Consider the following 72,089-nt stretch of genomic DNA (forward strand, 5'->3'; position numbering starts at 1 on the left):
CAAGGAAGCTCCTAATTAACAGTAGGTAACAACTCATGTGAGCTTATTTTCTTTGGGCTGCATTAAACCCGCACCAGAACACTCCTTTGATGAGCTGGAAATTTACTCCACCACATCAGAGACCCGACCTTTCTCATGCAGAGTGTTAAGGCAGTTTACAACCATGGCTTGAAAAGCTAAAGGGAACGAAGTGTGCAGCTTTTTTTTTTTTAAAAAAAAAAAACTTGCTGGCACTGGGTAAAATACTGAGACAATCACACAAGCCTGAATAAATGAGTAAGTTGAATCTCATGAAACAAGACAAAATCTACTCAATGGCTAAGCAAGATTTGTTTCTTATTGTGGATGACTGTATGTCACATACAAAGTAAACAATCATGATCTAAATTAAAGTCTTCAGAATTCATGTTTTGAGATGCAAAGAATACATCACAGGAAAGCACTCACAACCACTCAGATCCAGAATGAGAAGGGAGAACATAGGTGATCTAGAAGCAATCTGAACATAAGGAACAACTTAAACTGACTCAATTCCATCATATATAAGGTATAAATAAAGAGGCAATATTTCCGATTCCACTTAGGATAGTGTTTTTTCCTCCTTTTACAGAGAACTAATCAGTTTGAAACAATATGCAAGGACAAATGCCACTGAAACTGGCTGAGAAAATGCAAGACAGAAAGCAGTAAGGGCAATGCCATTATACTTTTTTTAATTATTTATTATTTCTGTATGCAATGTAATGTTTAGGCACGTTGTTTGGGACGCTTTCTAAAATAAATCATTGGCCATTGTTTAGAGTATCCTTTTGGCTTTAAATACTGGTCAGGAAAACAAATGATGTAAAAATAAATGAATATAACTATTAAGGAAATAAAAATGGATTTGCATCTAAAAGTGCAGGTGAAATACTTTAACCCTTTCACCAGACAATGTGGCAATATACAGTATATTGCTTCTGTTTGTTTGAGAAGGCTGTTGGAATTGTACAATGACATAGAAAATTATAAATTACACAGAATTAGTTTCCATAATCACTATATATATATACACAAACCAGCTGTGAAAAAAACTGGTTTAGAACATACAAATGAAAGCCTCACACAGATCAGTACAGTGAAAGTAACAATTAACATGCTCTGCTGCCAAAATTTGTATTAAAAGAACACTATATACTTTTAAAATGCATGTACTGTAATTACATTAGCAGCACGGGCATTTCATTTACTTGACTTGTCTAAGAGGATTATAGCGTTTTAAATACGCAGATTGTTCTGAAATGTTCCATTGTATAATGCTTGGTATTAAAGTAAATCTTGGTGAATGGGTTAAAAGGCAGGTGAACCACTTAAACACAACAAGCCATGTGCACTTCAAATATTCTAGTGTTTCACCTGTAAGGTATTGTTTCAAGCAAACAAGACTTAACAGAACATATGGCTTTACAGTAACATCAATTTGTCAACTAAGTTGTAGCAATAAATACTTAAAATCTCTACCAATAGACTTACATTTTTGATCTGTTTTAAACAATACAGAAAACAATTACCAATTAAAAAACCTGTTGTAAAATGTTGAACACCAAAAATTCTCATTTAAATCACTTTCGTAAGCTAAAACAACCAAAATAACATTTATAGGGCATTTCAGTTCTACAATTCTTCGCCAACCTGGAAGAAACATGAATTGTTTTATTTTTTTTTTTGGTTTTGTTTTTTTTTCCTTTTTCTTTTTACAAGGTGAAAAATGTATGAAAAACTGCTAAATACTTTGGTCACACTAATTGTCAAATAGTTATGTCTCAAATACATTAGATTTGTGTATTCACTTTTTTTATAAAACTATTCTTACAGCCATTTTTAACTATAGTAACACTACTGTCATCATTACATGGGTAGCAGGATCTTATTTCACAGGCCACCCATTATTTAGAACAATACAATATAAACATACGCAAAAATTATTGGTATTTCTCAATGTGCAATATTTTTACACTTATGAATTTCTGTACAATGTCTTAAAATCTAGAATATAAATGTTGCTGGTCCTGATCCCTTGCGAAATTAGTGCAGCAGTGACTGGCTTCAACAGGCTCTAGATGAAATCCTCAAGAAATGCTCAAACACCTGGGTATCAGTTCATTTCTTCAGCCAAGGCAGTAGACATCACGTATCATACAGGGCCATTAACAGACGTCTCTCCTAAAAGGGTGCGTTGATCAGTCCTAAGAGGCCAAAAGAGGATGTCAGCATCCAAGAAACAGGAAGCATCCCAAGTATGTTCTCCCCTCCCACATACCCAGATTGCAGACAACACTAAATTAACTAAACTAGGAGGAGCTGTTGACTCTCTCAATAGTAGAGGCCTTGTGGAGAGATCTTGACAGACTAGAGGGCTGGGAAATTACCAACCACATGAAGTTTACCAAGAGCAAGCACTGGATTCTGCATGTGGGACAGACAGGGCAATCTTGGATGTATGTACAGACTGCACAGGGGGACAAGAGGCTGAAGAGCAGTGCAACAGAAAGGCATGTGGAAGTTCTGGGCAACAGCAAGTTGAGTATGAGTCAACAGTGTGCCCTGTCAAACAAAAGGGCCAGCTCTATCTGGTGTACATTAAGCACAGCATTGCTAACCAGTCGAGGGAAGTGATTTTCCCACTGTGCTCCCTGCCTCACCTCTAGTACTGTGTGCAGTTTTGGGTGCTATAACGTAAGGATATAAAACTATTAGTGTGTCCAAAGGAAGGCAAAGATGGTGAAAATCTAGAGGGAAGTCATATGAGGAGCAACTGAGGTCACTGGGTTTGTTCAGCCTAGGGAAGAGGACACTGAGGGGTGCCCTGCAGCTTCCTCATGAGGGAGAGCAAAGGGACTGGCACTGAGCTCTGCTCTCTGGGGACTGTGACAGGACCGAGCAAATGGCATGGAGCTGGGGCAGGGGAGGGTCAGGCTGGATATGAGGAAAATGTTCTTCACAGAGTGTGGTCAGGCACTTCAACAGGCTCCTCAGAGAAGCGGTCACTGCACCATGGCCTGCTGGAGTTCAAGAGACATTTGGACAACACTCGTATGGTTTAATTTTTACGTGGTCCTGTGCAGAGCTAGGAGTTGGACTAGACAATCTGTGTGGGTCCCTTCCAATGTGAGACATCGTTCTCTTCAGACACAGCTGGTCACTAGTGAAAGCTGCACTATTTCTTCCAAAATACCTACTGATTTCTACAGTTCAGATTACAAGGTTCTAACATTCATCTCACAGTGATGCCAAGAAAATAATGTTTTCTTGTAAGTATAATAAAACTCTTCGGAGTGGAATTCCAGAGAGTTCAAAAGAGGGAACGGAACACAAGCTAGTGACGTGCTCATCCCAATCATTTTCTGAAATCCAACACATCTGGAATCCTTATTGTCTAATTAGGCACAGTACTTAGTTAACTCAGCACACCAGTGAAATGAGATTGATCTTTATTGACCTAAAAAACAAATCTCTACAGATGCTGTTCTCTCTTTGAGAGAATCAATCACTGATAAAAAGCACTCGGACTTCTCCACATCTTACTCTGTGAGACAACAGATGACATCAGGAGTACTTAAGCTTGCATTTGAAAACAAGAAAAGACATAACAGGTAAAAACAAGAGTTTTTTTTTTTAATAACTGCTTTAGTGACTAATGTAATCTATAAACTGATGTTTCACAAATATTCTGAGTTTCAGTCCATTAGCACGAGAGGTTCAGAAAGTATGGGGAAGATAAAGAACAAACCTGAAAAAGTAAAAATTGTAATAGTATATACAGTTCTAGGTAAGAAGTTAGTGTAAACATGTGGGTTCAATTACTCTGGATTAACACAAAGGAAGAGATCAAATCAGTGCACAAGAACATCAAGAGTTGCAAACAACAAAAGCAAAAAACTCTCAACTTCCATTAAGTGCAAGTCTGTTGAATACATTTGAAGATTCCTTTAGAGAATATAAATACCATTTGGAACTACACAAGAAAAGTTACCTGTAACTCCTGTTCTCTGATGGTGTACATCACAGAGAAGCCACTCTTGGGTCCGTGCTCTACATGCACATGACCAGCAGGAGTCCCCCTAGCTAAGTCTTTGGCTGTTAAGCACTAAAAACACTTTTTAAAAAAAAATATGTACACATTAGATAAAGAGAGAGACAGCACTAGACAAAGTTAAACACTTTAGATAAACCTGGAAGGTAACAAACAAGTGCTGCATGGACAGGAGTTCTGACAGTTCAAAGAGCAGTAAATTATTTACTGATTGGAAAAAATCCATGACATAACAGGGCTCCTAGCAGACATTGATATTGCTGGCCACCAGCCAAAGACCTACCTAGGTGACTCCTCCCACTAGTCATACATGCATGGAGCCCCAAAAGCACAATTAAATTTATCTAGACACTTGTTCTGCACTTATACGAGGATCTGCTGTGACAGCCACCTTTAGAGAAAGTACTGAGCTTCACTGCATCCAGCCAGATTGTAGGAAAGGAGTTCCTTAAGATTTCCCGTAATCAAAAGCAATCCAAGGAACTGCTAGCTCTGAGAGCCCTCTGTTGGTTTAGAGAAGCATCTTTACTCAGAAGGCAGTCACCTAGTATTCACATGCTGGCTACGAAAGACTTGAGTTTCCAGGATTCCCATTTTGACTAAGTATACAGGTTTTTCCAATTAGAATTAATTTATTGATTAAAGTTCATTGAATATATGCAGAGTAGAAAGTTCTGGCTTACAGAAAAAGGTAGCAGTGTTCTAGCGTAACATCTAGTACCAGAGGTAAAACATATTAGCTCATAAACATGTCCCAAAAAGACAGTATCTAAACTTGATTAAATAGGCTTGCACCCTTCTTAGTTTGCAAAAAGTATAGTCAAAATATGTAGTAGAGCTTTGTTGTATTATATGTAGAGCTATATTTTAAATCTTTGCTTACAAAACCTTTCAATTTTTTCCTGACTAGAAAACTAAGAGTATAATATAGCACCTGCAGTCTTAAAAATAATTACTGTCCACAAGATTTGTGAGAAATAATGTTTCTCTAATAACAATTCAAAACCTATACAAGAAAAAACTGCTTTTGAACTATTATAACTATCAAAATACATGTTCATGTATTTATAGATTCAGAATCATTTCTCTGTTTATAATGCAAGGAAAAGTAGCCCCTGGAATTGCTTTTAATTAAGCAAAATGCTCCCTCCTCTCAGAATAATGCTCTGGGCACCCCTAAACTAATAAGTGTCAGCATACCAACCCTTGTCCTCAATACCAATATTCTAGCTTGTGGCATTCTGACACCCTGAAGTGCAACAAGCCATTAGCTCTCATAGGGAGCCAGTGAACTCTTGCCTAGAGATTAGTTGCGAAGTACTACTTGAGTCTATGTGAAACTAAGAAATAGGAAACGAGGCTCTCCCCACCTTGTGCTGAGCTGTGTAGATGGTGTGGACTGGCTGAATGACAACACTTCTGCCTTCAGCAGGTCAAATCTAGCCATTTGTGCTGGTGAGAATTTTGCGAGGAACAAGGCTAGAACAGTGCAAAACCATCCTTGCCTCCAAACAGCAGGAGATGGAAGGTACCTCTTACCAGATACTGCTCTGATGTTAAATTCCAGAGCAGGGTTTTCACTGAATGCGTTTAGGAGTGGAATTCTTCTCACCTGCTTTATGCTCCTCAACTCATTTAGCTTTTAAGACCAAGTGGAATCCCGTCCCAACTTAAGCCAGATATGAAACATTTGCATTAGGTATTTCTAGTATTTGGTAATTGATCTCACTATGTAAATTTAATTTTGATAAAACCATACTAATATTTGAGTTATGTTTCATACCACTGTAACTTGTAAGGCGAAAAACCACACCAGAACAAGTATTTCAACAGGAAAAGGAACAGGAGAAACATCTTCAGATGCCTTTTTTTGGAGAAAGCAGTCCTACCTGATGATCTAATACAAAAGTTTATGCAAGAGCTTTCTCTGTTTGACAGTTGTCACCTCAGAATTGTCTCTTGAATGACTATTCTGTGAGACTGCATGCACTATTAGTCAAGAAAAGTGTCATCACTTCTTTCCTCCAGTACATATGCTGAGCAATCCAGGCTGCTCTGTATTTCCAGAGAACTTTATTTGAAACAAATTATTTACATACTTTGAAAAGTTATCTCCAAATCTACAAGTATTCAGTTTAATGCCTGATAAAGACACGGGTGCAAACAGAAATTGATTCAAAAATAGAAGCAATTATTTGACTAGATCACAACCAAACAAGCATGACTTAAGGCAGCATTTCCTTTCCACGTAGCTGCACTGATAGACTGCCCCCAGCTGTCCTGCAGTATAAAATACAGAATCAAAAATGGAACAGTTTTCTAATTTTGAAGCATACTTTTGTACCTTTTCAGGACAAACTTATTCCCCCCCCCTTTTTTCCAGTTTTTGTATCAAATTAGTACAATGAATCGATACATATCGCAAAACAGAAAGGGAATATTTACAATACCCTGAAAGGCAAATAGGTTTCAACTCAAGAGTCAGAGTAAGGACAGACAGTATAGCTTGTAAGAATCTTACAAACAGATGCAAGCACATGTTTAGATTGAAGTAAACTCAGAGCTGATAACTAACAGGAATTCAGTGGTCTCTTTAGATCAGTCCTATTATAAAAATATACAAGCTGCTACTTATGTGATTGAAAATATCTCTGAGTGCAGTTACCTCTGTTCTGGACTGCTGTTAGTGGGCTGCAAAGCTGAAGTAGCTTCTTCCACAACCTCTGCATTCTCCTCTACCACATATTTACATGAAGCATCCTGCGAGGTAGACAATTTTCCTTCCTCACTAAGTAAAAGGAAACAAGATATTTAATTTTTAAGTTTACTTACAAAAAATTTCAGGCAACAGTAGAAAATTGGGAAAAGGGTTCGTATTTCACATGCAAATGGATTTTAAATTATGACTGAAACATGAAGATCAAACATGATTCTGGACTTCACAAACACCTAATAATGCACTGGTGTTTAAAACCATTGGAAATCGACTGGATAAGAAGGCAGGAAATACAATGATTACAAATATGATCAGAAAGGAAATAAGGAATGTGCGTGAAGCCTGAAGTGGTAGCAATCACAGTTACAATCCTTTACTATACATACCGATAGGATTTCAACACTCTGAAGCCAGAAGTATGCAAAAATAGAAGGAAGAAAGTATAAAAAAAATTCAAGATTCCCTTAGAAACTGGCATTGATAAAGTTTGCCCATGAAACAAGTCAGCAGAATCACTAACTCATCAATGTCTGTATTAATGAACTACCTAATGACTATACAGTGACGTACGATGTTACGTGTTATGCCACATAGGACCACTGCTTTATTTCATCAGCTTCTTCTCAGACATGAAAATGAACATAATTCAGTGAAAAAAAAAAAAAAAAACAGTACTCTAGCACTAGGAAACAAATACTCATGTTTTGCCACTAAACCAGAGTTTTTATGCAACACTATCCCACCTTTTTCTGTCTCATTCACACTATTAGCACATTAACATGAAAAGTTGACCATACAACTGCAAGAGATGGATATAAGGTAGCTCTACAGTAGACACAAACATCCATCTTCATCTGTAGCAGTGAATCTATTTAAGAAGTTGGGAACATTTTTAAAGACACTATCTTCTACTGATTCCTATTCAGTTTTCCTTTCAATGGATCCTCTCTCTTTCAATGAATTCTTGTTCCTTCCCCCCATGTCTCCTTATACCTGCAGACTGTAAAAATACAGCTCTCCGAGCAACAGGTTTCCCATCTGCTTTATCTTTATCTGCTTTATTATCTTTTACCTTTAAAGTCTGTATTTGTTCAAAAATACTTGTCACCACCACCAGAACCTTTTTTTTTTTTAAGGGGTTGTCTCTGCTCTCATTGTCTCCTACTAGTTCAACAGGAAGAGTGAGAAAATTCAAAAAACATTTGCCCTTTGCAGCTTTCAACAAGTCAGCTACTGTCCTTACAATGGTTCCCTTCTCCTCAACACTGACCTCACAACTATGTATTTTCTACTAGAAGAGATTTGTACTCTCAGACTTAAGTTCTGTATCCACCTTGCCAGGTATGCAGGACAGTGTGGCCTCCACTCACTATTGAAATCCTTTCTTAATTTAGATTTATGTAGTGTTTTAGATCCCCTTCCCCCCTTCCCCACCCCCCCCCCCAGGAAATACTAAGTTATTTGCTGTCTAGGCCTATTTAAAAGTTAATTTAAGGAAAGCCGTATTATATCTGGATCAGTATGAGGTGACACTCCCCTGCTAGAACCTCCAAACAAGCTCAAGGTGACACCTCTGTATCAGAACTAAACAGTCTCCACATTAAAGACCTCACTCCTTCAACCTCCTTTTACACTTAACTTCCCCTTCCCGTCCCAAATCAAGATCATAGATTCATTTTCCCTCCTTTACCACCTCTGTGTCCTTTTAACTACAAAGATACAAGTCCTTATTCCATAGCAAAAGCAGGTAATTCTATGATGAGAGGCAGCAACTGCCATGATATGCTTCCACCTTATATTAACTTTGGTTTTTTTGCACTAGTACCAGAAGTTACAGAATTAAAGCAGCTTATGTGTAAAAGCACCATGAATAACTGATCCACTACACTGGAACAACAGAAGTGTAGACCATAAAAAGCATTCCCAAAACAAAAACAAAAACACACAGAATAAACTGGAGAGTAGATACATCATTTACTAAGTCAGAAAGTCACTAAGGTTTCATGCTATGTAACTCCAGAGTCACATTCCTCTTCTAACTGCTTTGGTTCAATTTCTCTAACTGCCATTTGATTTCCTAAGTGTTGTGCAGTCAAAAATGCTCCTTCCTCCATACTAAAAATAAACCTGAAGTTTCTAATTCCCAATGAGTTACTCTCAAGGGCAGTGCCTGGCTGGCCTTCAATCTCTCTCCTCCAACCACCTGCATAAGACACTGAATTCCAATCCAGAAGTTCCATGCGAAGTTTAAAAGGCTGTAGCTTAGAAGTACATTAAAATGTGCATTAAAATTGTGCAGTAATGTTCATCAGGATCAAAAATAGAGCCAATCTTCCACTAATAATCTTCCAGTGAAAATTAAAGCTTGATCCTACGTTCTAATAACTGATTGAAAGTAAAGTTTCAAAACAATTACATTTGAAAAAAGGTTTAGAGTTAAGGCCTTAGGAATTATCACTTTAACTCTTTTTGATGAGTGCTCTATCAACAGCACTTGTAAAATGGGTGGAAAGACAAAAAGTAGTACATCCTCACCTTTTGAAAACAGCCGTTTCAGTTTTAGCATCTACAGTAAGGCTCAGTGTCTCCTTCATGCTGCCGTTCATTACTGTTTCAGTTACCTTGTCTGTGTTTTCTACATCGTCCTCTCCATCTGAGCTGGCCTCCATAGCAACACTTCCTGGGGCTAGAATAAAACTAAGTACTTTAGTATATGACTGGTTACATTTCTATTTCATGAGCACACACACAAGCCAAAACAAACAATGTTTTTCCCCAGTTTTGAGCATTTCTTGAATCCTTAAGAATCATCTTTCTACAATCCCCATTATACGCATATGTAGAGCATAAATTTATTTATTTATTTATTTATTTATTTATTTTACAGATTAAGGAAGAAGTCATATTCCATAATTACAGCTTTCGTTTTGCAAGCCAGTTAGTGATTTACATCAACAAGGATTACTGCAAGATGTTTGCTTGAACAAGCCTGTGGTAGGATTTTTATACTTTTTTTCGTACAGTCAGATTCATTGCACCAGTCCATACTGTACAAATTTGCCAACAAATTCTGAAGTACAGACAAGCCTTTGGGAAGCCCAATCTTCCGGGACTTCCCATCTGCACTTCTTGTTCTGTCTGCTAATAAGATACATGGAAAACTAATTAACATGGGTTTAACCTTTAATTAATTCACATAAATAGAAGTGTGTGCATATATACAGAGAAGACAGCTTGGAAAGCAAAGAGCAAGAAGGAGAAATCTGAACACCAAGGCTACTGGCCTATTGCCACATAGGAAGAGACTAGAAGCTACCACTTTTCTTGGGCATCAGCTCAGTTAAGTGTTGCCACATATAAAACTTCTCTAACAGAAAACATTTAGCTTCATTGTTCATGATATGCACACCTTTATTTTTTTTATTTTTTTTTTTGAGACAAAAGTAACACTGGTTCCTGTTTTAAATAGGAAAAAAAAGAAGTTCAGAACTTTTGTCAAGTTATTTTAATTGCCTGGCAGAGCAGCAGAGCCAGATGAGAGGTCTCTAGATACCTAAGTTCAGGGAGATCTTTCTTAGTTAAAAATATCAAAATCAATCTGCTTGCATTTCTGAATGTACAGTACTTACTCTCTAGCTGTGTTGCAAGACCAGTTGCATTTGCACTCAAGGGATCCATTGGCTCTGCATTTGTTTCCATTTCCACAGGAGAATTGCTTCTTAAGGAATCTTTTGAGCTTCAAATACAAATTAAAAAGCTTTATAAACATAACTGAACAGCTGAATGAAACTAAGCAAGGCTAAGGCACACTAAACAAGTTAATTAATGCAAAATCCACCCGAATTGAGCTGACTGAGGTTATGTTTGGCAGTACTGTTATTTTTATTTGAAATGGAGATGCCACAGACAAATAAGACTGCTGGATCCTTGTAGTATTTCCAACATTTTAAACTACTTTTTAAACACACTCTTTGCAACCTGGATGATATAAAAGAGTTCTATGCTGATACTGCCAACACAGTCCTTAAATGTCAACAACAGAAGTATTTTACTCTAATTTGTTTGCTTAATGGCACATACAGCATAGCTATGAGTTTTTCCATTCTGGATTAACTCAAAGGACAAGTTCTGACCACTTGAAATACTTCCCACCACTTACAGAATAGTGTCTTTTCTATCCACTACTTGTGGCAACTTCAGGACTTCGTTTTCTAAAACCTATAATCCTGTTATCAATTTACCTGCCTCAAACATGAAACAATTCACTGCTTTATGATGGAAAAAATTGTAAGTTTTATGTCAGAGCTGTTTAAGGCCCAGACAGAAGCGAGGAGCAAGACAGACAGAAAAGGTTTTCTGATTGGAGAAGAAATCAGTTCTTGACTGGTAGTATTTTGGCAGCTCAAAATTTACCTCTATAGGGATTATTAGATTCCTACACAGAGGACCTCAGTTATTCTTAATGCAGTGTTTAATCCAAAAGAGTAAAGTGTATGTCAGGTAATGCCAAAATAGTGTAGAACTGCACCAGTGATGAACCAATCATCTATATTATACCACTGACGAAACAGAACCATCACAGATGTTTTACAGCCTTCACATTCAACAGTTACATCCCTTCCATGGCTTCAGCCTATACTAAAAAAAGTCACAGCACAATTCTGGTCAGTGACCAATATTCAAGGGAAACTTTAGGGATCCACTCATCCTATAAAAGCCTATATCTTTGTATAGTCAAGTAACACCATACTACCCTAAACACACAGTAATCTTTGAACACTATGCACCCTGTATTCCACCAAAAGCCAACCAACATAGCCCTGGTTAGAGACATACATTTTAATGATGCCAAACAGCAGCTGCTGGTACATTTAGTAATGAAGAACTTGCCCACTTGCCCTGTATCACTAATATTCTTACCTCAAAGAGGACGTGAACTCTGAAAAAGAAGCCCAGCCAGTTTCTTTTGCTGGCATGGGTTCTTCCGTACTCCACACATCAGACCCAACAGAATCCAGATTGGTGCCATGTGCAGTCTCCATGGGTACATCGAAGTTAGCTGACCAATTTGGTGCTAGAAAAGCCATCAGCAAGGTCATTAGGAATAGATTTAAAGAACACGAATGTACACATGTCTAACGCATTGATTCTCTATAGGCACATTCCCAAAAGAGCAGCAAAACTCTTAACTAGACTTCAAAGCACATGCAAAAGAATTCTCTATATAAGTAAAAACTGAATGAATTCCCTAAAAGGGAAATTCTGCTATTAAGGCAGAATTTTACAAACAGTAACTCACAGTATTCAGCTAAAAATCAATGGCACTTATCTGAAGAACACAAATTATATTTAATCACAAGTGTTGTTCCACTTTATTCCTTAACCTAATGAGAACATTCATTATTTTCAACACTAATTTCTATACTTAAAAAAATCTTAAGAGTTTTCATCCCTTTTTCAGTTTCCTATGCACATTTTCCTCAACATAGAAAATGAGCAAGACAACTTCATGGACAATCTCTAATTTCTCATGCACTAGCAGCACTGCTAAGTTTCAGAAAAGCTTAAAACCTTTTACAACTTTAAAATATTAATTGGGATATTACGTTTTGGAGCAACTGGGACTTAGAAGCATCTAACTTAGGATAGGTCAATTCAAAATACTTCACCTACCCAAGGGAAACATTTTCTTCATTAACACTTACATACAAAAAAACAGGCTGAAAAGGAAGCTCTGACTAGCAATTAGAAATTCCAACCCAGGCAGATATGGGAGGAGACCCACATGGATCAAAACTTGTTTGACACACAGATGCCAACGACACCAATCTGACAAAAGAAAAGAAAACCCTTAACTTTTCCTTCTATTTTAATTTTTAATTCCTTACAGTCTAGATAAACACAGGGCTTTTACCTACAGATGTTGCCATTTTAAGTAAAGCCAATTTAGTCTACCGTGCCTTGAATGTGAAAACTCTTAAGCCAATTACAACAGTTAGTTTTCCACGTAAGAGTTTACTGACGCAAGATTAAACAAGATTATTCACATATGAAACCAGACCAAACTAAGTTAACTTGACTTCTGTAGGATGCCTTTTAGACCGTTGTTAGATGAAACGTCGGTCTGAAAGACTTGTAATAGAAAGAATCATATTTTATGTTTGGAGATTAATAACCTATCAGTTTTGCAGGCTTTCAAGATGTGTAAATTCAGTTTCATTCTTCCCTTTTTGATTCCTCATTTTTTCCTCTTGAAGAATATACACATGAATTTTAGAGAGACTAGAGTAATTTGACTCAAGACTTGTAAGGAATTCAAATTTCAAATACTTGCATGCTCTATTAAAGCAGTCTTTACAGTGAGAAAGATGACTAAGATCATTAGAATAAAAAATAAAAGAGGAAAACTCTTACAAAGTAACAGTTCTAGATGTAACACTTTCCTGTAACTCAAATAGTTGGGAGAAAAGCTACATACGTTCATTTAAGTCTACTTCCATTTTGTCCTCTGTATTGGTATGCGATTCAAACAAATCTTGTTTTGTTCCATCCTCTTCTTCGGAGTCAGTACTTTCTTCACTGTCTGTACTGCCCGAACTTAAAATACAAAGAGAGAGTTTACATTCCATGTTTAGGATTAGACGCTTGGCACAATGAAATACTGGAGAGTTTGAAGCTAGAGAGAATTACAACAGCTATCACTGCTGATAGATTAATGGAGGTATAATTTATTAGCTGTTGGCATGCCCCTCATTTCTCCCACAAAAAACAAGGTTTAAGGTTTTTCCACTTGATCGTGTAAAGAGGGCTTTTTTCCTCCATTTGCAAGTAAAAACTCCTGCCATTCAAAAGGAAAGGAAGGCAGGAAAAGGAAGATAAGGAATCAGACCATTCATCTCTGCACACTAAGTGGAATCACTGAAATATAAAACTCTTTAAAAGACCAATACGACATAACTTGGTTTATTTGGAAATCTAACAACCAATCCAAGTATTTTCCAGTCTGTTGCCTTACATAATGGTTTTGAACTGTATGGGTATGTCTCCCTTCCTTGGCGAGCACAACCAACATTAACAGGAAAGCAGTAATAGAACGTAACCAACATACAATATAACTTATCATGTACAGAAGGTATTAGCCACACACATTCTCAAGGCCACTATGGAAGGTCAAAGAAGCCAAGACTATCCTGGGACAAAATCCAGAAGACATTAAGGAAGACGATGCATCCCCAAGAGTTTTGGGGACCAGCTCCTTCCCTTCAATGTAGCTACCTACAGCTTTGTCCACAGCCGCAGTACAATTAAGGGCAACCATAACAATGGAGCTAGATAGTCTGACCCCAATACTACCGTAGAGAGGACAGCAAGGTCGATGTAGTTGTGGAGCTGGACTGCCTTGCCCACAGCAAGAATGGCTAACAGGCTGACAGAGAATAGGGGAAGAACAAGCAAAATGAAACAAGCTACAAAAGGTGAGGTGCAGGAAGAGCTGAGTAAACAGGACACCTACTACCATCTTCTGCAAGTTAAGGCTGAAAGAGACACTACTGCTATCCCTCTACTAATTTCTCCCCCCAAATGGAAATGGCTAGTTATGCTGGACAGCCTGTGTCAATAGTCAACCTGAACCAGAAGACATGCTCAGTAACGAGGGCTCACTATAGTGCTACTTGGATGAAAAACACATTTCCTACCTGGAACGCCTCTGGGACTCTGGCGTAAATGCAATATGTTTTTCTTCCCAGATGTCTTCTTCATCAGAGCCACCATCATCAAACTGCTGTATCCTCTCCTTACAGCATGCCTCAAACAATGCTATATTGCCCTACATATAGGGAAAAGATAACATCTGTATTTATGATTAATCATTCTACTTCTGTTAGTCAACATTTTGGAAATATGTGATTTTGAAAAAAAAAACAAAAACTAAAACCAGAATATCTCAACATAAAGCTTGTCAAGAAAGTATAAAGTGGAGCTTGTTTTACTCAACTACTAGCATACTGAGAGTACACCATCATCCAGGAATTGCTGGGAGGATCCATCACATTTCAGAATGGCATGTAGGGATGACGTCAAAGACCCTTCTGGATAGCTGGACGACCAAATACTCCAGTTTCATTTTCCATAGTGATGTTCATTTCATCTCAACTAACAAATATCTATAATAACAGTCTCTAAACACAACCTCACTGGAAGTCTGAAATAGCTTCTATCCATAAAACAAGTGCACAAATTAGACCCAAGCTTGTTCTTGAACCCAGACATACACATTAGAAGCACTTCTGCTTAGTATCAACCACAAGGAGAAGCAAAAAAGTTCTTCAGCTTGAAAATCCACACAATGCAGGAATAAGGTAGGGTGGTTACTTTCCAACAATTATACATCATAAAGGATGACATATAACCACCATCAAAACTTTGCAGTCACACAAGTTTGAAACAGTAATTGTTCTGTGAGTACAGGAACGTACACTTACACTTTCGTTTGTATTGAGGGTAAAGTTGATGTCTGAGACCCGATCAAAAGAAACACTGCAAAAAAAATAAAACACAACACATGTATGAAATAAACCAAGAAAAGACATAACAACATGAAGGCATTGTTTTCAGAAGTCTTCATTTATATTACTAGGAAAATGAGAAACCTGAGATTAACGACACACTAATTACCAACATGAAAGAGAACAGTCAAATTCTGCATTAAGGAAGCCTGGTATTCGCATGATTTTTCTAGTTGTGAAATATTTTAAAAAAAAATAAGAGATGCCTACTCCCTAATGAGCTGTGTGGACGCAACTAGCGTAAGCTGGCGTAACTGAAGTGGTATACACAAATCTCAAACACTGGACTTCTATGCACTAGAAAAAAAAGCAGGCCTCATGAATGCCTAATCTATGGTCTACCATGATGTGTCTTTAGATCCTGCAAAGATCTGTGTTAGTGGTTGTTACATCTGATAATCAATTTAGCTGTTCTACATACAGACAGACCTTCTCAAAAGGAAGAACCAAGTGAAAAATTGCAATATCAACCTTTTTCCTACAGAAAAAAATGAATTTCTTTTTTTAAACCAATCGCTAAATCAAAGTCTTTTTTTTTTTTTTTTCCCCCAAACTTAACATTAAGTAGTAAGGCTTTGCACTTCTTCATGCACTGGGCCATTCAGCAAACAAATTACAGAGGTTTCTTAGACCAAAAATAGCATTAGGCAAACCAAATCCCTGGGGGGAGCAAGAACAAACAGAGAAAGAGTAGAAAGATACTACCAGACTTTCAGAAGAGTTAATATATTCTTTCTCTGGTCACATATAGCACTGAACTCGGCAGCGCATGCATTACTGTCTTCCTCTAATCCTCACCAAGCAGGGAGTGAGATAAAAGTGATCTAAATGAACAAATTTTAATTGCAACTGCATTACCACGGGACTTACCCCCACCCACCACAGGGGTTACCAGAAAACAGGTAATTTAAACTGCAATTGATTCTTACACAAGAGGCATGAATTTAAAAGTAAAAAGCAGTTCACCTACAGTTGAATTCAACTCACTACCTACTGCATATCTCAAGAGATCTGCTTACTTAAGTCATGTTCTTTCCACCAAGATCATACACTACAAAAGAAATCCAACTCCCATTCTTGCCAAAATTCACTTGCTTCTAGCCAAGTTAAACAATATCCTGAGCTGTTTTCTCACCTATCATAACTTCATCTATACTGCCAGATTATGTGGTGTAAAAAAGCAGCTATGCATCTTGGAAGGCGTGTGCAAGTTTTGGTTAACCATCAGATAGTAAACATGTCTTACAGAAGATCTTTATTTTTTTTAAACCCTTCTAGAAACAGTCTTCAAGTAATGTTTTTACTCTCTTTTATCTGAATGTTTTTGCATCCCAAGCCATTAATTTTAATTAAATCAGGATCAAGTCTTCTTTCATTAAGAACTCCCATTCTTACCCTTTCCCATTATGGCATCAATTTACTTTGAACTGAAGAAACAGAGCAGTTTGTCTTTTTTTGTTTGTTCTTGTGTTTTTTTTCTTGCTTTTGTTATTTTTAAAACCTGACCAAGACATGCTCTCATGTCTTAACTGCTTCACCCTTAAAAACAAAGGTATATTCATGATGTGCTTCTTTACTGTTCCCTACAGAAAAGAACATAGTCAAACTTAAAAGAATAGCTACTCATCTGCTCTGCTACGCCAACTCAGAGATGTGAATGACTGACTTTGTACCTCCAAGTGCAAGTGTCCCAAACAATGCCAAGTCCTTGGATAGATATGGCTTTTAAAAGCAGAGCTATCATTTATTCCCAAGCACTGTGTTTTCATGCTGGCACAGTCAGAACATTAGAAGTAAAAAATTAGCTGTTACTTTCTGATGTAAACCATTCAGGGAGGTTTTCTAAGAGCACTCTATCAACACACACAATTGGTACAAGACAGGACTGACTGGCAACTGCATCACATAAATCAAGGCTGGCATTTGTCATCACCAGAACCACAGCCAAATACACTAAAAAAGGGAGGCTCCAGAGACTATAATCAAAGCCAATATAACAATATACTCACTTGCCGATGTCATCTTGATCAGCAAACTTCTCATCGTTGAAGCCAAACTGGTCAATAAAATTGGACGTCATTTGTTGCATCTGATAATCAGAAAAGGCCTGGCAACCCCAGGACCAACGACAGTGATATAATGATTCTAATAATACTCTAAATCCTATTTGCCCATTTTGCTCCAAAGAAATAAAAGTCTCTCTAATCTAAACATAAGGGACAGGAAAAGGATGTCTCAACCTTTAAGTTTTAAATAGTAACACTGACTACAAATCTTACATTTACTGAACTGAAAGCCAGTCTAATAGCAGCTCTCGATAAGAAAATTAAATCTCTCATTTAACCATGTGCTAACTAGTGCCTTTCCAGATGAACCCCTAAGATACAGGGGAACAGCACCATGTACCAAGTCAAAGAAAAAACTGACTTTGTTAATATTAACATTAAGTTATAAGCAGCAAAAAAAAAAAAAAAAAAAAGTACAGAAAAGTACATTAAATATAGATACTTAACTACATGATAAACATGACCTGTGCTTATCAGGGGAAGTATCACTCAAGCATACCCACTAGCAGTCTCTTCAACATCCAGAAGAAATTGGAGAGTACAGAAAATAAGTTGTTGAACATTCCAGTGCAGTGTCACAACTGTGGGTTCTGTTTTTGTTGTTGTTTTGTTTTTAAAAGGATGCCAGCATCAACTGCCAGCAGACAGGTATAAATGGGCATTTCCTTCTATCCAAAACCATAATTGTTGTTCTTTATTTCTCAGGACTATGAACTAAATTAGCACTCATTCTCTAGGAACTTTCAATAGTGTTATTTCTATGTGCAATTCAGCCAAGGCTAAGATATTCTAGGAAATATGGCTGTCACATCAGCTCCCTTATTTCCTTGCCCAGGTAGCTAAGGAGACACAACATATAGGTAAAACTTATGAAGAAGGTGGTAAAGCAAAATAAAATGAATATGGAAAGAAAACAAGAGAATATTTTAAAAAGCACAACAGGTTTTGATTAAAACGTTAGGAAAACTGGAGGAAAAAAGAGAGAACATAGAAGGATGAGATAAAAAGCAAGACTCCAGCAGGGCTGTCAGTGAGTGTGAGAAACCCTCAGGCAGGCACTAGTAGGGTTACTGTGCTAAGCTAGGCCAAAGCAGGAACTCCTTTATATTTTGATCTTAAATTGTAATATCTGAGATGGCTTTTCAGAACTTCAGGATTTCATACCAACACAATCAGTATATCAGAATTGATATAGGAAAACCACCAATTACTGTTTTACTATGTCCCAGTAAAACCATTACTCTTTTTTTTTTTTATATATATATTTGTTACTGAGCTCTTCTTCCTGTAAAGTATTTTCACTATTCTGGATGTTAAAAGTGAATGCAAGTGAAAGGCAGTGAATTTCCCGTGTGAAGAAAAGCTAAACTGACCTGTTCTTCCTTACACAAGGTGCAGCCACTAATACCAGTCACCAGGATAAACACAAAATTAAGACTCAAGGTTCATGGCATCAGAATTATGAAACCTGTGTAAAATCACTACACAGAAATTGTCTATGACAGTATATAAAATGTAATTACAAAATGGTAGTCTGAGAAAAGACAGTTCTGTCCTGGAGTCTAATATATTTTCAAAGAGACAAAGTGGTACTAACTGGTGCAGGGCAGAACAACGTTTTCTTAAGGAAAAGTTTCTAGTGCCACAGAAGGACAGCACATGAAATATTAGTGGCACAAGAAACCTTCCCTCCCAGGACTGGGTGACAGAATGATTTTTTAAAGACAAAACTTAATTTGACCAGACAAAACTTGTATTTGACAAAAAAAAAAAGTAAATTGGTTTCTTAGTATTTTCATCCTTTACCTATTTCCTAATGGGTACCTCCTGTCTCCTCCTTGAAATACTGGCCCATTTAGAGCAGTCTAGCTGTAGAGCCAGTTACCTTTATTAATGAATTTGTGCAGCTGGAGAATGCTTTAAGTAATTTCAATGCATTTCCCATCAGTGATTTGTCTTGTCTAGCGCCTTGCTTTCTTCACAAGACAACTCTAAAAAAGTATATTTCACTTAGCTTTGAAAAACAGATTAAGAAAATGGTGAAAAACTTGAAAGACAACAGCACAGGACCATTTGAATTTTTGCAGATTAACTACCCGGATCATTAAGGGGGTGCATAAAAAGCACAGGGTTATTTGAAGATCTTACTTTCTCACTAGAGCTGCTACAGACAGCATCCAACCTATCGTGTTGGTATTCAGGTGCACCTTACATACACAAGATCAGTGGACTTGATAAAAATGTATTAGATTCTGAAAACTTGAGCCACCACTCCCAAAACAAACTTGGATAAGCAAGTACTTATAGGAAAACTATAAAGATGCATGAAATACCAAAGCCAGACTTAGACTAGGTACTACTTAGCTGTTAGTATGAGCTGAAAGATAAATAAGATTTTGGTTAATAACCCAGTCAGGTAATATACTTTGTATACGGGAATCTATAATAATATTCATTATGTTCTCTCTAATCACTCATCCCAAAAATACTGCAAACATCACCATATTAAACACTGTATCAATTAGTACACTATGAAAGCATTAAAACTTCGAGGTGGACATAGCTTTACCTTAAGCTTTCAGACTGGTGGATCTGAAACTTCCTTACACATTTTCAGATTTCTTTTGTTAAACCAAATGATAAATAATTATCTTTGAAACACTCACAAATGAGCTGTCAAAATCACATACTGAACTGCAAATAAGTGATCGAGTTGATTAGAAATTTAGTTCAGGAACATTTAGCTATGTACAGTTGCCACATAGCAATGGGTATATAAAGTTATTTATGTTGTGACTAGACGGTGTGATATTTTGCCATAAACTAAAAACATGTAACAATGAATAGCCAGTCTTCCTCCTTTCCCCAAAGTAAGGAGTCAACATTTTTAAAGCTTTGATTATCAAGACCAAACAGAAACCCACATTTGGTTTCAAAGCAATTTGTATTTTCGAGTAAACAGAAGCCATCACATATCAAACTGCTGCATCTAGTAAGAAAAGTCGCAAACCATGCCCAGCTCAGCCAGACAGCTAACATATTAAGTGTCTTCGGTATAATGAGCAGAATTCTGCATTCAAGAGCATGATCAAATAAAAAAAAATGAAAAGCACACTGAGATGCTGTGCCTTATGTTAAAAGCCACACCTCCAATTTTGGTAAAATAGTTGTGTGCGTGCACATGTATCTAAGTTAGTTTAAACTTTCTAGATTTGTATTTGGTTGTGATAAAAATATGAGTTCCACTAAATATATATATATATACACACACTTTTTTTTTTTTTTTTAAGAGAAGAACACTACACTGTTAAAAGATTTCAACTCACCTGCTGCAAAGATGAATCCTGTGAGAAGCCAGTTTCTTTAAAGTCAATTTCATCATCACTGGAAGAATGAATGTGGCAGGTAGTAACCTACACAAAATAATTCAGTCATTTACTTATTACATGACAAACTCAAATACATTTGTTCTGCATTCCTGAATCTTCAGTTTCATATCTGAACAAGAAACTGAGTTATTTGCAGTTTTCTCAACTGCTATACCACATAGAAGAGTACCTAAAATATTTCAGTAGCATTAACCTGTATGTGTTAGACACCAAAAAAAGACAAAGCTTTTCTGTACTTCAGAATGATTAAACATATAAAAATCCAGTACTACAACGGACAGTTATTTAAAATATTTGCATCTTCTCTTTTTACCACAAGTCACATTGAACAAGTATATTGGTAATCACCAAAATAATGGATTATACACAGATCTTCCTTTCCAAAATAGAGAACATAGAAAATTTAAAGGAAAACATAGATATCTGCAGTATTTGAAAAAAAAAAACGTTTATCAAAAAGGCACCTTCAAAATTTCATAATAAGTATTTATTTGCAGAAGCGAACCTGGAATTGTTGCCATAACAGCTGTTTTAAATATTACCATTAAAAATAGATAATTTTGGTGATCTGACATAGAACCAGTGGGAATAGTTTGTTCCTTAGGTAGCAGTGTGGCTGAGCATGTTCTTGGAAGAAGTTATTTTCTATCAGAACAGCACACCAGAAGTAATTTTAATTGGAACAGCAACTAGGTAAAGTAACAGTAGTTACAGCTGACCCCTTAGACATATTCTACGGAAGACCACTGGTATAAAGCAAATCCATAGATGACAATTTAGTTTGGACAATGCTATACTGCATTATTCTTACACCTCTAGAACTTCGTGATTCAAATTATCAAGTGAACTTTTTCTTTTTTAAAAATTTTGGTTTTGAACAAGAGACTAGGCTACACAAAAGGACGAGTTAAACAGAGAAAATGCAAGGCTTCACATAAGACAGACACCTTTCTATGCTCACACAAATATCCTAGTACAATGCCACAGTAAGGACACACATGCAATAGACAAATGAAGAACACTTTCCTGAGGTATACTGTACTTTTATGCCTTTTCCTCCGTTAGTATAACACTTATTTAAAAGCCACACAATTTGGCACATTTTATTTTATACAGCCCTGCAATACAATTTGCAGTCTAGAAGTGCCCTGACTTATTAGTGAATTTTATCAGTGAATTAGTGAATTTCCAAAGGAAACTTGCCAGAGTAAATTTAACATTAGGGTTGTCAGTAAGTGGGAAGAATAGTAATGCACCAAATGACCTCTGGGCTTATTCTGCCTGGAGAAGAACCATTGTACCAAATGACAGACCAAGTCTGCTGAAGATTATCGCTCAGTGTATTTACAAAAATATTCTCGTAAAGCCTGCACATTTGAGTGTAATTACATGGTATTCTATACAGCTTGAGCTGCCCTGGATACCCCCCGCAGGCATGCTGTCTGAGAACATTATATAATTACTCCTTCTACAATTGCACCTTGGGGTAGGGAACCAAATAAAATGTTTTTATATAGTTTTAGCTGCTTCTTATTAACTACCTAATCTGCGGTAGAAGTCCTGCCATTGCTGTTGTAACAGTAACAAGCTCGGGACTCCAGCTTCTTCCTCAAACTCTCTTTGGGAACCAACAGGACATAAGGTCCAAAACACGAGTTATTTTTCTTGTTTTCTGACAGATGCTGTAGTTTAAGCATAAACCTTAAAGAAAAAACTAGCATTACACCACCCTAATGAATAAACTGCATAATTATGCCAGGGAAGGGGTGTAGAAATGACTTCTGCAAATTTCAGCAACTTTAGGTGAGAAAACAAGCTCCTCACTGTTCTGACTAGTCATTTTCTAACACGTTGTACTACCAAAGCAGCACAGGCACTTTATGCAAATAATTAAATTCAGCATATAGTATTTTTGGTTTAATTTCCTGTGAATATCCCTAAGGGGGATTTTCCTTAAGAGAAAGGAACTACACGGTGGTTCTTAAGGCAACCATGGATAATTTTTGTCTTGTACAATGTTTTTAGGCTTAAAGGATACATATTCTCCTACCTAGTCCTTAAGTACTACCCAACTTTTCACCTTCCTCCCAACCCTCAGGATCCTGAATTCCACCATCTCACAATCACTGCAGCTAAAAATAAGCTTTTAAAAGTTCAAACTAAGATATGGTGGTTACTCTTAAACTGTACATTCAAGATGACTACATAAAACCTCTTCGCACTTTAAATTTAGCTCTTAACAAACATGTAATCACTATTGTTGCATGCAAAAGAAACATTAAGACAGATGCAAAACAAAAGTATGCAGTGTAACACACAGTGGAATGCAGGTAGCACTTTACCATTAAATCAATTCGTTATGTTTTTGTCCATACTCTTAGAGGAGACAGCAGCTTTCAAGCTAACTTGAAGCTCTAAGAATACCTTCCTTTGTAGTGATTGCCTGGGATGAACTGTACAAACTGAGCTACAGCAAAATTCTCATACAAAACATTAATGATGTGGCTTTAGTTGAAAAGGAAACTAAAGAATGGGAGTCCCATAGTGTCAAATACATCTAGTTGCTGAGCTATCTCAATACCTGTCCTCTTGGATTTGTACTTGGAAAGTACTTGGCAAGACTGCCTGTGCTGCTGACAAAAAATTGAGGCCCAAGCAAACAGCAGCAATTTTCAAACTTTATCCAGCACAACTTACCAGGTCCACTGTATTCCTTTTATTAGTTTCTCCTAAAGAGCTTGTGCAGAATGTCTCCCATCGCTCTCTGACCTCCTCTGGAAGCTCTACAGTAGGAAACAAAAAAGCTATGTAATACAATCAACAGCAAAAGCATCACTTAATTTTTAAATGTTCTTCTCTTGTGCTCTTTAAAAAAAAAAAACAAAAACAAAGCAATCAGAAATAATGTGAAGAACACACACTCCTAAAGACATAAGTATTAGTTCATCTTGTAAAGTCTAAACTAAGCAGTTCAGCATCTCTTTACATTTAGTTCAAAGCTCTGAAACAATTCAGGAAAGTTTGAAAAATACAAACATGTTTAAGGATGACTGATTTTAAACAGAGTATGTCAAAATATTCTTTTTCTATCCAGAAACTGCCTTTCATTTTTAAAGTTTGATTATTTCCTAAAAATTTGATCATGGAAGACACAACAAGAAGCTTAAGAGTATTAACATTACCTTTAATAAGCTGTTGGACTAGTGTACTGTTAGGGCCCTTATCTGTACTGTGCACAATACAGTTTGCTATCCTTGTCAGATGACCCATATAACCATGCCGTCTTCCTCCTTCAGCCCTGCAAGATAGAAAAAGAACTTAAATACCTGTACTCTGAGCAACTGTGCTACTATATTTTGTTATAAAACATTCTACCAGGGTCAGGAAGTTAAACAAGAAAGACCTATAACCTACCAGTTCCTAAATGTAAGAGCAGTATTCTAGAACTACAGTTTCACAAAAATACTTGAGAACTTAAGGTACAGATGTCTAGGTTACACTGAGCCAATCTAGAAGACCGACAGGCATATAACTACCAAGGAAGTACAGAGCATCTGAACAAATTATTTCTGCTTTCACATTTGTGCATGTGGAAAAAATATAAAGCATTATCAAGATGAAGACAAAATTAGCTCCTAGACCTTCAGACAGATGCTTTACCCTTTCAGGTGAGGGCTAAGATTTTTTTTGCCTGATACGAAGTTCCAGACAGGGTTAGCTGCTTGGAACTTCCATCTTTTTACAATCACACGTTTTCAGGAGGAATTCCACTGCTGAGGTCCTGCCTTTTACATAAGTGCGTTGCTCTCAAGTATGTGATTTGCTTTGATGTGTTTATTAAAAATTATCAATTGCTTACTAGAGAAAGATATCTTCTTTCCCCCATTCTCTTAACCCATCTTCAAGTACAGAAACATACCATAAAGTTTTAACTCTACAGACAGTTGTAAAACCTTACACACTGCAAGAATTACAGACTTGATTGTATTCTGAAATGGTGATATGGAAAAGTATTAAAGTGATACCAAAAAGATGACCTGAACTTCAGGCATTACTAAAAGAGAAACTGAAGAACTCTGGAAGACTCAGTATGTGTGAAAGATTTAATCCCAATATTAACATGTGTTTAGAATGTAATTATTCAATTTATTACCAAGTAAAGTGTACTTCCAAATACCACTAACAGTATTGTGATAAGTATTTCATATACTGGATATTTCAGAGAAGAGGTTCTTAAGATGAAACAAGACAAACGCAAGAATATTCGTTGGTCAGTATTTCTTGGTCAGCTCAGTTCTGAATTGATTATACATATCGCAACTCAAATTCTATTTAGACAATTGCAGGAAATGAGAGCGCTAGTTACTCACTGTTTCTTCTCATTCGTCTCCCATGCTTCAAGTATTCGTTCTATTAATTGGCACTTATGGAAGAGCTATGAAAAAACACAAAGTATACTTAACAGCTGTAATGTTAAGTGGAACACTACTACGCATTGCAGGGTTGATTTTAACAAATCCTGATGTCTTATAAGACAATTGATTTCAGGTTTAGGATAGATACTTTCATTAAACGGTTCAAAGTTCATAAGCAGTTGACAGATCCCAAACAGAAACCTGAAGGTTGAACCTATATCAATTTTTTTGAATCATCAACTACATCAACTTCCTTTTGAATGCAGCTGCTGTATTTTATGAGTGTACAACTACTGAAATAACAATTTTAATTCTTAACAAGAAGAGGAAGTACTTGCAACCTTGCATACTTGCTCACTTTGACAGCAGAAAGAATCCATTCCACAGCACTTCTGGGTTTAACAGCCTGTACTGACACGTAAAGAAAACCCAAAAGAGTCTTATTCTTCGTTCTACATAAAATATAGCCCAAGCTTACTTTATGAAAGAATAACTGCTACCATACCTTGGTGAGAGGAACGTTCAGCGAACTCCTCCCGAAAACAAAACTTACATGTTTCAGTAAAAGATTGTCCCCAGTGGAATCCTGATCTGTAATTGTGCCATTTTCTGTGCTTTCAAGAGGACTTGCAAGAATCAACGCAATACAGATTTCTACTTGAGTATGCAAAAAGTTATTCCACGTATACTTAAAGAACATATCCTGAAAAACAAATTCAACAGGGTTCACTCAAAGCAGGGTCCTTTCAAACATAACTAAATCTTACCCCAGCAAGTAATTTGAATGGCAACACAAGCAAATTCTTCAAGTTTTACAGTAAGTAGCATCGTACATGATAAAGTGTGACCTACACAAATTTTAATACTCATGCTTGCTATTATCAGAACATAAGGACTATCATACAGGATGAGAATAACCCAAATAGATTTATCCTGGGAGCAACCAATAAAGCACTTCCAGATAAAGACAAGGCTGCAATGATATTCCCCTCTTAATTCTTTCTGCTAGCTGCAGCCCTGAGAGTTCCCAAGTCAGAAATGCTATTTATGACCTTCTTAGTCCTTAAGTTTCTTTTTTGAATTCACCAAGGACTTTCAGTATCTACAATACCCTTTGGGAATGTGCTCCTCACCTTAATGAGATGCCTTACATCATCTACCAATTTTATTCTTCTATTACAGAAAGCTACCTCAGATAATCTAGATGCAGTTAAGTATGAGAATACTTAACATCTTACACAAGACAAAACTGAGGCTGAGAGACAAAATTTTGACCGGAAAAAGCTATTTTAGTTTTGCAACTCTGCTTAAAAGCAGAGGTTCACATACTGTATTTGAAAACTACAGTATAAATTCCAGCGTGTCTTGCTAGGTATTTGTCAAATTATGCCAACATTTGAAGATTTTGGTCAACCTTAGAATGTCTGCTACAGTTGAAGCCTGAGTTAGGAAGTACTCAAAGTGTAAATGTCAGGCTAGGAGTTTGCTGTGCAACAGTTTGCTTTCAAACAGTTTTTAAGCATACAAGCTACCAGGATAAACTGTCCCTTTATAGGGCAATGCTAAGATCCCATTTAGTGTTCTACATATTAAGAGACAGAAAGAGGTTTTGAGGGAACATCTTAGGAAAAGGATAAAAAGGTAGGGAAGCATTGAACACAGCTGAAAACTTGAGCATACAGATGAAAAATAAGCTTAAGAAAACCACTCCAAGAAAATCGTGTATAAGGTGCAGAAAATTCAATCAATGAGAGGAAAACACTGGCTTCAGATATATGAATTTAACAGTAAAATTAGGTATCTGGAATTCTCAAACAATGCACTAGAAGTCAGAACACAAACAGTCTGAAAAGTTATGTTGGAAATATATTACAAGTTATCTGCATTGACAGAGATAAGATCTTATTAGCATTTCACAAAGATAAGGCAGCAGAAAGTTCTTACCAGTATAACTCCTATGCTGTTAAGCTCTATAAGTTCCTGATTCACACTGCTCATATTTGTCTGTAAAAGGCTAGATATTAATCTAATCACATTTAAACGTGTGTTCCCCACAGGTGGATCCAATACACCCCAGGTTGTCTTCATGACACTTTTCTAAAAAAAAAAAAAAAAAGATTATTTTTTGTCAAAAAAACTTGTTGCTATGCACAATGACAGAATAGTTCTTTAAAAGTGTACGCAACCAGTCTTTGAACAAGATCTTGCAAAAACTGAAAAAGCAACTTAGTTCTGAACACCATGGTTTATTTTAATTCTACAGACAGGGGGCAACGAAAGACAGCCACATGGAACCAATGGCACTAAAAACTGATCAGTAGCTGTAAGAGTTCAAAGTAGATGAATTCCATCCAACCTTAAAAAGGATTAAGAAATACTTACACTTCTCAGTGGTTAATCCAGGTACACAGCTACAGTTTACATTATCACAGTACTTGCAGAACAACTAGGTAGACAGTCTCTAAATGCATTATATGCCTCAACAGCTCTGACTTCATATTGCTTCACATACTTGAAAGCAATTTCAAACAAACTTCTTTAGTTGTGTGTAACATTAGAAGAACACACCGAAGCTCCACGTTTAGTCTCTGAAGGAGTTACTTCCAACAGCAAGAATCTCTTTCCATGCACTAATAGGTCCTTGTATTAAAATAAGCACCGTGGTTTTTACATCAAAATTTTAGCTGGCTGCCAGATGAGACCTGTTATCACCTAAGTATCATGCCAGTCAGAAAATCTGGTGTTGACTACTTTAAGAGCTAAAAATCTACCAACAAATATGCAAGGAGCAAGGGAAAGTCATTATGTAAATGTCTTTCTTCCTATATTAAAGCACAAACACTTTTGGACAAGGAGACCACCTAGAAATCTACTATCTTCCACACTACTGGATGTCATTTTGGCATCCAGTACCTAACCAGTGCCACCCTTGTGTCAAAAGTGGCAGACAACCTGCCAGTTCAATTACCTAAGGCAAAATTTAAGAACATGGATAAGATGCTCATTTAACTAGTGCTTAAAAAAGTAGTCAATAACTTCACTAAATGATTTATTCAAATGCTCAGTACTCCAATCACCAGAGAACACTAAGTATCTTATGACCTTACTTTTAATGTACATCTTGTTACAAGAAAGATTATTTGCATTTTTCGTCTCTTCTGCACTTGAAAGCTTAAGGTCTCATCTTTTCTAGGCCAAAACAGCCTTTACCACTACCTTGTTTCCACCACCACCAAACCTGTCTCTTATCTGAACTTTAAGCTTCTGATCATTTTCACTCTGACCCTCAGGTCCTTTACTCCTACACATTAGGGCACCCTGAACTGAACTATGTTTCAGCTGAAATTCTGCTGGTAACAACTGCGTGGAAAAAAATAAATGCATTATAGGTGAAATCCCTATTCATTCAACATGTCATGTTTATCTTTTGCAACAACATGACATAAGTTGATTACCATAAAAAAGTCAGTTAAAAAAACATGAAGAATTCAGCATGCCTGGAGTGCATGGTACATGCAGTAGAGCTGATCTACTCTGGGTTCTGGGCAAGTCCAGAGGAAATGTGCACACACTGACAGTCTTGCTTCATTTCATTTGGCAACAAAAGATTTCACTTACTTTTGGAGGCTCAAGTAGGAGTTCATGGAAGGATGAAAGTCGTGCTTTTATGGCTTCTAAAACACTTTTATTGACAGAATATGTTGAATTGCTCATGCCTGGAGGACAGATCTCTATATGGCCTTCAAATCTAAAACACAGAAGCAAAGTCTAGTATTAATATCCAAACTAGTTCTAGAACAACTCTAAAGCTATGATTCTTAGTGTCACAGTTTTAAAGGCATGAAAATAGAATTAAGAGGAGGGCAAACCCAGGAGATTACAAATATAAATCAAGTGTGAACTAACAGCAGAACAAGATTCTTCCAAACACTAGGCCTAATATATTTAGGTTTATCATGCTTAAAGTCTCCAGTTTGGTTTTCAGCTATTGAGATTAAACTTTACGGCTGTTCTATTCCTTCTTTTGTGGCAGAGAAAGAGCTTCACTCATCTATCAAGCCTCTGTTCACTAGTTTCTCAAACTTATAAGAAGATCCCAAATTAAAAAAAAAAAGTGAATATCCAGTCACTACACTGTACACAGGCACTCTATTCGTTGTGTCCAAGAAAAAAAATGATGAAATGAAATCAGTCTTATCTGACATGTGGCAATTAAACTAGGTTCTGGAAAACACCGTGGAAAGACCAGTCATCCAGAGGAAGTGCAATAACACTGCTCGTAACAACAATCACACAGTTTGCTCTTTTACTACTACACCTGTAAAAGGCCACTAAAATGGTTCCGTCATAACTACATGGAAGGCACTTCACTTACTATTGTTGAGCAACAGCTTAGTTAAATTAAGCAGCCATAAGTACAAGCAATAAACACACTTACGTCTGTCGTCTTGTCTCAAGTAAGGTCAGTAATATTTGGATTGCACTGACTATTGCAGATTCATTTTTTTCTTTATGAAAAATATTTGACAGCAGCTGCTCTATGATTTCTCGCCTGAAAAGAAAATATTGGCATCAGACATAACACTTCTTTAGGATACAGCTGTTAAGAGAATTAGCTACTGTTTGCCCATGTGAAATTAGAGAACAGGATAATGAAATAAAGTCTGTTATTTCAAGCCACCAGGTGCTGCTAGGACAATCATTCCCCTGTGACATCACTACCCCAATCATATTTCCCTACTCCCTCTCTTGATCTATTTTTTGTTTTGTTTAAAAAAAAAAAAAAAAACTATCCCTTTTGGTACTGTTGGTTGTCAGTTTTCTCAGATCAAAAGACTCAGCACATCATACAGCCATGTAAACCTAAACCTAGAACCTGCAAAACAAAGAAGGTGACACAGAAAAATCTCTGGTAGAAACAAACTTCACTTAAACGAGAGATCAAAGCCTACGTCCCTTATGTGTATTCTACATGGTATCAAGCTAACCTTCACATGTTTACACGTGTGATAACTAACTTTGACAGCGCAAGAAATATTTTAGCATTTCTCAGGCAGAACCAAGACACTAGAATGAGGAAATCTTAAGTGAAGCCAACAAAGAAGTCATCCAGGTGGGCTCCACTTACTTGCTGAGCTATTTTAAATTGCACAGATAACAGTTAGCCAAGAGAAGTCATGAGCAAAAGGAAGCTTGCAACTCTAAAGAGTTGCAAAGGTCAGAAGTTAAATAACAGTGCTCTGATGAACTGAGAAAAGGTCAGAAATTCAAACTAACTTACTTCTCTAGACTTGCAAGCAGTGGATCTGGTTCTGAACTGTTTTGTATTTGTAACATCTGGTCTCTGCTTAGACGAATAATTTCACAGAGTGACTGTGATGCATTTGAATGTCTCTGGAACAGAAAAATAAAGCATAGATTAACAACATGCTGGACTAGAATTCTTCATTAAAAAGCTGCATTAAAGAAGCTTGGACTAGAGTCTCCTAACAGGAGACATTTTAGACAATAGCTTTATGCCATATCTAAATCTTAGCAAGACAAAAAAAAAAAACTCAAGTCATGAGACAATTGATTTTCACTATTAAAAAGGCAAAGCATTACAGCTGAATCTCCAAACAATACTTAGTCTGCACTAGACTTGGATTACCTGATAAACTGTGCAGATCCTAAGGAAGGGTGGGAGAGGGAAGAAATCAGCTCTCCACAACCCCAGACTTCCACACTCTTAAATAACAAAATCAGGTTATTAAAAAGAAGCAAGCAGAAAATAGTAAGGCTAAGAGTTTTAACACGCTATTTTACAGCAACCTGCTGCATGGATGTATCCAAAAGAGCAGACCAATACTTACATCTTCATCTTGAGATGGATGTACAATTTCCACCAGCCGCTGGATAATTCTCTCCTCATTTAGCCACTGTAAAAGTGTAGACATCAGCAGGAATGTTAACCAAATGAATGAATTAAATGAGTTAAAGGATTTACAAGAAGTAGTTTGAAAGCTGCCATTAATCATACTGTTGATATTTCTAAACAAGCACTAACATTACATCAGAAAAAAAAGGATAAAAGCAAAATTAGCATTTCTGAAGAACCATTAAAAAAAAAAGATTTATTTACTATCGAGAGAAAACTCTTCCCAAAACACCTGCTGCGGTGGCAGAGGTGAACAATGGTACAAATTGTATAAACAGGTTACAAAGCATCTTTTTGACAGTTCACAAGTCAAACAAAGGTATCTGAGAAGTTTTACTCACATTTAACACTTCTTGCCTGGGCTGTGGAGGTTCTATGCAAGTCAGTAGCCTGAGCAACAAGTCCATGATAGCAGAGGTCCCTATGTGCTTAATAACGAGGTCTACAAAATCATGTTTCTTCTTTAAAAAATCCACAATCTAGAAATTAACAAGAAAGAAGCTTGCAATAGTTTACCTGTATTTTACATGGTAAACTACAGCATGTACATTTCAGTTTCTTTCAGTTACTAAAATGAGAAAATGAATGAGAACTTTGTAAATACTTCTGCCACTTAGCAGTGCAAGGCACGGTAAAACAGTGCATAGCAGCTGAAGTGGCACAATACAGATCTGTCTACGTGGAGTATGTCTTGGGCCTTCTCGCCAGTCCAGGCTGCTGACCATAAACTACTTAAAAATCTACAGTCATTTTTCCTTTTTTGTATGAATTCCCACAACTCCTGGCTCAGGGATTGAAGCAGACATAGTAAAGCCTTAACATAATATACTTTCAAAATGAAAAACACAGAACAGGGTCACAAATGATTTGCTCAGGTACCAGAGTCAGCCATGCCAGCTGTTTGCAGTGTCACACAAACACAGAGGAGCACTGCATTTCTGGATGAGGATTACAAACGTCTCTCACCTTTTTTTTTTTTTTTTTTAATGACAGTCTTCCACAAAGGATCAGACCCACTCCCACTGATTCAGTTCAGTGATCTTCAGCTCTAACAATAATTTAATGAAGACACCACCACGCAAATACTAAGCTAAGCTAGGACAGAAAGTAAGCACTGGCACACAGGCAGTTACTGTTGCACAAATAGCTCAGGCAAATCTGAAACTGTTAAACCGGAGAGGTTTTAAATACTTACCTGTTCTGGTTTTCTGCTTATAAGAATACTTAGCACCTTGCTGAAGAAACTGGCAAGTAAAGGGTTTAGAGGAGATTCATTTAAGAGGAAGCTGTACAGTTTCATAAGTAAGGATTCTTCTTCTCCCAGCCTATCGTTGATCTGTGAGACATCTGAAGTAAGCAGCTCACAGGATATGTTTGGATATCTGGGGAAAAGGAAGAGAAGTGTACATATGTATATCTCCATTCACTCATACTTCAAAGAAGGTACACCTTCAGCTTTTAAATCAGAACCTGGTAGGGTTTCTGACCAATTTTTCAAGAATAGCTCTGCACTAATAAAAAAGCAAACTACTACAAGGTAACAACTATACATTCGGGCTACAAGCTGCATTCTTTCATTTAGGAAATGGACTACTACATTCTTCAGCTGAAATAGGACAGCACTGGGGACGTAGGGAAAAGAAAGGTCAGGCTTTTATTTTAAAATCCACTGTTAAAGCCAGCTGTTCAAGTATTGACCTCTCATTTCAGAAAACTTTTTTTGGAAGAGGAAAAAGTTAGCTACCAAGAAATTAAGCAGGTTAGTAGTACCAGATTAATATTGCTCCATCCCCAGTGTCTACCCCTTTCCAATAACAAGGCTTACATTAAAAAAGTTAAAATCAATCTCTTCAGGATTAATACTTCTATACCTGTTGCAACTGTGTAGAGACTCACTGAGCTAGCCAAAGTCAAACAAAGCCTGCAAAACTAGTTAGTATTGCCAGATACAGGAACTTACTGGTTTTGATGGCCTCTTAATTACTGAGTGTTCTGAATTGTACCTCTGGCCCTGTGTCATGAAGCAGTACTATCACCCACTCATGCCAGAGGTAATTACGACAGCATCAGCAATTTAAGGCTTTTAAGTGAAAGACGCTGCTATTTTAAACTCAGCTAAAAACACTCAGTGGAGGTTTGGTTTACCAAAAACAGAGAACTGCAGCAGATAAGAAGGTACTCTATTTTTCTTTTTACATATTATCATAAGAAAAAGCAGCTTGCTGCACAGAAAACTGTAAAAGAGGCCAAAAGTGGTAGAAGTGCTTGTATACAATCTCTTAGATTAACTGTGAGTTTGAACCTTCTCAGCAATCTAGCAAGAGTCACGTCCATACCCAAATTTTTACACTTCTAGCTCCACAAAGGAAAACACCAGCAATCCGGTGTTAAGTATATTCTTACAAGGTGTGCTACAGTGCTATAAAATGCATCTTCAAAACAGCTTACTAACCGTCAACAAAACAAGGCTAAGCACCTAGCTATAGTACCCAGATAGGGGTATTCAATCAACTATTTCTACATGAAAATTATTATTTACATTATCTATTATTATCTACATGTAATTATTTTTAAATGAAAAAATAACAAAAAGACTCTTCATACAAGTTCTGATTTCTGTACTTTTTCTCTAGGCAGCAACTGGTTTTGGATGCATTTCTGGATAAGAGTTTTCCACTCAAAAAATATGCAAACATTAGAATGATTTAATTAAAGAGTTCTATAAAGCCCCTTCAAAACAAGCTTACTCAAAAGTTAACAGTACTATACTAAAGAGCAGCATGCAGGAATTCAAAACATTATCAAATTAACACTGGAGTAAATCACCCCTCTTTCTACCTTCCTAAGATACAAGTTCTTACTTGTATCGAATTTTTTCATCCATGTCTTGAGGCGGTTCTTCGATAATAAATGAAACTAAGTCTTCCAAACATTCTGACTTCAACAGAAACTCTATAAGTTTGCGATTCTGAGCCTTGCACTCTTGCAGGACGTCCTCTTCATCCATCAATTCCTTCAGTGTTACATCTTCTCTCTCTAGAAGTGTATCTATGTGCGATGACGAATGGAGATCAAATTTCCAAAACATGCTGGTCTGGATAAGAAGAACATATACAAAGCATTAAGCTTACACATGTATTTAAGCAGTATAAATACTTCATAGTAGTACTTCATAGCTTCTAACCCCAAAGGGACCTGCACACACAGAAGTTTTCTAGAACTTGAACAACACAACAGTAGATACTGAAAGATCATCACAAAGCTTCAAAATCAGACTTGATTAAAGGTGACTGATAAATATTTACTGGGTATATTGTAACACTCAAAATTAGCCAGCTCCAGGGTTTTTACTTGCATGAAAAGAACACTGATCTGCATTAAAGTAAAAAAGGTTAACTTTTAATAAATTTGTTCTTGCTACTCTGCTTCTGATCAACTTGCACACGCCAATCCACAGATTCTGAGCAACCCGTTCAGCAAATACTAGATCTGGCAGAAGATAAAACGGGCAAAGTATAAGCACACTAGTGTACCACCTCTGTCGCTGAAGAGAACACCTCTACAGGTGTAGGAATTATAATCATTTAACATGCAGGCAGCACACACCAGAAGTGTTGGAGCTAATTTCAGAGCAAGACTTACTATTTTACCATACCTCCCTCCACAAACTTGGAAAAAAAGGGACAATAAAGTTCCTTATGCAGATGCTTGAAAGGCCGGTGTGCCCAAGTAAAGAAACATCACAGAAGGTTAACATCAGCATGAGCAATCTAACTTTTCTTTATAAAAATACTCCATATGAGTTTTGTTTCTTTAAGACACCTTGCAAGCAGCTGCTCCTGAGACAGGTATGCTATCAGAAAAGAATATTTCAGTCTTAAATCCAATAAACTCCTGCTTTCCCTTCACTCTTGTTAAGGTCACTACACGCATTTGCTCCATTCTCCCCTTTAAAACGAGGCTTTTACATGGCAACACTTAACCTCTGATAAAGCATCAGCTAGTCTTGTATGAATGCAGAATTTGAGAAAGTGGATTGAAAGAGATACCAGATATCAGTAAGCAAGAGTTTTCCCTACAGCTGTAAACAGCATAGTTTTAAGCAGTACTCAGAGAGAAAACAACCATTTTTTGCTCCTTTAGTAACCATCTTCCAAGTGTGAAGGATTTAGTTAGTGTTATTTACTGCTGAAAATTAGTAACATCATCAGGTGGGTGGACATTTGGTTACCAACAGAGAACATCAGTGAATTTGAGCAAGAACACTTCTGCAAACTGCCATTTGATATGCAGAAAGTGAGAGTTTATAGACAATAATCAAACCGTGCTTTTGTTATACCAACTCTTATGACAACCTACAATACCTAAAACAGAAACATTTAATCCTTACTCAAACTAAGAGGCAGATAGTCCCCTAACAAGTAACTACGAAGAAAAAACATTTTTTGCCTCAGTTTTTTATGGCAATGACAGATCATCAGATATTAGGAAAAATTTCTTCACTGAAAGGATTGTGAAGTATTGGAACAGGCTGCCCAGGGAAGTAGTTGAGTCAATATCCCTGGAGGTCTTCAGAAAACACGTAGATGTAGAGGTCGGTGACATGGTTTAATGCTAGACATGGCAGTGCTGGGTTAAAGGCTGAACCAGATGAGCTTAGAGGTCTTTTCCAACCTAAATGATTCTCTAATCTTGGGCTGCCAAGCCCTCAGAGTTAGAAGACCATGACTGGGGGAAGAGTAAGCAACTTTCCATCTGTGGCCACCAAAATTGTGAAGGACCAGCGTATCAGCTCAACATAAGTCTGTGGGGCCTGATGGGATTCACCTAAGTGCTGGGGCAGTTGGTAGATGTCATAGCTGGACCCATCTCAACAATTTACCAGAAGTCTTAGGAGGCTGGGGAGGTCCCTGCTGACTGGTAGCTAGCCAATGTTATTCCCATCTACAAAAGGGGCATGAGAGAAGACCCAGGAAACAACAGACCTATTGGTGTAATCTCAGTCCCTGGAAAAGCTAGGGAGAAAATTATCCTGGGTGCTGATGAAAAAGCATTTAAAAAACAAAGCTATCATCAGGCAGAATCAGCATGGGTTCATGAAGGGGAGGTACTGCCTTAATAATTTGGTTTCCTTCTGTGATAAGGTCACCCTCTTGGTGTAGAGAGGGAAGGCAGCAGATGTAATCTTTCTTAATTTTAATAAGGCCTTTGATAATGTTCCTCACAGCATCTTTCTGGACAAATTGTCCAACTTCAAGACAAATAGGTTCATGCTATGCTGGGTGTTGAAACAGCTTAACAGCAGAGCTCAATGGATCGTAGTGAATGGGACCATAACTGGCTGGCAGCTGGTCACTAGCAGTATTCCCCAGGGCTCAATTCTAGGGCCAGACCTGACATTTTTGTCAACCATCTGGATGCAGGACTGCAATGTGTCTGCAGCAAGGTTGCTGGTGGTACTAAACTAGCAGGTGCTGCTGACTCCCTGGAAGGGAGAGAGGCCTTGCAAAGGGAGCACTGGGCAATTATCAGTGGCAAATAATTCAACAAAAGAAATTGCCAGGTGCTGTACCTGGGACAGAGTAAGGCCAAACACAGGTACAGACTGGGAGACAAGCGGCTGCAGGGCAGCTCAGCAAGAAGAGGTCTGGGGGTGCTGATCAGCAACAGGCTCAATGTGAGCCAGCAGCGTGCCTGGCAGCCAAAGGGCAAATGGCATTTTAGGATGCATTAAACCCAGCATAAACAGCCAGTCAAGAGGTGATTCTCCCTCTGAATTTAGCATTGGTGCAACCCCACCTTAAAGATTGTGTGCAGTTCTGGTTTCCACAAAGTAAAAGGGTCCCTGAAAATATCCAGAGGAGAGCAGTTGATCTAGTAATAGGGCTTGAAAGTATGTCCTATGAGGAGAGGCTGAGGACACTTGAGTTGGCTAGTTTGGAGGAAAGAAGCCTAAGAGGCAACCTCTTCTCTCTAATAACCAGTGAACATGAAGGAACAGTACAAAGCTGCACTGGGGGAGGTTCAGCCTGGACATTAGGAAAAACTTCTTTACCATGAAGGTGATGAAATACTGGAACAGGCTTCCTAGAGCGTTTGAAGCCCTCGCCTGTCAGTGTTTGAGGTATTTGGATAATGCCCTCAGTACCTTCATTACTGTTTCAACTTTTGATTAGTCCTGAAGTGCTCGGGCAGTTGGACTAGATGACCTTGGAAGGTCCCTTCCAACTGAACTGTTCTACTAGGACAGCATTAAGCATTTATTTAAGGTCAAGTGGATTCAGCATGCCTACCACAGCTACATAGAACAGGGAAGCGTCAAATTTAGCCCTATAATAGTCAAGATAACAGAGATAAATCCAAGGATCCAGGAAAACTCTTATGATTCTCTTCATTAGAAGACTTTCAGTATTTGGCTTAAAAATTAGAGTAAGCCTTTTATACTCACTACAGAGAAGTTGTAATTGCTTTTAGGGTTCTCCTTGTTGCCTTAATTATTGCATGCTGTTCACTTAGAACCACCTTATTTTGCTTTTGTCAAAAGGTTTTTTGTCAGATGCTGTAAGCATACATAATTGCCCCTCGATTACATAGCTTTCTGTTTAAAGATATAGGAATCAACCAGAAATCATTGAAGAAAAGGTACAGTTAACTTCAACTGCAGCATCAGTACTTACAATCATCTGAGAGCCCATGCAAGGATTAAGTGGTTAAAAAACAAAAGAATCTTTTCTACTAGAATTATTAGTGAACTTACAAGCAGATTTGAAAACACTTGATTTCACGCTATCTTAAATCAAATTACATAATGTTATCAAGAACATTGGCTTATGGTTATTTGGGCTACACACAGACTCACTGTGAGCAAGTAAAACTAGTGCATTATTAAGAGTCACAGAATATTTGTTTGTTTTTCCCCCTACAGCTCCAGTAAGTACAAATACCTCCCCCACATCCCATTTAATACAAGTAGCACAGAGTGGTTACTTGCAAAGATGTTAATTCCAGATCTAAATCCCTCTGCATTGACTAAAACTCACTTCAGTAGCTTCAATCTATTTCTCAATTACTTGTTTCAAGAGAAATTTAACAATGGAAAATAGCAACAACAACAAAAAAAGAGGCATACTACTGCAAACATGTTACTGCGTAATTTCGCAAATTGTCTCCCAGGCAAGCTCTTTTAGGGGGTGCTCCCTCAACATGTCAGGTGCCGGCCAGAGATTACTCCATCACTTTTCAACAGGAGCCCAGGTCCTTTGGAATAAGGAAAAATAAACACCATAAAATGTGCCAAAGAGGAAGTCCAGGAACCCTGAAGAGAAGAGAATTTTCGTAGGCGTTATCACCGATGATAATCTAGAATTAACCTACCACAGTTCTGAATCGAAGTTTTAAAAAGTTGTTCTTCCCATAGACTATTTCTCCCCCCTCTCTCCCAAACCCTACCAATTCTGAAGTTCTGAATTATTTTCATACATTTCCAAGTTTCAACCCCATTAAGAGAGGCAGAGAGTGCCTCCTATGGCTTATACCCATAAATCAGAGGTGGGCAACGTCCCTACTATGTTCCTCCCAAAATTTCACTATCTGCTAACTTAAGGTCAGCTCCATAGGTCAACTGGGTTGTGTTACTCTCAATGTTCAACTCCAGCTCCAATAGGAGCCTCAAAATCTCAAAATGCAAGATTTAACATAAGATGCAATAGACTGTCATATATGAACCACGATCAAGATTAGATACTACATGAAGCAAAGTAAAGTAGGATAATACTAAAAGCTATCTGACTTGCAAAGAAAAATTGTATGGTAAAATTGTTACATATATTTGGCTCTCAACTCACATTTAGTTAGCTTTCCATAATCTTTGAAAGCTCCCGCCAAGACTAACACACCTCAAATGCACAGGAAGATTTCCCATGACAGTTTACATTGACTTGATTATGACAATCAAAGTTCCTAATGAATATGTATCAGTCAGGAAAAAAAAAAAAAAAAAAAACACACAACACTTTTTCCTTCCTTAGTTAATATTCTAACAGATTCTTCTCTAAATGAACACTGAAGTAATATTCCATATAGTCAACACCTGACTTAAAACTGTAAGGAAAGAAAGCAGTTTGGTAAAATGAAGAAAACCTGTAATTGTTCTGAGATACAGGTAACTGAAATTCCTATTTTAACTGCTTGCTAAGTGGAAGAAATAAAGCTTAGAAGTGATTTCACCCCAGGAAAAAGAAAAAAAAGCTTTGTCTTCTTTCTCATACAGATGAAGAAAACCACACTGTATGTATTTTGTTAAACAGTGACTGGTCTGTGGTTGTCTCTAAGGGCCACATGCTTAGTTGACATCTCCATGGAAAAAAAGCTGGTTACAATTAAATGAACAACTCTCTCCACAGCTTCCAGTGGATGTAACAGTTAAACACTTTTCCTGAATACAGACATTCCTGTTTTCAATCTATAGGATGAACATGTAAATTCTAGTCAAATGAGCCTACAGGGATAATTTTGGAGACCATCTCCTGTCTTGAACCTTCAAACAAAACATGCTTCTTACTTTAAAGTCCCATCAGTAAATAAAACTATTTAAGAGAGCTGCTTATTTCAGTTCAAGACTTAAGCATGTTTGTCTTACCTAGGTAAGAAATGTAAGAAGCATACTTTACCAGCAGTTAATTCCACCTTGGTAGCTTCTACCTAACAGCTGAGGGCTGGTAGCTACAAAGCAGAGATGGTCATCTAAACCAGCACAGAAATAAAACTAAGGTAAAGCTTTAGGTAAAAGTACTGTTTTACTGTTTTACTTGACTGCTGGATATGTTAGAAATTTATACACAAGACTTCCAGCAGGAACTTCACACATTTTTACAAAAACACCCGACCTCATTACACAAGCAAGAAAAACTTAGGAGTATATCAGATATTAAACTGAAGCTTCTGTAACGTATTAAGTCTAAGAAATGCTACATAGGAAGTAATAAAAACTGAACTACCAAGCACCAAATTCAGCATGTAGCTCATTTTTCTCCATTTACCTTTATATTTTCTTCATATGGGATTCAAGCGCACAGATGAACAAATCAGTTACTTTTGCACCAACAAACTTTTTGATGATTGAACATATCCTAAATTTTACAGTCTATTTCAGCCACACAGGCTTTTACAGCTCTTGGTAGCAACTAGCAAAAGACAACTTAATCACTGGACACAAGAAGAGCAGCTACAACAGTAGCTCTTGGTGCCACCCAAAAACACTCCAAGTCTTACATTTCTTAGTGCTTTTATAAAGATTTTTGAATGCAAACAATTTATAGCCTTTTAAAAAGGAAACATGCTTGGGGAAGCAATGAGGAACACAAAAATCTTTTAATGATAAAACTAAGAATTTAGCAACATTTCTAAGACCTTTAAGAGTTATTAAGTGGTTTCTTTAAAATGCTAAGCATGTCCTTCTTCCAGCTCAACTCTGTATCAATTGGTTAAGTACACTTCGTTTCCAGCTTATTTTCCCCCAAGCCAGGGCCATTAATTAGATACCACACTAGCATTTATAAATTCCTTTTTTTGACACTGGAAGTGCACTGGAAGTGCACTATCTGCTCAAAACAAAGCTACATATAAGTACGTGCCTGAAGAAATTTAGAGCTCGGCAGAAATATCAGTGACCAAAATTGACAGAGAATAACTCTAGCAGCTACATTTTAAATTGCCAATTTGATTCAGCCAGAGCACATATTTTACCCATTACCCATTGCAAACCTGCATTCTACCACTGCCTGACCCTTGTTTGCAGGAGGCCAATTCCTCATAGCATAAAACATCTCCAGACCTATTATATGGGAAAAACTTAGCACGTATGCACTAAGTCTGGAATCAAGGGCAATTTAAACAACACAACACTAAGAACATAGGACACCTGCATTCTAGCTTGGACCAAAACTGTCATTTTCCATAAAATAATAGTAAGTTACATTAATATACAGTTATGCCTTAACTGAATTCTACACTTTTTCCACTCGATGAATGCAAGAATACTTCTCATGCACAGGCACACACATTGCTTCTTCTGCATTAGGAGTTCAGGGCACAAATAAGGGGACTGATGAAACATACTGTTTGAACTGGCAGAAGATAAATGTGTAAGAAGTGTAAAAACCTCTCCCTGACTATTTCTTACTTGCATTATTCAAATTATTTTGAATAATGCAACAGACACCAGGCTTACCCAATAAGCAATTTTTACATAAATTTTCAATTAAACACTCAAAATTAATTAGATTGTTAGCTAGAAAGATACAAGTTACTGTTACAAATCCTATATTCAGCTACATTACACCTAACAATCAAAAATAAAAGCAGTAGTACAGTAGAGTTTTAAGGAATGTAGGTACTGGATTATAATACAAAAAACAGCGTAAGGGGAAACATCTTTGTAAGACCTTACCATCATTAAGCTGTAAGATCCAGGAACTGAGGGGGAGCATTCCTTGTAAATAACCTAGTGAGATTTCAGTGTTTTGAACCTTCTGCAGGTAGAGTTTCACCTACATACCAAAACAAAAGGCTGCTTCTTCCAAATACTATCAAGAACTCCTGTGTAACCAAATTATGTTTGGGAATACAATAGAAACAATTCAGCAAGTTCATTGACTTCTCTACAATTTAACATCATGCTATGGATATGATTATTTCCAGACATCACACCCACTTAGAGCATATATATTTCTCAGCTAACAACTATACTTTCAGAAGGTAACTAGGTACTGGTGTGAAATGTGGTCTAGTCTTTTCTTGACCAGAAGAGAAACATATTAGGAAACAGTACCAAGGCAGTAATGTTTGTAACATTCTCTTAAACAGCTGCCTCCAACTCCTAATGAGGAGGGAAATTATCTAACAAGTAAGGACTTCCACTCCTTTCTTCTGAAGTAATTCCTCTTCACTTCCTAGGGGAAGAAGAGTCCTGCTATGGTTGCAGAGGAGCTAAGAATTGGGACAGGCAAACCCAACTGGGACAGGCAAACCCTTATTTGTCATTCGACTCTCCCGTATTTATTGTAGTAACTGCACTTTTGTCTAAGACCAGAAGTGCAAATATATGAATTTTTACATAATATGTATTATGCCCATCATGTGCATATATACACAGACACCTATTATGGCTGAATGTCCCAGTAGTCAGTTTCTATGACTTGAAGTATACAAACAGCTCCCAAAATAGTTCACGTTGACTCAAAGTCACCAATTCCTCAAAATTCATGAGGTCATAACAGCCCAGTTGAAATCTGCAGCTCATGATGAAGTTACAAGAGCAATTTTATATCAAGCAACAACTGCATCCTTGTCAAATTCCTACAAGATCTCAAGACTGGTTAACAAGTGTTAATCAATATAAATATTAATCACCTACAATGATTGCAAATTAGACACTGATCTCCCCCTCCCAAATAGGAAAGATTAAGTGGAGTTACTAGAAAACTATTCAACAGCCAAGCATTTACACATTTAAAATAGTCATGTCAAGGAATTCAGTGAGTTCTTGGTATTTTGAACTCCTCTGATTATCTTCAGAATGGAAATGAAGTTATTGATGTACTGAAAAAAGGGGGTTCAGCAATACTATAACAAGAAAGCTAAATAATACTCAGAACAATGTAGTTTAATACCAAGAATTCAGTTGCAGAAGACAGCATTATACTCTGACACAAGAACCTATAGTGCTAAATGTCATTCATACCTAATATGTCAGTTCATGAACACACTTGCTTTGAAACTCTTCAAAGAATTGGAGGCTGGGCAGCTGATACACTTCCTGGCACAAAATCAAAACACTTTAAAACAAGTTCCCTGTAAAACAAATAGAATAACCACAACAGTGTGTCTAGATAACCCTTGATTCTCATTCTAAGGCCAAAGGGAAGAGGAGAAAAAGGGGTAGTGAGAAAAGAAGGTACTGTAACAGCAAGATGGATTAAAAGGCAAAGTTAAAAACAGTCTGCTAGAAAGTAGTCAGAAAAAAGCTGCAAGAAAAGGGAAGGAATGGCCACGAACTCTAAACTTGAGAAAAGAAGAGCAGCTTGGAAGGTGGCAAATGTGAACCTACAGAAATCAGGTAAACGAATGCCTTTAGAGAACATCATAGATATGAAAAAAAGTTAAGAGCATTCAGGAACCACTTAAAATTTAAGCTAAGGCTTTATAGATGCAAAAGCTAAATATACTGCTATAGATGAAGTTTAATAGCAATGTTTCTTACCTGTTAAACAAAAGCTTTTAAAGAGTTAAAAAAACAGAATTTGTACTCTCTCAGGCTCCTTGCCCATTACAGGATATCCTGGCAACAGCAAAAATCTTTCAATCTACAGTATTAGCAGATTAGCAGGACTGAATTAGGATTGAATTAGATGAAGCAGATTTCTTCCTACAACGACAAAAAAGACATTTTATAATTTAATGTTGTTAACACTTTCTGTTCAATAGTTCAACAACTGCATGAACAAAAGCGCTGCTTTGCAGGAAATAAGACACATGAACTGAAGGAGGAAACAGTTTGCTGTGAAAAGTGTCAGTCCAGTGCGCCCGTACTCCGAAAATAAGTACAAAAGCAGCTTTGTCATCTGAAAGAAAATTGTTATTAGCAAGTTTAAATATCCCCCTTCACTTTTGAGGGGCAAAGGAAGATGTTTCGTATCACTGAAGTAAAGTTGCCTTTATAATTTGCACTTGACTATTGAATCTAACATAAATACAGACCTGAAAAAAACGATTAGCAATTTCATTTGAAGCCATGTCTTCAGATATAGATAAATATATTAAGGTCTGATTTATCCACAAAGTAGTACAGAAATAAACATACAAGCATTAAGAATGCCCGTTATGTTGCCTTACATATATACAATTTAGCCAGTTTCAATTTGAAATCAGTTAAAAAAAAAAAAAAACACATAAAACAATCTACATAGAGACTTGCTAAGTAACCAGCTGTTTTGGGACAGCATTCAGTCACCTACAATTCATCACTAAGATGACCTCTGATTTTGACAGCTTAATTCCTTCAGTGTAAAGCAAAGAAATGTTAAAGAGCATTACTAGGCATCCAGAATTCGCCTCTGCCTAATGCTTACCTGCCTGTGCTTTAGTCAACACCAAATAGGCAAGAAAAAGCATCCTATCAGTTGATGCTTCTTTTTAGCATGGCTGTTTCTGGCAGTAATAAGAAAAATTTAACACCAAAATACCTTCCCCCTCCACCAGTTACAGGAGGCTTTTTGATTTTGCTTTAAGAGGCAGGTTTCAAGACGAGAATTATTCCTTTTGGGAATGAGGTAATATTAACAGGTTTGTTTAAAAAAAGGATAAAGTACCACCAACTAAGAATATCAAGTATAGTAACAAGTTCATTAGATCATGTCTGTATCTACCTAGGTAGAAAGGCTCTACTATCAGTTTGTCACGATTATATATTCAGCTTAAAAAAAAAAAAAGCACACCTCCAAACCATTCCAAACACTCTGCTAGCAAAGAAAAGAGAATGATCTAATTTTACACCTCCCATGTTAAAGAATATGAGTCTTCAAATGTGCTTCTTGAGCCCTGAAGATTATTTAGTAGCCTATATCAACCTAAAGCAATGTACTAAAAATATTCCTTCTTAACTAGAATAAACATTTGCATTCCAGTTAAACAATCATCCAACAAATGAGGGGTTTTGTTTTGTTTTTAGGGCTGGTTATGTTCCACCGCTTGCAATATCACCTTATTTGCTACCACCCAGCCATTCTGGAAACAGAAGTCACCACATTTCCATTGTGAGGCTAACAGCACAAAGATTCCAAGCCCTGACATACACAAACACCAAACACAGCCTTCTCTAAGGCTATTTTAGTAACCAACATACACATGAACTGAAGGTCAGCGTAATACATTGACCATAATACTTTCAAAGGTCAAACATGTTTTTCATCCTTAGACCTTCAGGTCCAAATGTCAAGTAGATTTGCCAATCCCTTGTGAGTCAAGTGGCTTACTAGGCCAGAAAAAGTAAACAAGTGTACTGAATTTGGTTTGCTTTACCAAAGTTGTCTTGGTTGTTGTTTCTGGATTACAAACGCACACATGTTCAGAAGCAAAGCTCCAGGATGGGACAGAACGTCACTTCCTCAATTATGTCATGTAAAAGCAAAATAGGAAGCCTGTTTAGCTTAATCAACTTTCAGAAGAGTTGGCACGGGCAATACAGTACAAATCTGCAAAGATTAATTTATCCAAATGAAAGGCACTATTACTGCTCTCCTTGCACAGATTGCTTTCTGATATTTCTCTGTTCTTCTGTTTGAAAACTTTAGTTTAAATACCATTGTCTAGTACCAGAACAATCAGCTTCTGAATTCAATACAGCAGGATTACACGGAGAAAAAAACGCTAGTGTAATCCAAATGAACAAGATACTGGCAGTGCAAATATTACAGCATACCCTGGGAAGGATGTTCCACAAGTCTGCTCTAGTCAGTTAGGATGCTGAGTCCATCCCAGAATCTAGAATAACAGAGTTATGAGATACTGAGAGGGGCTGCAGTATGGATAAAGGGAAAAGAAATAGTTCTTTCCTTAAAATAAACAAACAAAAAGAATAAGAAAATCAACCAGTAGATCAGGTATAGGACTAACTTTGGCTTTCCAGGGATAGCTCATGTCCAGTAACAGCTCAGCCACTTTAATGTGGCTCCATCACCGTAACAATAGCTCTAACAAAGTATTCAAACATAAAACCATAAGAACTAACCACGAGAACACGTGGTGATACGTTCAGCTGATTTACCTGAGAAATAAAGCAACGCACAGCTATCTACAGTGGCATCACTCTTCACATGGAACAGCATGGTACAGCCTGTCCTAAAGCATTACCCGATGAACTTTATTATTATTTTATTTATTTATTTATTTTAAGATAGAGAGGTTAAAAACTCTGCAACCAGCTGCCATGAACAGACTAAACAGGTTGTATTAATGCTGCATTGACTGGGGCACGGTCTATTTGTAAAACAGTTCCATACAGCTTTACTGACCACACAGCAAAGCTAATGAGGTCTCTTCAAATCTCTTCTTTGCTTATAGAGACCAATGCAACATTTGTTGCACTTTCTTTAAATCAGGGTGCACAACTGCAAGGCACTGAATAATGCTGCTCTTGCAGTAATTCATCTCTTGCATTTAAAACAGTGACTTACACAACTTACTATACCCAAAGTATGCCCTAGTGCACTTGAAGTAAACATCTCTTTTTGTGTGTGATGTAAGAAACATTCATAAATACATCATCACACAGCAGTAGCTCTTGTTCCAAGCGTTGGCATTGCCAAAAATTCCAATCTGATTTTGTAGCCTCACCCTTACCACAGGGGTAAGCAGCCTGACACAACCAGCAGAGCCCCAGCATCAATTTGGGAACAATGAAGGTGTTTGGATCACAATTAATTATTAGTAATGTGCCACTATGCCATTTAGTTTTATTCCGTATTTGGAACATCCTGCATTCAGATCAAGCGCAAGCATTTTTAATATAACACTGCACTTCAGAACAAGATTGTAAGGTACATCTTTCTCCTTTTTCCAGTGAAATAACAGTTTTGTATCAATAGACTGTAAAGTGTGAATGCTCAAGGCAGAGCAGTGCAAAATCATCATGTAAGAGACTAAACAGCGTCATCATCATTCCTTACCATCTCTCTCCAAATGCCTGGTGGAAAAAAATCCAGGTATGTCCTCAGAGCTCTGGTTATCTTACAGCTTACTACAGAAGTAAATCAGCAACATCTCTTCCCCAGAAAACCGTATTTAAAAATTGAAAAAGATAGTCCTCAAAGAAAAGAGGCCTAAAAACTTTGTCCACCACCATGAATTCTGTAGGACAGACAGTTGAAGGGCAGAGAAGCAAGTACAACTGATGTAGCCCAGAATACTAATTTGTGAACTAGTCAAGTTTAAAAGAAATCTGCTAAATACCCAAGGTGACTTTTAAACAACATTTTAAGAAATGGCTCACTTACGCCAGGACTAAAAGTGGTTTACACTATCAGTTCCAAGCATTTTGCTTAAGAGTACATATATATGCTCCCATGTCACCATTCACGACCAAAATAAGGATGAAAAACACAATCCCATCAGGTCTCAGACAAGTGCTGCAGCAGACTAAGCAGTGCCACCCTCCCCTAGGCAGCACAGTCCCTCCCTGCTGGCTCCCAACACCTCACCTGTCAACCTTCCACCAAGCCATTTCAGAGTGAAAATGCATTTTAAGAAGTGACAAATGAAGCTGGCAGAGGAAGCAGGGAAGGAGTTTTTCTGCCAAGTCCACATGCTAGAACAGCTCAAAGGGTCTGCCAAGCACCAGGGCGAGCGTGGCCAAGAAGCAGGGAACACCGTTAGGGACAGGGAAACCAGGACTCATCTCTATCATCTCTGCCCCAAATTACACAGGATTAGGCTGCTGCAGGACTGCAGTACACAAGTTCTGGATCTGGTTACAAACAAAAACAAGACATAAGGCTAAAATAACACAATTTTGTATCAGTTCTACAGTTCTCTCCAGTACATGAAAACCTGCAACACTGATCCTGGACTCCTGCACTACTTCTCCAGAAATGCACAAACCAGTACTACTAACTTACTGCTTCAGCAGTACCGCTGGTTGTTTGAACGCTGAAAAAAAAATGTAAATTACGGAGACAGCCTTACAGTTAGTTTGAATTTTAGAAGTGTTTTCTTAAATGCATTTATTCTCTTCTTCGGTACTCCCAACAAGTACATGTATAAGGGTTTGCCTGTCCATGCTCCAACAATTTCTTAAACTTTGAACCACAGAATGGCTGGAGCTGAAAGGGACCTTAAAGATCCTCTAGCTCCAAACCCTCTGCCATGGGCAGGGATAAAAAGGACTTGAAAGGAGAAAAACAACAACATATTTACCATCATGGCTGCACTGGTTCTGGGTCAACTTTTCACTTAATCTGCCTCACTCTGTCCCAACCAAATGGCACACTGCTGAAAATAAGCAGGGAAGAGATGAGAAGCCTATTGTTTGAACATGCTTACCAGCATTAGGCAACAGTATGAAACAAAGGTTTAAGATAGTACCAAAAGCAGCATTAAGAGAAGACAATATAGTTGTGTCAGTCACTTTGTTGCATTAACACTACTCAGACCTATGCCTTGCTTGCCTTAATTAACCTGAGTACAACTGCAGGCTACCCAGTCACGCAGATTTTGAACCAAAATCTGTACTTGGCATGGCACACTGTAAACATCAAAGCATAAGCCTAACTGGCTTGGCCATTTCTAATGTGCCACTGCTGAGTATAACGCAAACATGCCCACTTCATCAGGATAACCCTTAACTGTTCAGGTAAGCTCATCCTCCTTTTCACCATGCTGATTAAACCTTTAAATTCGGATGCAAATTGAATTTTGAGGTGCATGAAAATACAGAGGCAGAAGAAAGCTGCTTGCTTCAGTAATTTCTAACCAGGGCAGCAAAAAGTATTCCTTCTGTATGGACAGCATAACCAAGTATTACAAGTTTTCTTTTTAAGCAACATCTTGGTCTTGTTAATGTTGTTTGCAGCTCAGAAGCAGAAGTTGGCAGCAGCTTCCAGCAGCGTGGCACTGCTTGGCTTCATGAAGCTCCAGTCAGCTGCCTTTTAATAAAGATATCAAGAGCTGAGCCCCTGAGTAGCTTTTTTTTTTTTTTTTTTTTTTTTTATTTCTGTGCTACCATATCTTATGAGGACAGACAGAACTAACCAATCCACCCTGCGCACACACCCAGGCTAACATGGCTATATCACAACAAACATGTTTTGCTTTTCAAACCGAAGCCTGGAATCCCTATCACCCTTCAAAGGCTGTGCAGGTCTGATAGCACGACAAGAAGAGCTGAAGATATTTCCTCTTTTAATCTGCAATACAGGCAGGTTAAAATAAATCCTTGATTTTTACTTCCACTTGAGGAAGTGGATTCCTAATCTTGAATTTATGCACCAAAAAGCTTGGGTCTTCTCTATGCTTTTTTCTACAATCCCTTCGGTTTCCTTGTTTATCAACACAGCCCCTAGTGCAAAAAGTTAAAAAGAAAAAAGTTATTCCAACATATCTGTCAAGCAAGGGAAATAAAATACAGTGGCAGGCACCTGGATACAAGGAATGCTACTTTACCGCATTTGCTTACCTAAATGTTGGTATCTGCATTTAGACAAGGGCTTTAGCACCTTTTGGACTCTTTCCTAGTTTAGTGCTGACATTATGGCTGTAGTTCAACCTTTAACCCCAAGTACAAACACCCTCGTTTCCGTCACAGAACTACGTATATGCAGGGGTACAGCCTAAAGGCAGGGGTACAGCCTAAAGAACTGTGTTTCTGTCCCTGTGGATATACTGGAAGTAAAGTAGTTGGAAGAGGGAAAATAATTTCACTGCATGTAGAATGTCAGTGAAGCACTGGATGCAAATAGATAGGTTACCTTACCACACAAGGATTAATAACTGAAGTTCAAAATCCTCCACAAGCATTTTACTACCAACTTTTGTAATATAAAAGTACTAGCACAGCCCCTTCCCCACCATTATATAAATTGCAGACATTTAGAACTACACAGTGAAAGTGCAGATAGAGGCATGATTAACTTGAGTTTGCTGAGATTCAACTTACCAAACTAAGAAAAACTGCTTTGAATTAGAAGATACCACCAACTCTCACTTATCTATGTTCAATGAATGGCTATTTTTTGGAGAATCACCAAAAATAAGTTCTAGAAGAAGTTCGAAAACCAACAAAATAATGGACAATCATTGAAAAGGCATCTTGCACAAGGTTTGAAGTGGCTGTTAAGTTCTCCTTCTTCCCCCTTGCCCCTACTCCCCAGGTAATTTATATTTTACAGCAAGCCACTTCAGTAACCTGAGTTTCAGCACACCATGCTTTTACAGGGTGTGCACGTTGAAGTTACACCACATTTTCCAGACACAGGTGCAGTCAGTGCCTCCACTGAGGGAACATATGCTTTCCCCATGCAACTCTTCCATTTTGACACCGTCAGAAAAACTGTCACTGCCAAACAGAATAAGGCACCTTCTTCCACCTGCAACACACGTCCTATGTCAAATGAAAAAGCCACAGTTGTAAAGCAAAATGTAAAGCCTACTCTGTTTCCTCAGGGGTCTTCAAAATCTTTTTAAGGCTGTTTCAATTCTTCTCATTGGATCATTAGAAGAGTTTAGTTGCTACCTGGCACCTTTCAGAACCCTGTCACAGTAGCAACCAGCAGAGTACAGGGCAAGCCCTCCTCAGAGATCTAGTAGTCATTTAGAATATTTTTTTTTTTTTCAAAGGGAGATTATTTTCATACTCACAGATCTTGACACAGAAGTGATCAACTGAGCAATTTCATGAAGTGCAGGCAGATAAAATAAGCCCTTTCAAGCAACATGCCACAGGCTAGGGATACAAAGTTTTTCTTGCCATGGCCCTAATTGAAATACTTGAGGAAATATATCAGTTGGCTGTCTCCTCTCTGATTTTCTACAAGCTCCTCTCCCCCTCAAGACTAGGCTCCAACACAGTACCTACAATACTTCTACCACCCTTTCCTTCCTCCAAGCAGCTTTCTCTCTAGCTGCCAACACATCTCTGTTTTCTCCCAGCGCAAGAAGAGGCCTCAACTCCACCCTATAAGCATTACTTTACATTCCATAAGTAGGAAACACTGAATTAATGCTAACATTAACCCAAACACACGGCAAACAATTACAGAAAGCAGCACTGATGCTTCTGGCCTATAGGCCTACTCTACGCATTTGGAGAAAAGTTTCAAAAGAAGCAAGCCATTTAAATTGCTAACCCAGAACTTAAATACTTCACCATTTCATAACAGCATTACAAGACATACCCCCCAAAAAAATATTTTCTGCTAACTAAAAACTCAGAAATCAGTTTACAGAAGTTCTAACCCGAGTCTTTTATACTACCACAAAGATTTTGGCAAATTCTAGTACCATCCCATAAAGTTAAGTCACCAGCAGTGCAACAAGCAGCAAGGCAACTTCGTTAAGGATCATTACAGTTTTGAAACTATCACCAGAAATTAACTTGAAATGCTTGAAAGCCTAGGAACAAAGCTTTGAAGCAGGTTTAGCTGCAATTCAAAAAAAAAAAAAAGAAAAAAATACACCATCTATTTCCCCTCCATATTTCATTTCTGTATTTTCAACCACCACCTTGGATTCACTAGCTGTTCTTTCAGGTTTTCTATAATACAAATGAGACATTTTTTCTAAAAAAGACATGGACAGTAAAATCAATCTACCATTTTTACTTGCATCATGCTGCTCAGTAGATCCAGTACATAGCCTCGGTCACCAATTCAATGCTGCAGTGTCAGGCAGTTGGACTGGATGATCTCCGAAGGCACCTTCCAACCCAACTATCCTATCCTAATTCACATTTCCAAAGACCACCTTCATCACCATGACCATAGCGTTCACCGTTTCCAACAAATACGTTACAGACACCGACATAACCTGCAACCTGCCCTGTCATGATGGTGAGGATCAGCGCTGCGGTTACGTTTCCTACATCCATTAACAATTGCATTCTTGGCTGCACAGGGCTACAACCTCAGGGGAGAAAAAAACAACTCCATTGCATTCTGGTCTGCAGCCTTACAGCCTGCACGTTTCTCTGAAAAGCTGGAGTTAATTTGAAGAATATCTGAGTGTGGAGTAAAGGAGTATGGGGTCAGTGTAGTTCAAAGAAAAACCTACCATGGAAGAACTTCAGCATCACTGCATTCTGTTGTGCCCTAGAAGGAAGCCAGTTTCCTATACTGCAAAACATGTCACACACACACAGGTGTTTCCTATACTACAAAAGATAGGAAGCAACCTACAGGGGTTGTGGAATTTGAGTCATTTGTCACAGACAACCACAGAGAGCTGCAGAATTTTATTTTATTTTTAAGACTGTTTACCTTTGATATCCCATGCCTACAAATCCAATCTCAGAAATAATTTCCTATTCAGTTAGTAGAGAGTTAGGGATTCATTTGGATTTATAATTTGCTTTTTTGAGTCAAAGCACCCAGGTTAGGTGTAGCTAGTACTCCACCCAGCCATGGCAAGGTTCTTTTTTCAGATATACGTGTTTTGAGATGTAAGGACAGCAGGAGAGCACACTTGAACACGCTTCCATGGGAAGAAAGTGTCTGTCCCCACCCATGACTGTGCACCTGGCACATCAACTGACAAATAAAAGCAATCAAATATTTGTAACAGGTTGAGAACAAGTTTTAAGTTCAGTCCCCAGTCACACAGTATTGTTCTTACAAAGTTTATGAGCTTTTTTTGTATTGAGACTCTGAGACAGTCTTGACCTGGACAACAATACAGGTAAAGAACTACAGATATAAGACAACTTTCATGGTCTGATAGCAAAATATATTCCTTTTTAAATGAAGAAAGGCATCCCATAACCACTGGTAAAGTAACAGGAAGGATTCGGTAACATTAAAACAATTGTAAGGTTTTAATTTTTATGACTATCCTGCAGCTAAGTGCTAAATGCTACTGCCAACTAACAGCTGTGACAGCAATTACCTTCTTTCTTACAACCTGCAGAGCCCAACTTGTGCAGTGGTCTTATACCACCTTTCACCAACTACCAGACCCCTATCTGCTTTGGCTTTACAACTTCATCCATTTCCCTGCTTTGAAGCCCCACTTGCTAAAACCAAACCATCATGCTCGTCACTACAGTAAAAGAAGGCAGCATCAAGAGCCACCTTTAGTTTCATGCTGACCATTAAGAAACGAGGACCTCATGCTAATGGCACCTTTACTACCCACTTGATTTTGGGAAAAATAGGATGAATTTAATATAAGCACAATGTTCAGCACACAACATCTTTTTGCCATTAAATACAAGGTGGTTTGAAGTTACAAAGAGCCCACCATCAGCAACAAGTACACACACGGAAGGATCCTCTGATGAATGCTTGATTGCCCCAGCCAAGAACTGCCTACTTCGCAGCCAGGCTCAGTGTAACTTCTACAGCTGTCGCTCACAGGCAGGAAAAAAGTTACCAAAACACTGAGAACCCTTAGGGAGCACCATGAGCAGTGACAAACCAAGCCTTCATAACACGGAAGGTAGGAATGCAATCCCTGTGCTGTTACAGTTTCCAAACAGACTTCCACCTGGAAGATAGGCAGGCAAAGGGCAAGGCAGTTCTCCTGCAGATGCAGGCCACTTCCACCATCAGCAGGAAACCCACCCACCCAGAACCGGGTCTATACCTGCCACAGCTACGGCTTTATTTCAGCAGTCTTGAGACTTTCCATCTTTTTCAAGGTGTTTGGTGAATAGCTGAACTACTCAAGCAAAGGTAATCCTCTAGATATTTTCCTGATGGGACGGGTTGTGAAGACACAGCTATATGACAAGTCTGTCAAGGCAGTAGTGAAAGAAATAATGTCAACTACTATAGATCAAACCACTCCTGAAGTTCTTAGCTGAGCATTTTAGATTGAAAACCGATCAAAATACCATCATAGAATTATGAAGAACACACCAAGACAGCCCTTGGTCTATTTTAAAGGTAACATTACAGTGTATTTCACAGGAAAAATGTGAATGTGTCATCTTCTCAATTAGGGCACTCCTGTAAGTGACAAGTGTGCATCACCTGGCAGCAGGTGAGGGTCTCATGCTTCACTCTTCTAGAGGAGCCTAACGTACACTTACAGAAGGCACCTTCCCCATATACGTTGTGTGGTTGGCACACTGGAGGGAAGGGATGCCATCCAGAGAGACCTGGGCAGGCTGGAAAGGCGGGCCTGTGTGGACCTCATGGAGTTCAACAAGACCAAGGGCAAGGTTCTGTGCCTGTAAAATCCCAAGCACATATCCAGGCTGGGTGGAGAATGAATTGAGAGCAGCTCTGAGGAGAAGGACCTGGGGGAGTGGTGGTTGACAAGAAGCTCAACATGAACTGGCAACATGTGCTTGCAGCCCAGAAAGCCAACCCTGTCCTGGGCTGCATCAGAAGTGTGGCCAGCAGGGTGAGGGAAGGGATTCCGCCCACCTGCTCCGCTCTTGTGAGACCTTACCTGGGGCCCTGTGTTCAGCTCTGGGGCCTCTAATGGCTTTTTTTTTTTTTTTTTATCCCTGCTACACAGTGCTGCTGTCACCTCCTCCAGTGGAAATAGCATGGCACAGGCTGCCCAGAGAAGCTGTGGACGTCCCATCCCTGGCAGTGCCCAAAGCCAGACTGGACAGGACTGGGAGCAGCCTGGGCTGGTGGAAGGTGTCCCTGTCCATGGCAGGGGGCTGCAACCGGATGATCCTTAATGTCCCTTCCAGCCTAAACCATTCTGTGATTTTATAGGTCACAAGTTTGTCAAATTAGAAGATCTGCTCCAAAAACCTCTCTAAGAAGCTAAGTTTGCACAAAAAACTTTTACTTGCATATAAGGATCTGATTGGAGATTCTGCTATCTCCACTAAAAGAGGTGGCAGTGGCACTGTGTATGATAAAATCACTGTGTAGGGATAAAATGATATCTAGGATTCACTCAAGGCATTGAAAACACGAAGTGCTATATTCTGGAATATGTTTAATAACCTCATTATAAATGACCACTAATTTTTGCTGAAAACACCTGAAAGTTTCCATCCTCAATCCCAACCCGATTGTTACCCCACAGGGAATTACAGGGCCCTTGCACAAAGTCTCACCCAGGACTTCGGTTGTCGTAAAAAGGCTTTAGAGTTTACTTTGCTTTTAGAAGCATCTTTTGGCACAACAAACAAGAGCTGGCCTACAGCCTTTCAGTTTCCAGAAGACCCAATGGGCACAGAAAGGAGACCACTAGGCCGTGTACTCCATCGCCCTGCAAAAGTATACAAACTTGTGTACAAACGCTTGGAAACATCTCACCCAAAATGGAACAGGAACAGTCTCAGGACTTCATCCAAGTAAATTAACCCTCAAATCTCACTATCAGGCAGTTTCTGCTTTTTTTCTTTCTTAAATCTGCCTCCCTTTACAACACGGAGAGGATTTGGTTAAGATTGAACTATCGGTTTCACAGATGCTCTTACCCATTTTGCCAACAAAGCCTAAAATAACCCTGCAGTCTTTTACTCAGTCCCTCACCCCCTGCAACAACAGATTGCTGGTACTATCAAATAATAGTTTCGATTCTTTCAGTTATATTTAGAGGCAGAGACAGCATACACTCTCATCTCAGTGCCATGTATTACAGCTTCACAGTTCATACAACTGTACGCTCAAGTCCTCGCGGTATTCTCTTTGCCAAAGGCACAAATCCTGTCACTGAGCACCCCCAGTTTTTAAGTCCTGTGGAAGAGGAGCAGATAGGTCTGTTTAACGGGACTACGGGAGGACTACACAAGGGAAGAGCAACACAAAAACAACAGTCAAGGGCTGCTACATACTGCAGGCACTTTCCCCACACCCTCCAAATTACATACACCACTTCAAATATGCTTCTCTGCACCTTATGGAAGCTATTAAAAAAAAAAAAAAAAAAACAAGTTCTTGACAGTTCTTGTATTCGACAATAACAGTGTGGTTTTTTTTCCTCCAATTTAGCATGAAGTACCGTTACCAAAATGCTATTAGGCCTAGAAGGGCCATGAGCAAGATGTTAGCAGCTTGTACCAAACGTCACCCTGATCCTATCAATTCAGTCTACCCAGATTCCTGAAAAGTGTCCCAAGCTAGCTATAGAGCTACGCATAATATCCAAGGGCAGGAAAACATTTTACTTCAGTTGCTTAGTAGCATATGGTTTCTACAACAGATGCTGGAACATTGACACATCACGAAAATGCTTAAACACGAGATGCAGAGCTTCCAATGTTACATTCATACTCTCTACATATTTTCTGGTTGATTTTTCAGGCTTGCCTCCCACCCTGAAAATATCACTATCTAACATGATCAATAATTTCCCAAGCCTCTTGTTCTTCTCCTCCAACCTGACAAAAGTTAGGACAAGAAAGATACTATTTTTCCTCTACCCCTGCTTGTTTTATTACTGGGGAAAGTTTTGCCAAAAACAACGTATCCACATCTTGCTCTTGACAAAACCCAACCAAACACACAGTCTTCTACGAAGATGGATGTGGCGTCTACTTCATGATAATGCAGGACTCCTAAACCTGCCATGTGAAGTAAAATACAATACGTGGAAATCTTAGCAGTCACAGACGAAAGTGCCAGACCTAGATGACAGATGATACGCTTAAAACATCCTAGCTTATGGAATAGGACCACTACATTCGTAATTGCACCTCTTCTGCTGCTCAAACAGAAACTGCAGTTTCCATCACAGCTTCCAAAGGCTGTGAATGAGCCCAGTTAAGTGTAAGAAATTCATCGTCAAGCCTACTACCTACAAGGATGCTGCACAGTGTGCTGGAACACTAAAGCTAGAACATGAAATATCTCAATATAATGATATAGTGATTTTCTTAACTACCTCCTGAGGTTAAAAAATATATATATTTCAAGGCTTTTCGAGGACTTGGACAAAAGAGGACATCATCAGTGGGGAGAAAGGCAAGTGGACCAAACTGCTCTTCAAAGCATTTCTCTCTTCTGACTAATGTTTCAGTCCCATACTGGTTGTTTTTGAGCCAGCTGTTTAGTGCATCATAGTACGTGCACTTCAAGCTTAAGCTGAGTAGAAAAGCAAAGCTGTTGAGCCACAGCAATAGAGTTCACTCTAACCATCTGTTAATACTAAAATTACATACATAGTTTTCTGCTATAATACTGCTAAATTCAGATTCCCTTCTATTTAAGCCACTTGAATATCACTCTCTGATCATCATCTGATTCTCTGATTGGTATCTAGGCTGTAGAAGTACAATGAACAGTTTGTAGGCAACTCTGAAAACGCACACAGACTATTAAATATCTTTAATTCCGTAACAGAATAACAATGGCTAATTTATATTTAAAAGATTCCAGAGACATTACAGCCACCACAGTTTACATATAAATCTACTCTGCTTTCTAAGAAGCTGTAACACTCTACCTTGCTTAAAGACATCACCATTAAACAGGCTGCTTTTACTCAGTTTCTGAACTGTAAGTTTCACTCCAGCTCAGTGTTTTCCTTAATTTCATTGTTAACAGAACTCTTCAGCAGTTCTTCTGTCCAAAATAAAGTCTTCCATTAGCATTAGAAGATAAATTCCTTTAGTAACTCAGAAATGACAGCATTCAATACTGCATAAGAATTCTGTTTTTCATACAGAAAGCAGATAAAACCATATTATCTATGTTCAAGCAACATCATAGATGAAGGAAACTAACCAATAAGTGCATTTAAACAAGTATGTACAATTACAAACTGAAGAACTTACCATGCTGACTGGCTACCACATCTGCATGGAGCCTCATCAACAAGTTATATATTGAAACAATTCGGTAGTGTTCTGTTAGATTTGCATAATAAAGACTCTCGCAAGCTACAGTTAGTCTATGCCTCATTAATGAGAGCACAAAGAAGTAACACGGAGCTAAGTAATCACACAGACTCCTACTAGGATACACGCTGTCCGGAAGATACGCATTGTGGTTTCAAAACTTTGGGATTCCAGGTAGTTACTGCAACAGGGAGAGTTCCCACCTTTCAGCATGCCAGCAAAAGAAAAAGAAAAAGGGATTTGGTATTTGTACAGTTCACAATCTACTGAATATGTTTACTACGTGGAAACTAAACCAGTTTAGCATTCAGTATTTAAAAGAAACAATGCATACTCTTAGAGTACGTTTAGACTCCTTTTACTGAATTACACTTTATAAATAGTATTGCTACAAGCAACAAGTAATACAACTTTTCACTTTTAAGTTGCCAACATGTTTCAAGGTAGATCCCCTAGAACTTTTAGACCACCCCTAAGTTTTTTGTATTCTTCCACTCACAAGACTTTTCCTAAATTAGAACAGCAGGAAACTTTGAATAAGTGCGTTGCTACTTAAATAACATTTGTCCTGACAGGGCAGATCCTGACTTTCCTCCCACCTGTATTTATGTCACAGAGACATGAGACACAACACTAACCCCCTCTCGTGCTTAGAGAAGATTTTAACCATTAAAGTAACACAAGAACAGGAGAAGTGGCAGGTTCATTTTAGCCATTAAAGTAAAACAAGAACACCAGAACCGGCTGGGTCAAAGTCAGATTTTGCCAGAGGCACTGAACAGCAGTTAAGGCTTCCCCAAACACTGCCACAATCTTAATAAATTCTGATTTTGAAAAAGCTGCCAAAAAAAAAAAAAAAAGAGAGAGAGAAAAAACAGAAACTACACAATATGTTTACAGGAATCTGGAGCAGCTGAGTTTAGAGAAGGAAAGCGCAGGCAGGTACCAGCACGGCGTTTCTGTGTCAGCACCGAGAGCTAGCAGCGAAGCGCGAGTAAAGTTGTGCAGCAACAGCAGCGGGACGAGGGGCTGCAGAGGGGCACCGGGCACCTCCCCCGCTGCTGGGGGCCCCTTCACCCCCTCCAGAGCCGCGGGGGGAACCCGGCCGGCCCCCGGCACCACCCCTGGAGGGGCCGCTGAGGCAGCCCATGGCGGCGGCGGGCTGCGGGCAGGCACCGCTCCCCCCGGCGCGGCCCGGGCCCTCCCCGCCGCGCCCAGGCCCGCGGCACCCCCCGGCCGCGTCCCGCCAGGCCCGGCCTGGGCTCCGAGCGCGCGGCGGGGCCCGCCCGAGGCCCGCAGCCTGAGGCGAGCCCGGCGCCGCCTGAGGGGCGCCCGCAGCCCCCCTGTGCCGGAGCGGGGCAGGCGCCAGGCCCGGGCAGGCGCGGGAGAGGCAGCAGCGAGGCGGCGGCTCCCCGAGGGGAGCGGGAGGGAGGCGGGAGGGAGCCGCGGAGCCGCCGTACCTCGGCGAGGCGCGTCCCGCCGCCTCACGGCCCCGGCTGGCTCCGCTCAGGCGGGCAGGGCTCCGCTCGCCACCATCACCGCCGCTCCAAGATGGCGGGCATAGCAGCTCCTGCCAGCCCCCCCTCCCTCCCTCCGCCCCGCCTGCCAATCATCCCGCCCCGGAACCGCCCCCCGCCGCCCCACGCGCCGTTGCTATTGGGCCGCGGCCGAAGCGCCGTCGCTGATTGGGGGATTCGCGGGTGTCAGTCGCTCGCTCCCGGCGTTGTGACGGGGTGCGACGGGGCGCGGGGGCGGGCTCTCGGGTTGTTGTCGGCCAGTCAGCGCACGGGGCGGGTGCGCCTCGCTTCCCACCTTCCCCGCTTAGCAACACGGTGACGTCGAAATGACAGGCGTTCCCTTCGACCAATCAGGAGAGCGGATGCCTCTTTTTAAAAAAAATAAAAAGCCCCTTCCGTCCAATCCGGAGCTGAGCTGCCGGGACCCGGCAGGAGGGCCACAGCGGGAGGGGCGGGCGCCTGCGCTGGCGCTCTCCCTTCGGCCTTGCCCCCCGCGGCTCGCCATTGGCCGGCGCGCGGAGCCACGCCCCCCCCGCGCGCCGCACGGGCGCCAAACTGCCTGACAACAAGCCCGCGGCGCGCGCGCAGGGGGTGGGGCGAGGCCGTGTGGGAGGGCGGGGAGGGAGCGGCGGCAGGGCCGGGGAATTAGCTCAAATGGTAGAGCGCTCGCTTAGCATGCGAGAGGTAGCGGGATCGATGCCCGCATTCTCCAGGGGATTTGTTTTCTTACCCGGAACTGGGTGAATTTCGCCCGAGATTTTGAGGCGTTTTTTACCAAAGCGCAACAGAATAAATCAAAGTGTAAAAAGAGGGGAGAAAGGGGGATTAGGGAGCTGAGCCCAACACTACAAACCACATCTCACCCCCTGGGCCCGCCGCGGTTTCCTGCCCTGTGCCCTGACAAACTTTTTACCAGAGGAAAGTCCCAAATGCTGTCTCTGAGACACAGACCCAGCCAGGGCGCCTGCCGCCTTCCCTCACAGCCTCACACCGCCTCTGCCCAGGCTGCTGGTGACCACCGCTGACCCCTCACCCCCCCGGGCAGCCTTCCCGTTTCCCAAAGGCCCTGACATGACACCCCTCTGGGGCACCTTTGCCTGTGGTGACACTTCTGGGGGCAAAAAAAAAAAGAGTACTTCCATTAGCATGTGCTTTCTCTGAACGGAGGCAGAGAGCCGTGGTTTATAATACATCTGTGAAAGCTAGGTGAAGATGCTTGCTTCCAAAGAAAAGGGAGCCAGCAGATTTGTTGTCATAGCATACACATAATAGCTGCAAACAGGCTCACGTGCCCTGACCTTTGCACTTCAGACACACACTCATGCAGCAGAAACTCTTGCCAGCTGCTCAGGTACTTGGTTTCATAATTCCAGTTGCATAAAAGGCTGGACGCAGTGTCAGCTTTCTTCTTGTTCCTACATCTTTCCTACCAGTTCACCAACTTCTGGCAACAGTTCCCTGTGCTTTCTGTAGGCTTCAGTGGTTCTCCCAAGGATTGAGTCACAACATGCTCTACACGGCTAGGAGCCACCCTTGCTCATTTTACTCTTCAGCATATAGTGGTACATCCTTATTTTACAAAGCCTCTGTGAACAGAAGCCCTATCCAAGCTGTGGGGTTGGTGGTTTGCTTCTATTAGAAAGAGATTAGTGACTGCTGGGTCAGGCACACGAGCATCTTACTCTGCCTGAATAAGTCAGTACAGCTGCAGTAATTACAGATGCATGTGATCTTAATGTGTCACTAACATATGGTCAAAACACAGCAGCATGCAATGCACTTGCTGAGCCATAGAATTGTGCAGTTAGGCCTCTGGGCATAGAGCCTGGTTTTGTTTTCTTTTTCATGCAAGCATATTTATTTTAGTAAAAGAAATAAATAAGTAAGTAAAAAAAAAAATGCATCCTCAAGACCATCAATGTGAAATGGGTTAAATGGGACATTGTTTCTTCATTCATTATTTCAGCTGATGCTCAGCCCAGAAGGCTCTATAGACTGTTCCACTTTTTAGCTGTGTCCTCTCTCTTCTTTCATTGTATCTGTTTCGTTTGTTTGTCTGTGTCATGTTAGTGTTAGGTCATAGGTTGGACTAGGTGATCTTGGAAGTGTCTTCCAACCTAAATGATTCTATGACACTTTTTTATTCTAGCAGGGAGTACCTGTACAGAATACAACAGAGATTTCCCTACATAAAGTGAGGCAGTGCTTGTTGTATTTTCAGTTGTTGATGAAAGTCTGTGGGAAAGACTCTGCACAGGAAAATGAGCAGGGAGACAATAGTCTGGAATGGTTTACAGGTATAAATAATGGATAAATGAGAGTACAATGTTAAATGGCATCCTTAGGATGAGCAACTAGATTGTTAAAAGGATGGTGAGGTCAAAACCTTTAGCAAGCACTAGAGGTATTATTCAGAGAAGGGACTAGCTGTTCGAGTATAAAACATTTGTAAATTGCTACTATGCAGTATAGCTCTCCTAAGTATAAGTTTTGTCTTTGCAATAAAGTGGTGTTAAACTCTGCTGTTGTTGACACATTCTATATTCTGAACAAATGTGCCCTGAATGTAAGGGATGGATGAGAGCTCAGAAGGGGCAGGATGATGTTTACATTGACACACACCTAATTTTCAAGGGCTTTATCACTGCCTTCTCCATTCTGGAAAAGTTTTGGACATTAGCAGCAGCAGCTACTAGCAAGTTGATTTATATATACTTTGTTTTTACATTGCTTCATATTTGTAAATACTACAACTGACTGCTGCCAGGGAAACTCAGAACTTATAGTCATGGCCTGTGACCTGAAGCTTTGTAGTGTTTTACTAAATGGGTAGTTCCTGATATTGTAAATGTCAGTATCTTAACTTTGTGATGGCAGCTGCCTGCGGCACTTCCAGAGGCTTCTTCTGGATCCCTCTAATCATACAAGTTGGCCACTTCCTCAACATACAGTAGAATGCAAATACAGCAATGAACAGCCTGCTCAGTAACCATCACCCCATCAGCTGAAAACAAGCACATTTCATCACCACGTACCATTAACCCCTCAGCCATAGCTCTTACCACATCCTGAAGCTGTCGGGGGCTGGCAGGCCCTACTGCACAGGTGCCACGTTTGCTGCCTGCTGCTGTGATTCAGCAGCTCTGCCGCCACTCCTTGGAAAACAAGCTTGTCTTCCCAAGCAGCAGGGTAACCTGCCAAACCAGCTCACCCTGTGGCTAGATGTGACACCAGAGGAGGAGAGCAGGACTGTACCCTTTCACCACAATCTGACAATAGCTGCTGCTGTTGCTACACGTCAGGCTGTGCATGGCATATATGAGGAGCACCATGGTCCTGGCTATATCAGCCCATTTTCTTCCCTTTGTATTCTCCAGGAATCTAGCAACCTAGCTGAGGGACCCTACAAAGAGCTTTTCATTTCCAGTTTGCCCAGCTTGCAGACTGGTTTCCCCCCAGAGGAACAGGGAAGCACCAGTGCCTGCAAGGCAGTGCTAGCACCTGTGCAGAGGTCTGGAGCTGAACCTCCCCACTGGCAGCACGTGGCCTGAAGCAAATCAGGCATACAATGAAGCTGTAGTCTAAACCCGTCTGAATTTGGTTGTAATTAACTCTTCTGGGTCCTGACAAGTTATACTTAGGAAACAGACCTAGAAAGAGTTGAATGACTGGGCGCCTTGCACCAAAGAAGTCCTGCAGCTGTGTTAATTCAACAAGAAAGTAACAATTGTAGGGGAAGGTCAGCTGAGACACAAACACCTCTAATTTAGCCATAACACCACAACCCTTACAAAACCCTTTATCCTCCTCACAGTTCAACAGAGAAGAAAGAAAAATCTTTAAAGAATTTTAATGACTTAATGTTTAGCCCAACAGCTTATTAAAATTGTGAAGACTAAGGAGCTTTAAGAAGAGGGAAGAAGCATTTCTGAACAATGACTTCATGGTTATGCTGCTGAGGGGGAACGTGGATGCTTGGCTGTACCAAACGCAAAAGTTAATCCATTTAGTTAAAACAAAATGTTCAAATTCAGTCGTCTAATCTCATTTCTAACACTGATCCTATCAGCATTTCTAAGGAAAAACTGCTGGGGACCAGGGTGGGACCTCCACACCATCCTTGTAGTCCTGATGGAAAGCACAGGCACGGAGGGAAGCTTTGGCACCAACTCATTCAATTTTCACCTGGCCCTTTAGTCAGCCCCCTCCTGTCACCATGGGAGGGTTAGATCAGTACTGATTATCCTCCCCCGTCCTCACATATTTTTTCCCACCTCCCCAGCATTCACCTGGGAGCTGATGTGAAAAAAATATGGCTTATCACCTAGGAGCAAAAAGCAAACAGAACTTGTTAGCTTTGGAGATCTGCTGGCCACAGAGTATGGGCACAACATGTGGGCTGCTGGGTGGCCAAAGGAGTGGAGAAGCCCCACGAGGGAAAAATCCTGGCTAATTAACCCCAGCTCTCTCTGCAGGATGGTTCTCCCATCTTCTCAGAGGATCGTAGAATCACAGAATATTCTGAGTTGGAAGGGACCCAAAACAATCATCAAGGAAACAGTGGTGTACATGGTTAAAAGCTATTTGTGCAGAACAAGGCAATTTCGCGAAGTCTGTTGGAGGCTCCCTGTACCTCACTATATGGTAAAAAGGGTGCAGAAGAGGAAGCCTGATGATCTTGAACATTGTTCCCTGGTGCTACCACCAAACCCATGTAAGTGTCAGGGTGGTTTCCTTGGAGCAATGACCTGTTGGTTTTGTCCAAATAAAAGGCCAACACTTTATTTCCAATTGAAAATACTTATAGCACTGTTAATTAGAAATCAAGGGTAACAGGGGAAGGCCTTGTTACATTAATTATTAACACCAGACACCAAATTAGGTCCTGGTAATAAACCAGGTTATACTGTAAGCAGCAGAAATAACTAAGTATAGCCTCCAAGCGACATGTACTCTGTCCCTTATATTCTCCCCTCCCACAGTAATTTCAGCTCCCTATCTCCTGTAACATTTACCCCAACACCCACTTTTGACAAGAGACAGCATGTGCTGTGCTGAACCCCAAAAGACCTGCAAACCAGCCCACCATATCATTGCTGGTAAACAGGCTCAGTTTTGTCCCTCCACATCAAGCTCCAGATGACATGCACAAGTATATTGGTGAGATTTCAACCCTTTTCAATTGAGTTGAAATTGGACAATATAGGTACAAACTAACTTTGAGGAACACACGGCCACTCATGTGGACATGGATGCATTTGCATTGTGTGAAGCCAGGCTGAATGAGACACCAGACTAGTCTAGGGAAACAGAACACAGCATAGCCCATAATTTCTCAAATGACAACTTCCCTTTTCCAGTCTGACCAAAATGGCCCATAAATGAAGTCCACCAAGGATGTGCATCTTCTTGCAATCTACAGTCATAAAAACACATTATCTCACAAGATGAGCCTGACACTTCCCCTTCAGGATCTGCAGTGTACAGCATAAAGCTTGAACTTTTATATTCTGCTTCTTGATCGTTCTAGTGATATTTATCTTGCCCTCTCATTCTGGATTAACCTACTGATATGGAGGAATAGCAGAAGGATGTTGTCATCTTCTGTTGCTGCCAGGGAGAGTTCCTATCTGCTGATTCTTGTCTATTGTCATTGTCTGTTCTTTTGCTTCATTGCTTGCTGTTTTTGATAAGGTAGCTGAACCACAGTGCTGGGATGAATTTCTACAGAAATCCAGATTTCCATGGAAAATGAATGCTTCTGGTATATCAAAGAGACAAACATTAAGTAGCTTGCTTCTATCTCACTGCTGGGCTGCAAGCAGCACATGCAGATTGTCTTGGAGAAGAGTGATAAAATGAAGGCTCTGGTTAGAGTCCTCCTAAGAAATGTTAACCCTCTATGGATGACAAAATCCCTGTCTAACCTTCTGTGCAGCTGCCAACATTTCTAGTTTCCCTCTTGATAACTCCTATAATGTAACATGTGACAATAAAGAAAATTTGCAGCATAACAGTCTGGTATTAAGTTATTACAGGATTTCATCTGTATTTGTTGCAACTTCTTGCCTGACACTTGTCAAAAATATTGCATCTATCTTCAGCTACTTGCATAGTTCATAGGTTTTTGCTTCCTTTTAAATTTGGAAGGCTCTTGGAAACAAACCACATGCAGTGAGTATTTACAATAATGGAATAGAGCCAAAGGGTTAGCTATTATATATATCATACAAATCAGTTAAAAGAGACAGCCTCTTCAGTGAGAAATAATTAAACAGTGAAGTGAAACTAGAGACACAGGAGTGTGGCCTTCCTTGCTGTGGATCACAAGGTAGCTCAACAGTTAGGCAAGTGTCCTGGCAGCACCTTTGTCAACAAAGATTTTTTCCTTTCCAGTTAACACAGATCCCTTGTACAGTCAGTATGCTCCAAATCACTTCTCTGCTGAACAAAGTTAGGACTTTGCAGATACAATTGCATGATGCCACTAATTGCATTAATTTTCTTATACTTGAATGCTTGCATTATTTTACATCAAAATCCTCTCCACAGTCCCACTGCAGTGTTTCTTTGCTGCTTGCATCCTAGTTCTTTCTATGGTAACTTCCCTTCAAAGTATTATTATTATTATTATAGAATTGTGATGCTGATTAACCAGATGTAGGGTTTTTGTTTGTTTGTTTGTTTCTAGAAGTCTTGTGAATTAATTTCTTGGGCTAGATATAATGCAGAAGTCACATAAAGTACTTCCTAGCATATCTGTATGTCACCCCCCTCTCAGTCCATCACCTCCTGAGGTCATAGTCTTCTCTTTTCTTCAGCTCTTTGTAGCAATCTATTAATGTCTCTAGCATTTGAAGCTAAGACCCAAGTTACACTATGAAAACAAGTGAACATAATTTAATTAAATATCCATTAAGTAATCTCCAACAAAATATATTTGCAGACACAGAGAAATTGCCTTTGGTGACTGGACTACAGCAGTGCTCTTCTTGCCCTGACAGCTGGCAGAACTTGGGGCTCTCCTCAGGAGAGTTTGTTACCTGGTGGTTATTATGGGGACATTTGAGAGGTGCAGGTTGAAATTCCCATAGGCAAAGAAGGGAATTTGTGCCTGTTGTGCCACAACCTCACTGAGTGAGCTAAGCCCTAGACTGTTGTACATGAGGAGCACCCATCTTCATTTCTTCTCCCTTTGGCTGTGCTTCAAAAGCAAATATAGCCAAGGGCTGGGAGCTGAGAAGAGTCCAGTGACCTGGAAGCATGCCTAGAACTCAGGATAGCAACCAAGCTGAACTCCTGGAGTCTCAGACAAGCAAAACAGACTTTCTGTGTTGTGATTCAGATGTGAGATATCTGGCCCTCTCAGAGCCCTCACAGGGATTTTTGACACCTTAAAGCTTACACAGCAGCTGAGCAGGAGGATCGCGGGACTGCAATTTTAGACTGTAGTGTCCTAATCCCATTTCAAGCAGTTAAATGCTTTGTATATACATACTAATGTCACAGAGGAGACAAAAAAGGAAAAAAACACAGCTAAACAAATAACTGAATATTAATTAAAGAAGAGAAGGCCTTTGTTTTTTCTTGCTTGTATAGATGTACAGTTGGTACTGCTTTTGTAGTTACCTATTAAACAATACTGAGTTCAACAGCAGTGCTAATTACCAGTACAATCACATGACCACTCTGGGCTAATGATAGTCCTAAACCCTTGTTATCTTTTAATAGCTAAGCTGATTAAACAAGCACAGGGGAAAAACAAGGTAGAGAAATTACCTTTATGGTACTTTTCCCGGGAAAAGAAACGTGCTTTCCAAGCATGCCAAGTGCATATATTGTGTCACTTTCCAACTAGCTAACATACAGCTGCCCAGTAACTACTGATTTCATATCTCTGTGAAACTGCAGCATAGGACTGAAAAAGAGGATTGTGAGCCCAGGGAATAATCATCTAATCAAGTGTATGTCATAAGCACCAGTTGCAATTTATTTTTGCTGCAAGCCTTCCCTCTCCCTTCTCTTTCTCCCCTTTCAGTTCCACCATAGAAAAGAGGTGCCATCCCCAAAATGGTCAGGATGAAAACTTGCATGGGGTTTACATACTGCAACATTAAAACCAGAATTTGTCTCTGCTTTTCACTGCCTTGTTTCAGAGAGAAATAAACAGAGGAAAGACAACATTTCTTTGTTTGAAGGCCAGAAAAGACCACTATGATCAACTTAAGTCCATCTTTTAGTAGCTAAACTGATTAAATTAGCACAGAGGAAAAACAAGGTGGAGCAATTACTTTCATGGTTCTTCTTCTTCTAGGAAAACAAAGATGTTTTCTGTATCCCAGCTCCGCTCTTTTCACATCTGTCCTAATCTGCTGTCCCCATAGCATGGTGCACATATGCAAACAGGAGGAATAGCAGTGAAATGGATTAGGTTCCTAAAAGGTAAGTGATTGCAACTAGTTGTTTGTGAAGTTCCAACCTCTGAGATAGGAAATACCTTGCAGAGACTTCATGACCCCCTTTGGCAGTCCTATTTAACCCTTTTAAAATTAGGAAAAAGAGTCAGGGGTACACCAAGGATGCCATATCCAGAGCAAACAGACCTCAAGCTAACCAGGGGATGGATTAAGGTAGAAACCTGAATATCAAGGGCAGTCTTCCACCCCAGATGAGATTTTCATGAGCAAATGTTTCCAAATTCAAACTATCTCACTAAGGATTTGGCTTGTAGCAAATGTGAAACATTTCCTCACCTCCCTAATCTAGGTTTTAGCAAGCTGATTTAATCTGCTGTGCTAGAAGATTCCAGCTGACAGATTCTTTCCCCAGAGTCATGCAGTTGATATGAAATAAATAGAAGGACATCAGTGGAAAAGGGTTTTGAAATTGGCCTTGGGAGACTCTGCACTAGAAAGCTCTAAAGAGTGCTTGATAACTGTTCTGTGGTATACCCTTCCCAACCAAACAGAAAACCACACACGTGTCTTCTGCAGCATCGAAACTCTTTCAGAAGTTTCTCATTGATGCCTCAGCTACTGATAAAAACTACAGAAATTTAAGAAATATTTTGTTTGCTGAACAAATTGTACAAAGTAATGTCTTTTGTCTTTTTTTTTTTTTTTAACCTGAAAGATCTTTTGTGTTGCAGTAACTCCAATATTTTTTATGACAATGGCATCTCAGGAGCAATTAGTACGTGCTAGACACCTAGGCACACTGAAGCTGAACTGGCTAGAGAAGCTGTTTTTATGTCAGTCAGAATTTGTTCTCGAGTTTATTTTTTTCCTGAATTAGACACTGTAAATAGTTGCAACATGACCCTATACTGACCTGGCCAGAGAAATCCACTTTCTGTGGATTAGCTTTCCTGTGCTCCCCCTGCATTTCCTACCCACCCTAACCTGCTGTCCCCATGTATGCAAATATGAGAACTGCCAGGATTAGGTTCCTAAAAAGTGTAAGTTCACAATTAACAATTTACAGAGGTCCAACCTCTGAGATAGAGAATGTTTTGCAGAGACCCCATGACATGCTTGGGCAATACTATTTAACCTCTTTTATATCATGGGCACACGAAGGATCACAACCTCAGAATTGTTTGCCAATTCTGGCTTCCCTGGCTGCCATGACAAAGGCATCAACAGAGGCTAGTACTTAGCCTTGAGAACCTAGGGCTAAATACTGTGCCCAAGGTTACTGAGAGAAAACCAGAATTAAGCCCACATCTGTCCAAACCTTGTATGTGTGCAATGAGAGAAATTCTGCTTTTCTGGAGTTTATAGGTTTCAAAGATTTTATTATTTTTTAATTTCACTATTTGTTATTATTATTATTAGCCTTTCCTTCATATGTGACTGTATATATGCATATGCAGGTAAAGTACATTTTTTATTAGATAGCCTTAATTAATAGCTGTCTGGTGTGTTAGAGCAGCCCTGTGTACTCAGAGGATTTCTGACAAGCTTCCAACATTCAGTTTTATTCCTTGCCTTACTACTTGGCTTTGTTTGCACATCGATGGAGCATCGACTTTCAAATCCCTTCCCAGGCAGAAATAGGTGACCTACTTTCAGCCCTGGACATCTGCTAACTGGAGCCTGTCCCTCCCTCTCTTCCTTAACCCCTTCTTTCCTCCCCTCTCTGCGGGGCATCTGCCAGCTCACGGCCCTTCCAGGGAGCTGTGTTCAGCCTGTGTCTCCTACAAAGGGCTTTAGGACTCGGGGGACACCTCCCACAAATAAACGCAGATTTATGTGGCGATGGGGATGCCTGGGGTGTGCACGAAGCCTAAAAGAGGGTTGCAGTTCTGAGTCTTTGCCACAGAAGGGCGTCCAAATCGCACGGCCAAAGAGCAGGGCTCTGGTACAAGCTGCGTGACCTGGGGCACCTGGCACCATCCCACAGGCCCAGCCTGGCCTCCCTCGTCTGGCCAGGAGCCTCTGAGCCGTGTCCTCCACCACGAGATGTGACAAAGGAACAGGAGCAGGCTCTGGCTGGTTGCAGCTTGGGGACAAGGACTCTGGAGGGCTTGTGTGACTCAGAGTTGCCCCCAGGCTCTGAGACAGTCTCTGCTGAAGTTGAAGTTCCTGGGCCCAAAGCTGGGAAGGACTTGTACACCTCTGTGAACTTCTGATGGACCTTTTCCCTGCGCTGAACAGGGATGCTGGATTTGCTCAGCAGCAGTCCTGTCAGCAGCACCCACGAGGGAAAAATCAAATAGTCATCCTGCCTCACAAGCCTCTCTGCAGAACTGACAGGAACCTCACGAAGTTCAGCAAGGAGAAGTGCAGAGTCCTGCACTTGGGGACAAACAACTCCAGGCACCAGGACATGCTGGGGGGTGCCCAGCTGCAATGCTGCCTCGCAGAACAGGACCTGGGGGTCCTGGTGGACACCAAGTTCAACAAGAGTCAGCAACGTGCCCTTGCCGCTAAGTTTAGCGGTATTCTTGGCTGCATTGCACAGGGCATTCCCAGGTGTTCCCCAGGGTACAATTCCAGGGCCAGACCTGACATTTTTGTCAATAACCTAGATACAGGACTGCAACGTATCCACAGCAAGGTTGCTGATGGTACTAAACTGGCAGGTTTTAGGAAGAGAGGCTTTGCAAAGGAAGCACTGGGTAATAAGCAATGGCAAGTAATTCAACAAAAGAAATTGCCAGGTGCTGCACCTGGGACAGAGTAAGGCCAGACACAAGTACAGACTGGGAGACAAGCGGCTGCAGGGCAGCTCAGCAGGAAGAGGTCTGGGGGTGCTGGTCAGCAACAGGCTCAATGTGAGCCAGCAGCGTGCCTGGCAGCCAAAGGGCAAATGGCATTTTAGGATGCATTAAACCCAGCATAAACAGCCAGTCAAGAGGCGATTCTCCCTCTGTATTTAGCATTGGTGCAACCCTATCTTAAAGATTGTGTGCAGTTCTGGTTTCCACAAAGTAAAAGGGTCCCTGAAAATATCCAGAGGAGAGCAGTTGATCTAGTAATAGGGCTTGAAAGTATGTCCTGTGAGGAGAGGCTGAGGGCACTTGAGTTGGCTAGTTTGGAGGAAAGAAGCCTAAGAGGCAACCTCTTCTTCCAGTGAACCAGTGAACACAAGGGAACGGCACAAAGCTGCACTGGGGGAGGCTCAGACTGAACATTAGGAAAAACTTCTTTACCGTGAGGGTGATGAAATACTGGAACAGGCTTTCTAGAGAGGTGGTTGAAGCCCCTCACCTGTCAGTGTTCAAGAAGCATTTGGATAATGCCCTCTTTATTATGCTTTAAGTTTTTATTAGCCTGGAAGTGGTCAGGCTAGATGACATTGGAAGTTCCCTTCCAACTGAACTATTCTATTCTCTTCTATTGCCAGCAAGCTGAGGGAGGTGATTCCTCCCCGATGCTCAGCACTGGTGAGGCCACACCTGGAGTACTATGTCCAGTTCTGGAGTACTATGTCCAGCTCAGGACAGGACAGGCATGGACATCACAGAGAGAGCCCAAGAATGGCTCCTAAGATGATTAAAGAAGTGTAACACAGCCCCTATCAAGAGGGGCCAAGATTGCTGGGACTGTTCAGCCTAGAGAAAATAAGGTTCTGAGAGAGGGTTTAATCAATGTAAATTGACACCTGATGGAGGTGGACATATGGAGGATGAAGCCAGACACTCTTCAGTGGTGGCCAGTGACAGGAGGAGAATTTCTCCCAGAGGAAAAATTTTTAACATTCCATTTCCATCCAGAGCACCTCACTTCATCCTGCAGCTGATACAGATGATCAACATCATCAGAAATAATGCTCTTTTTCAGAGAGAATGCTGTAATGTCACGCTCTTCAGTGCCCCCATGTGGTTACTCATGAAAAAGCATTTCCATAGCCTTCAAAAGGCCTGGGCTTTCCACAAACAGCATCCTGGGACCTACAAAAAATCAGCAAAAAATCAGCAAGATCAAAATGAGAAACTTCCTTCACCTGTCTCCTTGTGATCAGCAGTTTTCTGAAAAGAGGAAGAACAACATCATTTACATGGTGTTCAGAAAGCAGCAAGCACAGAAGTCAAATGGGACTATAATAAAACATATTTCAGATAAGGAGAAAGGCCTGTTTAGTGAATCCTTTTTCTTATACATTTTCCTTGTAACATTTTCCAGTTTCAGCTGATCATCTGTTAGTACAGATGAACAGAATTTCAGATTTCCATCAGGTGGTGTAGTACTCTGGTGCACACACAAGTTTTTCATTTTTTTCTGCAGTTCCAGGAATTGTACTGAGATAGCAGCTAATACTTGAGGAAGCAAGACAAATAGGACTATAAAATGTATCCAAGCTTATGAAGAAGAAATGAGTCAAAGCAAGAGTCATTCTGCAAAGGGCTTAAGAGAACAGATTCAAAATCTGTCTCTTCAAGCTAGGGTGAAGTTAGTCTCAAGAGAAATT

At 39.6% G+C, this 72,089-nt stretch overlaps 1 protein-coding gene across 13 annotated transcripts; it reads right to left on the reverse strand.

Moving 5' to 3' along the window:
- Window positions 1-701: 701 nt before the first annotated feature.
- On the reverse strand, window positions 702-59,233 carry PPP6R3 (protein phosphatase 6 regulatory subunit 3). Of its 13 annotated transcripts, none has more exons than XR_014693593.1 (27): window positions 59,118-59,232; window positions 43,402-43,566; window positions 42,883-42,992; window positions 38,272-38,457; window positions 34,004-34,236; window positions 32,338-32,524; window positions 31,484-31,621; window positions 31,078-31,143; window positions 30,507-30,619; window positions 29,664-29,777; window positions 28,844-28,973; window positions 27,170-27,322; window positions 25,779-25,928; window positions 25,181-25,245; window positions 23,993-24,108; window positions 23,508-23,593; window positions 20,748-20,834; window positions 17,365-17,462; window positions 15,272-15,326; window positions 14,486-14,616; window positions 13,267-13,385; window positions 11,709-11,862; window positions 10,418-10,524; window positions 9,324-9,474; window positions 6,738-6,860; window positions 4,013-4,135; window positions 702-2,225 (listed from the first exon to the last, which is right to left on the reverse strand). XR_014693593.1 is itself a non-coding variant. In XM_084521084.1 (26 exons), exons 4-26 carry the CDS (start codon window positions 38,281-38,283, stop codon window positions 2,174-2,176), a joined length of 2,640 nt encoding a protein of 879 aa, XP_084377210.1. In that variant the 5' UTR covers window positions 38,284-38,399; window positions 42,883-42,957; window positions 43,402-43,566; window positions 59,118-59,232; the 3' UTR covers window positions 702-2,173. The 13 variants fall into 13 exon arrangements, 11 of the variants coding, with proteins under 11 accessions (XP_084377210.1, XP_084377208.1, XP_084377206.1 ...); XR_014693594.1 differs by lacking the exon at window positions 4,013-4,135 and adding an exon at window positions 12,494-12,617; XM_084521084.1 differs by lacking the exon at window positions 4,013-4,135 and having other exon boundaries at window positions 38,272-38,399; window positions 42,883-42,957.
- Between the last annotated feature and the right edge of the window lie 12,856 nt (window positions 59,234-72,089).

The sequence above is a fragment of the Aythya ferina genome (genome assembly GCF_964211825.1).
Source record: "Aythya ferina genome assembly, chromosome: 5".
Classification (NCBI taxonomy): domain Eukaryota; kingdom Metazoa; phylum Chordata; class Aves; order Anseriformes; family Anatidae; genus Aythya; species Aythya ferina.

What these genes read in the sequence shown, in the direction of transcription:
- PPP6R3 (XM_084521083.1), bottom strand. An exon ending in ACAGCATAGGAGTTATACTG is followed by an intron (nt 25,929 to 27,169) that starts GTAAGAACTTTC and finishes TTTGTTTTTCAG; the next exon opens with GATATGTTCTTTAAGTATAC. An exon ending in GAGTTCACGTCCTCTTTGAG is followed by an intron (nt 10,525 to 11,708) that starts GTAAGAATATTA and finishes TTGTATTTGAAG; the next exon opens with CTCAAAAGATTCCTTAAGAA.